The sequence below is a fragment of the Myotis daubentonii genome, chromosome 2 (genome assembly GCF_963259705.1).
Source record: "Myotis daubentonii chromosome 2, mMyoDau2.1, whole genome shotgun sequence".
NCBI classification, from domain to species: domain Eukaryota; kingdom Metazoa; phylum Chordata; class Mammalia; order Chiroptera; family Vespertilionidae; genus Myotis; species Myotis daubentonii.
In genome coordinates this window covers 24,632,430-24,686,901 of record NC_081841.1, presented here as the reverse complement: position 1 = coordinate 24,686,901, position 54,472 = coordinate 24,632,430, and the positions used below count along the sequence as shown (strand labels likewise).

General features: G+C 40.1%; 2 protein-coding genes and 3 pseudogenes across 2 annotated transcripts; 2 read left to right on the top strand and 3 right to left on the bottom strand.

The window, feature by feature from the left end:
- Nucleotides 1-3,604: 3,604 nt before the first annotated feature.
- LOC132225976 (polycomb group RING finger protein 6-like) lies at nt 3,605-4,997 on the bottom strand (annotated as a pseudogene).
- An 8,329-nt stretch (nt 4,998-13,326) lies between these two features.
- On the bottom strand, nt 13,327-14,720 carry LOC132225974 (polycomb group RING finger protein 6-like; annotated as a pseudogene).
- Nucleotides 14,721-39,335: 24,615 nt separating this feature from the next.
- LOC132225973 (tripartite motif-containing protein 5-like) lies at nt 39,336-41,853 on the bottom strand (annotated as a pseudogene).
- Nucleotides 41,854-42,830: 977 nt separating this feature from the next.
- On the top strand, nt 42,831-43,730 carry LOC132225972 (taste receptor type 2 member 10-like). Its single transcript, XM_059680886.1, has one exon. It carries the CDS (start codon nt 42,831-42,833, stop codon nt 43,728-43,730), a length of 900 nt encoding a protein of 299 aa, XP_059536869.1.
- A 9,137-nt stretch (nt 43,731-52,867) lies between these two features.
- LOC132226044 (taste receptor type 2 member 7-like) lies at nt 52,868-53,806 on the top strand. Its single transcript, XM_059680946.1, has one exon. It carries the CDS (start codon nt 52,868-52,870, stop codon nt 53,804-53,806), a length of 939 nt encoding a protein of 312 aa, XP_059536929.1.
- Nucleotides 53,807-54,472: the final 666 nt, after the last annotated feature.

Here is a 54,472-nt window from a genome sequence, read left to right as displayed (position 1 = left end):
AATGATTCTGATTAATAACAATAGCTGTGCATGTAATAAGCAGAGAAGAGAAGTTTGCTTGGTAATGATGCTATTAAAATATGAAATACAGTTTATATGCTATATTTTTATATAAAAGTCATATGTATTCCATATGAAAATTCTATAACAGCAAAGTTCTTTTTGTTTGATTCACAGTGCCTAAATTTTATAATGCAGTAAAAAATAGCAAATATAGTATCAGAAATATTTTGTTTGTAACTTACTCTTGATGAAGTTTTAGGTGATGTTATTCTTTCAAGTTAGACCTGGTACTGAAAGTTATGTGTCATAAGGCCATGAAATATATCAGTAATGTTCTTTCATTAGAGTGAATTCTGTTTCTTAGAAAACTGGATGAAGTCACAATATTTAGAGATCTCCCATTTAACTGTCTTCTTCTTCTTCTTCTTCTTCTTCTTCTTCTTCTTCTTCTTCTTCTTCTTCTTCTTCTTCTTCTTCTTCATCATCCTGTTATCTTATTAAATGACTTATATTTCAAATGTTTACACACATAATTTGGGCAATGTGTAAATTATTTCTTAATGATCATTGTATCTAAATTATGTTAGTAATGAGCAAAGTTAAAATCAAGTGAAAAGCTTTAGAAATGGACTGTTCTTTCATTTTAAATGTATTACTTGAGCAAATAATTCACGGATGATCTTAAAATCATGGAATTAAGCAATTGAGATCCATTTCTAACATTAGAAATGAAGTAAATGAAAAATGACTCGTAAAAAATAACTCATGGAATAGCATTGTGTCTCTTTGATTGATGTATTTATATTTTGAATATTTGAATATATATATTCAAATATATATATTCAAATATATATATATATATATATATATATATATATATATATATATATATATATATATATATATATATATATATATATTAGAGGCCTGGTGCACGAGATTCGTGCACTGGGAGAAGCGGGGGGGGGGCAGGGGGGGAGGGGTCTCTCAGCCTGGCCTGAGCCCCGAGCTGGCATTCGGATGTCCTTAGCTCTCCCACCAACAACACTGTGCTCTCCAGTTGTGAGCCTGGCTTCTGGCTGAGTGGCCCTCCCCCTGTGGGAGCGCACTGACCACCAAAGGCAGCTCCTGCATTAAGAGTCTGCCCCCTGGTGGTCAGTGCATGTCATAGCAACCGGTCATTCCGCTATTGAGTCATTTGCATATTAGCCTTTTATTATATAGGACTAGAGGCCCGGTGCACAAAAATTTGTGCACTTGGGGGAGAGGGGGGGTCCCTCAGCCCGGCCTGTGCCCTCTCACAGTCTGGGAACCCTCGGTTGATATCGACCTGCTGGCTTAGGCCTGCTCCCGGGTGGCAGAGGGCAGGCCTAATCCCTAGGTGCAGCCCCTGGTCAGGCTCAGAGCAGGGCGGATTGGGGAGTTGGGGCGCCGCCCCCTGTCATGCACAGAGCAGGGCGGATTGGGAGGTTGCGATGCCACCCCCTGTCACGCACAGAGCAGGGGCAATCAGGGGGTTGGGGCACTGCCCACTGTCATGCACAGAGCAGAGCCCATCAGGGGGTTGGGGCTCCGTACCCTGTCACACACAGAGCAGGGTCGATCAGGGGGTTGGGGCGCTGCCCTCTATCACCCACAGAGCAGGGTTGATCAGGGGGTTGGTCGCCGCCCTCTATCACCCACAGAGCAGGGCGGATCAGGGGGTTGGGGCGCCACTACTCTCACACTCAGGGCAGGGCCAATGGGAAGGTTATGGCTCTACCCCGTCATACACAGAGCAGGGCCTGTGGGGGGGGGGGCGTGGTTGGGGCGCCGCACCCTGTCACACACAGAACAGGGCCGATCAGGGGGTTGGGGTGCCGCACCCTGTCGCACACAGAGCCGCAGGGCGATCAGGAGGTTGGGGAGCTAACCCCTATCAGGCACAGAGCAGAGCTGATCTGGGGGTTGGGGCGCCTTCCCCTGTCACGAACAGAGCAGGGCGGATAGAAAGGTTGTGGCCCCACCCTCTGTCACACACAGAGCCACAGGGCGATCAGGGGGTTTGAGCGCTGGCCCCTGTCACGCTGATCCCGGTGCCGGGAGGCCTCTCAGCTCCGCTGATCCTGGTGCTGGGAGGCATATTACCTTTTGCTATATAGGATAGAGGCCTGGTGTACGGGTGGAGGCCGGCTGGTTTGCCCTGAAGGGTGTCCTGGATCAGGGTGGGGGTCCCGCTTGGGTGCCTGGCCAGCCTGTATGAGGGGCTGATGGCTGTTTGCAGCTGGTCACACACCCTTCAGGGTGGGGGTCCCCACTGGGGTGCCTGGCCAGTCTGGGTGAGGGGCTGAGGGCTGTTTTCAAGCTGGCAGGTGACGGAAGCTCCCAACTGCTCCTTTTTTCATTTTTCTTTTTTTTATTCTGGACCAGCTTTAGCTCTGGCTCCAGCTCTGAGGCCTCTGCTTCTGAAAGCAGGTATCTGGTTTGTTTGGGTTCTATAATCGAAACACTGTTTCAACTCCAGGTCTGAGATCCCAGCTGGCTGAAAGCAGGTTTCTGGGGTTTTGTTTAGCTTCTATATTTGTAACAATGTTTCAAACTGCAAGCTCAGAGGCCAGCAGCGGCAGGCGGGGAACGTTGGATTCCTCTGTCACTGAAGCAAGCAAGACTCATGTTAGCTTCAAGCTGCCTGGCTGCCGGCCGCCATCTTGGCTGGCAGTTCATTTGCATATTGCCCTGATCAGCCAATGGGAAGGGTAGCGGTCGTATGCTAATTACCATGTTTCTCTTTTATTAGATAGGATATATTTATGTCAGTAAAGTCTTTATTGTACTGAAGGCTTATGGTACTGACCATAAAGCATATAGGAGACAGTCTTGTCATGCAGAATAATGATAATTTATCTCTTTTAGAAGTAAACAACAACAATAACAAAAAAATGATGCAAATTTAAAATATGATGGCAACACACAAAAGTGGTCAATCGTATTTGTCTTTGTCAGAGCAGTATAGTTGCACAGTTTAACAAAGTCTGGCTTTGACTCTTCATTTCAAAAGCATACTTCTCTTCTGCCATACTGATACCATCTCAGAGAGTAGAATCCACACCTCCAAGTTAAATACACTATGGCTCAATGAAGAAAGTAGTTACTGATTCACATCAAAGATTAGGAAGCAAAATCATTATCAAAGTATTTGAAATCACAAGAACTTTAAAAATTCAGTACTTTGAAATTTCCCTCCTGAGATATTGATGCATTTTGTACATAGTTGCTAGTAAAACAAATGCTTTCTATCATTTCAAGTTGTACTTATAAATATGATGCTTGGTGCTGAAAATAGATATTATGTCTTAGCACAAAATGGCAGCAGTTACTTCTGGTAAATGATTTTAGTGAGATGCACTCTTTGGTGAGATGCAAAATAACATTGAAAAACCACCTTATTTTCTTTCTCTCCTCCCTCCTGATACTCTCAGAATCTTCAAGTAATTTTCAGAGGAGAAGCCACAAGACCAGAATGAATGAGCAAAGACCGTCTATGTTTAGCCCATGGACCATCAGATCTGCTCTAGGCCAATTAGCCTGCATTGCTGCATCACCTTTGCATGTGGAAATTCCCTTAGAGTTTGTATCGCTCCAACAAGTGATGGTCAGAAATGATTTTACCTGACAAACTAGGTCAAGACCCATTTTTCTTCTCAGAAAGTTTTCTACGTGCCCAATAGTTTCTTTTTGTGGGGAGGCATGGGACAGGAGTTACTGAAGGCACCTGCCCCTGCCATGACATTTCCAAACAAGTCTGAGCCCTGGGAGTTTACTTAGACACGCCCTTCCTTAAGGGACACTACAGACACATGTGTTTTCTCAGGGGTGCTTACCCTGCTGATTGTATCTAGAGGTTAATTTTAGTTCAAGCTGTTGTTACAATAAAAGCCTAAGGAGGCAGGCAACTGAGGCTGCTTAGTCCCTAAAGCAAAATAGCCCCTTAGCTTTCTCTTTCACAAAAAAGTGTATCAGAGTAATCCATGCATCTATAGCTCAGGGTCTGCTGGTCAGTCCCAGGAGCTTTTCCAGAAACTTGGAGAAACTTATTTTCCAATCACTTAAAGTATCCCCTGCCTTCATTAGCACCAATGAATTTTAGTAATAAAGACATATTAAGGTCAGGTGGAATCTGAAACACCGATTCTAAGGTTTTCTTAGATCCTTTGCTTGAAGGGACTGGTTGTAGAAAAGCAGGTTGAGCTACTTCTATACCTCTTTCTTTAAAAACTCATGCATTTGCTTTTTCCCTCTTTCTTCTAGATTGATTACTAATTTGTACACTATGTCTTGTAACTGTTAGTCCAACCTTATGTTATAAAGAACTTGTGTCTCAATAACTACGATGTTGCATTTTGGACATCTGTTGCTGTAGGAAAAATGTCTTACAATGCAGCTTTTTCAACATGTACTAAGACATTCTTTAATTGTAGTTGCAACTGTTAAGTAACCTTTGCAAATGGAACACAAGATGTATGGCGTCACTTCAGAGGGATTAATCTGCTCTTAAGTGCTCTTTCTTAACCTTTGATGTGGCCCGTACCCCTCCCGCCTCAGCGAGAAGTGGCTCATTTCTACCTCTTCCTCCTCTTCCTTTTCTTTTTCCTCCAGTTCCTCATCTTCTTCCAACTCCTCCTCCTCCTCCTAGAAGGGGACCCTCAAGCGGCCCAGGTTGTACTTTAGTCCACCTCAGGGGGCCAAGAGCATGAGCAGCCAGGAGCTCTTGCCTTTGGCAAAGGTGGTGGATCCTCACCAGGGTGAGGGCAGAAGAGAAAATGAGCTGTGTGTGTGGAGGAGAGGGGTGGAGGATGGGGGAGCATGGCTGTGGTCCCTCCTCCTTGGCAGTACCTGTGTTCTTGAATATATTTTGAGATCAAATTCTGCTCCTTAACTTTCCCTATAATGAAAGCCTGTGGTAATGGCACAGCAATAGACAGGCTGCCATCAAGGAAAATGTCACCATGAGACATCCATGACCAGTTTCGTTCAAATTGCTGGAGGTTGACTAGTTCATGAATATAACTATTTTGTGACCAGAGTTGGGAAGAGAAGGGTGTGGACACATTTCCTTATTGACACTAATAAAAATGAAAATGCTTTCTTGAAGTGTTTGTTGTTATGTGTTGTATTTATTTTCCCCATAGAGGATGATTTATAGAAGAAGAACCAAAGATTGTTTCCAATATGAATCCTAGGACTCCTAAGGGAATGGTGTTCAATTTCCTCTTGGGAGCCAAGATCAGTTACCCCAGACAGCACAGTATCTCCCTTCTTTCCTGTTGATTCAGAGGCCCAAGGAGTACAAAATGGCTGGATGGCAGCCTTATTTCCAGTTTGATAAAATCATTGTTGTATCTCCTGGTAGAACAGTTCCTCACTTTGTACAACGACTGCTAGGCCAGCAGAACATAAGGTCATAGGAGGAGGAAACAAATTTTGCTATTGGGTTCCTAGGGGCCATAGTGAGTGGTGACACATTTTCACCCCTTGATTCCTGCCCTTGTGAATCCTGGTTACTGGAGAGACAGCACCATTTATTGCATACTGATCCCAAGGGCACGTACCTAGGTTGCAGGCTGGTACCTCGGTTGCAGGCTCATTCCCTGGCCTTACTTGGGTCTGGATCTCTCTCTCTCAGATTGATATTTCTTGCTCTCTGTCTCCTTTCCATGTTTCCATACTTTTTAAAAATCAAGGAAAAAATATCTTCAGCAAAGATTAACAACAACAACGACAAAAATACAAAAATAATGTCAATTTATTTAGTTGACCCTAAACCATGTTTGGGTCTCTGAACTGCTAATCATCTTCTCTACCTTGCTACCTGCTAGTAAACATTCCCTTTAAATTTCACAGAAAAGGAGTCAAAATTTTCTGATCTTAAATATATGCTGACAATAAGTGTAGTATATAATTATAGTACATATAAGTCAATGACCTTTATGCACACATGAAAATTGATATCCATGATGTCTATGTAATAATCATTAAAATTGTCTTTAAGATCTGTTTTTATTATAATTTTATGCAAAATGATGAAACTAAAAGAGTGTTGATGGACCTTTGGTAGCAAGTTCTATTATAATAATGAAATGTATAACCTTGTTTAACAACTAAAAGTTTAATATTATGAAATATTCACAATATTACTTATACCTTAATGTATATATTTCATAGATCTGATTTAGTTATTTGTTTTGCATTGCATTGCCTGTCTGCCCCAGTAGAATATAAAAAATATAATTTGGGATGATGTTTTTCCTGTTTCCTGCGAAGTCCCCAGTACATAAAACCCAGCCCATGGGATAGTTGGAGAAAATGACATTCTAAATACTAAATAAATGAATGAATAAACCACATTAGAACTGGAAAACCAATGAAATCAAAGCCTATCACAAAATCTGCAAATGGCATAGACTTCCTGGTTCTGTTTCTTCAACATTCAAATAGCTCTTAACAAATCCGCAAGTAGTTGTTTCCAACTATTGCCTTAGAGTGGGCGAATGAACATCGGTCACCGATAGGCTCCAAAACATAAAGTGCTCCATACATAATCTAAATTTTGTGCTGCTTTTTAGCAGTCTTGATGTGTTTGAAGAGCCTCCTCTATACTGTTATCCAGTGAAGAAGGCTGATGACAAGTATGCCACCTTAAACATGTGGCTTCCAAGATCGCCTTGGAATCATGGCCATTCCAGACAGCAGGGAGAAGGTAGATATATGGGGGAGCATTTTAGGGGTCAGCCTGTAAATGGTGCTCTGGTGACTTAATTGTCACTCACAAATCATTGATCAACATTATTCACTTTGCCACACCATCTGTAAAGAAAAACATAGTCACTCTATTGCTCAGAAAGATGAAGGCATTTCATTTAGGACATGGATATTAGAGGGCACTTAGGAACCTTTCAATTGAAAAGCCAATAGAATGTAAAACAAAAATGTCCTCTGTTTAAAAGGGAGTCATACTTGTTTAAGCTACTGATAATTTCACATGCCATTACATCATTCTTGAATTTGTTTCTGTATTTCTTCAAAAATTCTAAATGATTCAAGTTCCCACTAAATATTTCTGTCTTCACAAAACTATCATTGATTTTGCATTGTAGCATTTGTAGCTGCCTTGTGTGTATTCCTGGTATACTTTGCTGGTAAGTTCTGATTTAGTTTTTATAATATTTCTCCATGATTATTTTTAGTTATTTTTTTTCTAGTACTTGGGTGTGGTTTTTAACTAGAAATTATATAAATTAAATTGCATCAACAAAAATACTTGATATGTACAAGAATCTTATTGATATGCAACAAATAATAACAGAATTATATAAAAGTTTTCACACTAGCAATTGCTATTCAAAATTTAAAATATTTGCATTTAGGTGTATGCTCCAAGGAGATAAAAATACACACTGGTGGAAAATAATCTCTCTCAGTTTTGCATGTTTACTTTACTTCACCATTTAGTCAGTGGCACAAATGAAAATTTGCAGCTGGTATCAAGATAAGTGCACAATATTTGCGTTTATATGATAGCTGACTGTAAGGAAACTACAGTTATTCAGGAAATGTGTGTGTCTTAACAGAAATGTTCGGTTTAGCACTGGAATTACAATACAAATAGAATGCACTATTCTTTAGTGAAGGTCTCTGGAACTATATCTCAAAGCAGAATTTTGGATGTACTTTATGGAATTATGATGAAAATATTTATAGAAAGCATCATAAATGGATGTCCATCTGCAACTGTTTCACTATAAAGCTTTCATTGAGGCTCAACATCAGAAGCAGTCTTTTACAGATGTCCATTGGAATAAAAGTCGCCTTTCTGGTTGTGGCAACAGGAATACTCATCTTAGGAGTGCTAGGAAATGGATTCATCGGACTGGTGAACTGCACTGAGTGGGTCAAGACTGGGAAAGTTTCCTCAGCTGATTTCATCCTCACCAACTTGGCTCTGGCCAGAATCATCCATCTGTTGCTAACACTATTGGATTCATTTATAGTAGGGCTGGCTCCACATCTCTATGCTACTGGTAAACTAGCAAAGGTGGTTACTATTCTTTGGGCACTAACTAACCACCTAACTATCTGGTTTGCCACCTGCCTCAGCATTTTCTACTTCCTTAAGATAGCCAATTTCTCCCACTCCTTTTTCATGTGGCTGAAGTGGAGAGTCAATAGGGTGGTTCTTCTGCTTTTCCTGGGGTCTCTCTTCCTATTCTCCTTTAATATCTTTATGCATAATGCTGCTAGTAAATATTCGTTGAATACCTACAGGGTATATGGAATAAATATGAGTTTACAGTTAGAGGTAAATGAAATTTTCTATCTTAAAAGTCTTCTTCCTCTTAGTTTGACCTATGTTATCCCCTTATTCCTATCCCTGATCTCTTTGCTTCTTTTATTTCTTTCCTTGGTGAGACACACCAAGAATTTTCAGCTCAACCTGGCAGGCTCAGGAGACTCAAACACAGAGGCCCATAGAAGGGCCATGAAAATGGTGACAGCGTTCCTCCTCCTCTTTATAATTTACATTATTTCTATTGTAACAGCAAGTTGGATCTCCATTAAGGTACTGACATTTCAGGTCAAGATGCTTGTCATGATGATTTCAGCTACCTTTCCCTCAGGCCACTCTTTTTTTATAATTTTTGGAAACAGCAAGCTAAGACAGATCGCCTTGAGACTACTCTGGCACTTAAATTCTCTGAGAAAAGCGAAACATTAACATTATTGGCAGAATTTGAAATAACCTTGTGCATTTTATGGGAAAATACTTTAATATTAACCTTTCATCATTTCTTTATATCAGGGTTTGTTAAACAGCGCTAAAAGTTCCCTACAACACGCCTTTAAGTAATTATATTTTCTTAAAGTGATATGACATAATATTTGACTAAAGGACATGTCTCCAGTTTATTAACAATTTCTGGTCACAGTAGAGTATTTTACACCTGAAGAAGTGTGGTTATAAAAGTCTATAGTGAAATATTGAAAAATGTATAAACAATGTACAATGCAATATGAATAACTGTATATAGAAGTACAGTCACTGAAAGGGAAAAAGTAACAGAAGTTTTTCGAACTAAATATAAGTTTGAAAGTAGAATTCAAAAAGAATTGTAAAGGTTAAGTGTAATAATATATTATATAAATATAAAAGTGATAATATTAGTGTGATGCTTCTAATGTTGTAAACGTTCTGAAATAATAGGAATTTTCATACTATATTTCTTGGATTACTGGTATTTGTTGGTAAAACAACTTTGTTCAAGAGTATGGCTATATGCATTTAAGGTGAAGATGGATATCCTAAGACCCATTAATTGCACTCCTTCTTGTTATATTAGAGAATTTTTCGTTCATGTTTAACAGAATATACATGCAAAAATATGACGTTACTACTGTTCTTAGTAGCTGAAATTGAGGATTCATATAAATGCTCAATTTGATGAATCATATAAATGCCCATTAGTTATAAAATGGACAAATAAATCATTGCATATGGACACAATAGAATACAACACAAAAATGAAAATGAACAAATAAGACCTATAAATTTCTTAGTTCCTTGATGGAGAAAAAAGACAGAGACATAGAAAGATCAATTTGTAAAAGCAAAAATACATATTTAGTGTAGTGTTTGGGTATGTTTGTACATATGTAGTGCAACTTCTGTAATATAATGATTCTGATTAATAACAATAGCTGTGCATGTAATAAGCAGAGAAGAGAAGTTTGCTTGGTAATGATGCTATTAAAATATGAAATACAGTTTATATGCTATATTTTTATATAAAAGTCATATGTATTCCATATGAAAATTCTATAACAGCAAAGTTCTTTTTGTTTGATTCACAGTGCCTAAATTTTATAATGCAGTAAAAAATAGCAAATATAGTATCAGAAATATTTTGTTTGTAACTTACTCTTGATGAAGTTTTAGGTGATGTTATTCTTTCAAGTTAGACCTGGTACTGAAAGTTATGTGTCATAAGGCCATGAAATATATCAGTAATGTTCTTTCATTAGAGTGAATTCTGTTTCTTAGAAAACTGGATGAAGTCACAATATTTAGAGATCTCCCATTTAACTGTCTTCTTCTTCTTCTTCTTCTTCTTCTTCTTCTTCTTCTTCTTCTTCTTCTTCTTCTTCTTCTTCTTCTTCTTCTTCATCATCCTGTTATCTTATTAAATGACTTATATTTCAAATGTTTACACACATAATTTGGGCAATGTGTAAATTATTTCTTAATGATCATTGTATCTAAATTATGTTAGTAATGAGCAAAGTTAAAATCAAGTGAAAAGCTTTAGAAATGGACTGTTCTTTCATTTTAAATGTATTACTTGAGCAAATAATTCACGGATGATCTTAAAATCATGGAATTAAGCAATTGAGATCCATTTCTAACATTAGAAATGAAGTAAATGAAAAATGACTCGTAAAAAATAACTCATGGAATAGCATTGTGTCTCTTTGATTGATGTATTTATATTTTGAATATTTGAATATATATATATATTAGAGGCCTGGTGCACGAGATTCGTGCACTGGGAGAAGCGGGGGGGGGGGGCGGGGGGGGAGGGGTCCCTCAGCCTGGCCTGAGCCCCGAGCTGGCATTCGGATGTCCTTAGCTCTCCCACCAACAACACTGTGCTCTCCAGTTGTGAGCCTGGCTTCTGGCTGAGTGGCCCTCCCCCTGTGGGAGCGCACTGACCACCAAAGGCAGCTCCTGCATTAAGAGTCTGCCCCCTGGTGGTCAGTGCATGTCATAGCAACCGGTCATTCCGCTATTGAGTCATTTGCATATTAGCCTTTTATTATATAGGACTAGAGGCCCGGTGCACAAAAATTTGTGCACTTGGGGGAGAGGGGGGGTCCCTCAGCCCGGCCTGTGCCCTCTCACAGTCTGGGAACCCTCGGTTGATATCGACCTGCTGGCTTAGGCCTGCTCCCGGGTGGCAGAGGGCAGGCCTAATCCCTAGGTGCAGCCCCTGGTCAGGCTCAGAGCAGGGCGGATTGGGGAGTTGGGGCGCCGCCCCCTGTCATGCACAGAGCAGGGCGGATTGGGAGGTTGCGATGCCACCCCTAGTCAGGCTCAGGGTAGGGCCGATTGGGGGGTTGGGGCACCGCCCCCATCACACTCAAGGCAGGGTCGATGGGGAGGTTGCAGTGCCACCCCCTGTCACGCACAGAGCAGGGGCAATCAGGGGGTTGGGGCACTGCCCACTGTCATGCACAGAGCAGAGCCCATCAGGGGGTTGGGGCTCCGTACCCTGTCACACACAGAGCAGGGTCGATCAGGGGGTTGGGGCGCTGCCCTCTATCACCCACAGAGCAGGGTTGATCAGGGGGTTGGTCACCGCCCTCTATCACCCACAGAGCAGGGCGGATCAGGGGGTTGGGGCGCCACTACTCTCACACTCAGGGCAGGGCCAATGGGAAGGTTATGGCTCTACCCCATCATACACAGAGCAGGGCCTGTGGGGGGGGGCGTGGTTGGGGCGCCGCACCCTGTCACACACAGAACAGGGCCGATCAGGGGGTTGGGGTGCCGCACCCTGTCACACACAGAGCCGCAGGGCGATCAGGAGGTTGGGGAGCTAACCCCTATCAGGCACAGAGCAGGGCTGATCTGGGGGTTGGGGCGCCTTCCCCTGTCACGAACAGAGCAGGGCGGATAGAAAGGTTGTGGCCCCACCCTCTGTCACACACAGAGCGACAGGGCGATCAGGGGGTTTGAGCGCTGGCCCCTGTCACGCTGATCCCGGTGCCGGGAGGCCTCTCAGCTCCGCTGATCCTGGTGCTGGGAGGCATATTACCTTTTGCTATATAGGATAGAGGCCTGGTGCACGGGTGGAGGCCGGCTGGTTTGCCCTGAAGGGTGTCCTGGATCAGGGTGGGGGTCCCGCTTGGGTGCCTGGCCAGCCTGTATGAGGGGCTGATGGCTGTTTGCAGCCGGTCACACACCCTTCAGGGTGGGGGTCCCCACTGGGGTGCCTGGCCAGTCTGGGTGAGGGGCTGAGGGCTGTTTTCAAGCTGGCAGGTGACGGAAGCTCCCAACTGCTCCTTTTTTCATTTTTCTTTTTTTTATTCTGGACCAGCTTTAGCTCTGGCTCCAGCTCTGAGGCCTCTGCTTCTGAAAGCAGGTATCTGGTTTGTTTGGGTTCTATAATCGAAACACTGTTTCAACTCCAGCTCTGAGATCCCAGCTGGCTGAAAGCAGGTTTCTGGGGTTTTGTTTAGCTTCTATATTTGTAACAATGTTTCAAACTGCAAGCTCAGAGGCCAGCAGCGGCAGGCGGGGAACGTTGGATTCCTCTGTCACTGAAGCAAGCAAGACTCATGTTAGCTTCAAGCTGCCTGGCTGCCGGCCGCCATCTTGGCTGGCAGTTGATTTGCATATTGCCCTGATCAGCCAATGGGAAGGGTAGCGGTCGTATGCTAATTACCATGTTTCTCTTTTATTAGATAGGATATATTTATGTCAGTAAAGTCTTTATTGTACTGAAGGCTTATGGTACTGACCATAAAGCATATAGGAGACAGTCTTGTCATGCAGAATAATGATAATTTATCTCTTTTAGAAGTAAACAACAACAATAACAAAAAAATGATGCAAATTTAAAATATGATGGCAACACACAAAAGTGGTCAATCGTATTTGTCTTTGTCAGAGCAGTATAGTTGCACAGTTTAACAAAGTCTGGCGTTGACTCTTCATTTCAAAAGCATACTTCTCTTCTGCCATACTGATACCATCTCAGAGAGTAGAATCCACACCTCCAAGTTAAATACACTATGGCTCAATGAAGAAAGTAGTTACTGATTCACATCAAAGATTAGGAAGCAAAATCATTATCAAAGTATTTGAAATCACAAGAACTTTAAAAATTCAGTACTTTGAAATTTCCCTCCTGAGATATTGATGCATTTTGTACATAGTTGCTAGTAAAACAAATGCTTTCTATCATTCCAAGTTGTACTTATAAATATGATGCTTGGTGCTGAAAATAGATATTATGTCTTAGCACAAAATGGCAGCAGTTACTTCTGGTAAATGATTTTAGTGAGATGCACTCTTTGGTGAGATGCAAAATAACATTGAAAAACCACCTTATTTTCTTTCTCTCCTCCCTCCTGATACTCTCAGAATCTTCAAGTAATTTTCAGAGGAGAAACCACAAGACCAGAATGAATGAGCAAAGACCGTCTATGTTTAGCCCATGGACCATCAGATCTACTCTAGGCCAATTAGCCTGCATTGCTGCATCACCTTTGCATGTGGAAATTCCCTTAGAGTTTGTATCGCTCCAACAAGTGATGGCCAGTAGTGATTTCTACCTGACAAACTAGGTCAAGATCCATTTTCCTTCTCAGAAAGTTTTCTACGTGCCCAATAGTTTCTTTTTGTGGGGAGGCATGGGACAGGAGTTACTGAAGGCACCTGCTCCTGCCTTGACATTTCCAAACAAGTCTGAGCCCTGGGAGTTTACTTAGACATGCCCTTCCTTAAGGGACACTACAGACACATGTGTTTTCTCAGGGATGCTTACCCTGCTGATTGTATCTAGAGGTTAATTTTAGTTCAAGCTGTTGTTACAATAAAAGCCTAAGGAGGCAGGCAACTGAGGCTGCTCAGTCCCTAAAGCAAAATAGCCCCTTAGCTTTCTCTTTCACAAAAAAGTGTATCAGAGTAATCCATGCATCTATAGCTCAGGGTCTGCTGGTCAGTCCCAGGAGCTTTTCCAGAAACTTGGAGAAACTTATTTTCCAATCACTTAAAGTATCCCCTGCCTTCATTAGCACCAATGAATTTTAGTAATAAAGACATATTAAGGTCAGGTGGAATCTGAAACACCGATTCTAAGGTTTTCTTAGATCCTTTGCTTGAAGGGACTGGTTGTAGAAAAGCAGGTTGAGCTACTTCTATACCTCTTTCTTTAAAAACTCATGCATTTGCTTTTTGCCTCTTTCTTCTAGATTGATTACTAATTTGTACACTATGTCTTGTAACTGTTAGTCCAACCTTATGTTATAAAGAACTTGTGTCTCAATAACTACGATGTTGCATTTTGGACATCTGTTGCTGTAGGAAAAATGTCTTACAATGCAGCTTTTTCAACATGTACTAAGACATTCTTTAATTGTAGTTGCAACTGTTAAGTAACCTTTGCAAATGGAACACAAGATGTATGGCGTCACTTCAGAGGGATTAATCTGCTCTTAAGTGCTCTTTCTTAACCTTTGATGTGGCCCGTACCCCTCCCGCCTCAGCGAGAAGTGGCTCATTTCTACCTCTTCCTCCTCTTCCTTTTCTTTTTCCTCCAGTTCCTCATCTTCTTCCAACTCCTCCTCCTCCTCCTAGAAGGGGACCCTCAAGCAGCCCAGGTTGTACTTTAGTCCACCTCAGGGGGCCAAGAGCATGAGCAGCCAGGAGCTCTTGCCTTTGGCAAAGGTGGTGGATCCTCACCAGGGTGAGGGCAGAAGAGAAAATGAGCTGTGTGTGTGGAGGAGAGGGGTGGAGGATGGGGGAGCATGGCTGTGGTCCCTCCTCCTTGGCAGTACCTGTGTTCTTGAATATATTTTGAGATCAAATTCTGCTCCTTAACTTTCCCTATAATGAAAGCCTGTGGTAATGGCACAGCAATAGACAGGCTGCCATCAAGGAAAATGTCACCATGAGACATCCATGACCAGTTTCGTTCAAATTGCTGGAGGTTGACTAGTTCATGAATATAACTATTTTGTGACCAGAGTTGGGAAGAGAAGGGTGTGGACACATTTCCTTATTGACACTAATAAAAATGAAAATGCTTTCTTGAAGTGTTTGTTGTTATGTGTTGTATTTAATTTCCCCATAGAGGATGATTTATAGAAGACGAACCAAAGATTGTTTCCAATATGAATCCTAGGACTCCTAAGGGAATGGTGTTCAATTTCCTCTTGGGAGCCAAGATCAGTTACCCCAGACAGCACAGTATCTCCCTTCTTTCCTGTTGATTCAGAGGCCCAAGGAGTACAAAATGGCTGGATGGCAGTCTTATTTCCAGTTTGATAAAATCATTGTTGTATCTCCTGGTAGAACAGTTCCTCACTTTGTACAATGACTTCCAGGCCAGCAGAACATAAGGTCATAGGAGGAGGAAACAAATTTTGCTACTGGGTTCCTAGGGGCCATAGTGAGTGGTGACACATTTTCACCCCTTGATTCCTGCACTTGTGAATCCTGGTTACTGGAGAGACAGCACCATTTATTGCATACTGATCCCAAGGGCACGTACCTAGGTTGCAGGCTGGTACCTCAGTTGCAGGCCTTGCTTGGGTCCAGGTGAATGCAGGAGGCAACCAATTGATGTGTCCCTCTCAAATTGATGTTTCTTGCTCTCTGTCTCCTTTCCATGTTTCCACACTTTTTAAAAATCAAGGAAAAAATATCTTAAGCAAAGATTAACAACAACAACGACAGAAATAAAAAAATAATGTCAACTTATTTAGTTTACCCTAAACCATGTTTGGGTCTTTGAACTGCTAATCATCTTCTCCACCTTGCTACCTGCTAGTAAACATTCCCTTTAAATTTCACAGAAAAGGAGTCAAAATTTTCTGATCTTAAATATATGCTGACAATAAGTGTAGTATTTAATTGTACTACGTAAGTCAATGACCTTTATGCACACATGAAAATTGTTATATATGATGTCTATGTAATAATTATTAAAAATGTCTTCAAGATCTCTTTTTATTATAATCTTGTGGAAAATGATGAAACTGAAAGTGTGTTGGTGGAACTTTGGTAGCAATTTCCATAATAATAATGAAATGTATAAACTTGTTTAACAACTAAAAGTTTAGTTATATGAAATCTTCACAATATTATCTTTACCTTAATGTATATCTTTCATAGATCTAATTTATTCATTTGTTTTGTATTGTATTGCCTGTCTGCCCCCGCAGAATATAAAAATTATAATGTGGGATGATGTCTTTCCTGTTTCCTGCAAAGTCCCCAGTACATAAAACCCAGCCCATGGGATAGTTGGAGGAAATGATGTTCGAAATATCGAATAAGTACATAAATAAACCTCATTAGATCTGGAAAACCAATGAAATCGAACCCATCACAAAATCAGCAGATGGCATAAATTTCCTGGTTCTGTTTCTTCACCATTCAAGTGCTTCCTAACTAATATTCATGTGCTCAATTCCAATTACTGCCTTAGACTGGGTGAATGAATAGCTGTCATCAATAGGCTCCAAAACATACAGTGATTCATACATAATCTAAATTTCCTACTGCTTTTTAAACAGTCCTGATATGTCTGAGGAGCCTCCTCCATGCTGTTATCCAGTGAAGAAGGCTGATTACAAGTATGACATGTTAAACATGTGGCTTCCAAGATTGCCTTGGAATCATGGCCATTCCAGACAGCAGGGAGAAGGTGGATATATGGGGGATCATGTGTGTGGGATATTTTGTGGATGGGCCTGTAATTTTCGCTCACAAACATTGATAAACATTATTCACTTTGCCACACCATCTGTCAGGGAGTCTGTAAAACAAGGTCACTCTATTCCCCAGAAAGATGAAGACATTCATTTAGGACAGGGATATTGGAGGGCACTCAGTAACCTTTCAGTTAAAAAGCCAACATGATATTGTTAAACAAAAAAAGTTCCTATGTTTAGGAGGCAGTCATGCTTGTTCAAGTCACTGATAATTTCACATGCCTTTACACAAGTCTTGAATTTGTTTCTGTATTTCTTTTTTATTAAAATATATTTTTTATTGATTAAGATATTACATATGTGTCCTTATCCCCACGTTACCTTCTACCCTCCCCCACTCATGCCCTCACCCCCCCCCCCCCCGTTGTCCGTGTCCATTGGTTAGGCCTATATGCTTGCATATAAGTCCTTTGGTTGATCTTTCCCCCTTACTCCCACCCTCCCCTACCTTCCCTCCAAGGCCCGACAGTCCAATCAATGCCTCTCCGTCTCTGGATCAGTCCTTGTTCATCAGTTTATGTTGTTCACTATATTCCACAAATGAGTGAGATCATGTGGTATTTATCCGCTCTCCAGTTCCATTCATGCTGTGACAAATGGTAAGAGTTCCTTTTTCTTTTTCCTCTTATTAAAGAATACCTTTCAGCATTTCATATAATGCTGGTTTGGTGGTGATGAACTCCTTTAGCTTTTTCTTATCTGTGAAGCTCTTTATCTGGTCTTCAATTCTGAATGATAGCTTTGCTGGATAAAGTAATCTTGGTTGTAGGTTCTTGGCATTCATCACTTTGAATATTTCTTGCCACTCTCTTCTGGCTTGCATGGTTTCTGTTGAGAAATCAGCTGACAGTCGTATGGATACTCCCTTGTAGGTAACTGACTGTTTTTCTCTTGCTGCTTTTAAGATTCTCTCTTTGTCTTTTGCTCTTGGCATTTTAATTATGATGTGTCTTGGTGTGGTCCTCTTTGGGTTCCTTTTGTTTGGGGTTCTCTGCACTTCCTGGACTTGTAAGTCTATTTCTTTGACCAGGTAGGGGAAGTTTTCTGTCATTATTTCTTCAAATAGGTTTTCAATATCTTGCCCTCTCTCTTCTTCTGGTACCCCTATAATTCTGATGTTGGTACGTTTGAAGTTGTCCCAGAGGCTCCTTACACTATCGTCATATTTTTGGAATCTTTTTTCTTTTTTGGTTGGGTCTTTTTTATTTCTTTGTATTTCAAATCTTTGACTTGATTCTTGGGATCCTCTTGTTTGCTGTTGGATCTCTGTATATTATTCTTTATTTCAGTCAGTGTATGCTTAATTTCTAGTTGGTCCTTTTTCATATCCTTGAGAATCTCACTAGATTTATCGAGGGCCTCACTAAATTTATCGGCAGTTTCCATAAAATTCTTGAAAAACCTTATAAACGTAGCCTTGAACTCTATATCCAGTTGTTTGCTTTCCTCCATTTCTGTCATTTGTGACCTGTTTCTTTGTCTACACATTTTTTATGCTTCCCTGTGTTGGTAGAGTGGTTTTGTGTGCTAGGTGTCCTGTAGGGCCCAGTGGCTCAGCCTCCCCAGTTACCTGAGGTGGACACTCTTGGTGTACCCCCTTGTGGGCTTTTTGCACAGTCTTATTGTAGTTATGCCTTGATTGTTGTAGGATCACTGGGAGGAATTGACCTCCAGGCCAATTGGCAGTGAGAATCAGCTGTGTCTGCAGTGGGAGAACTTCTGTGCTGAAGACACCCTTCTGGGGGAAGACTTGCTTCAGTGGGGATTTGGTGCTCACTGAGTCTGCACCTGAGTGTGTCCCTTATGGATCTGAGGAGTTGTAATCTGGATGGTCCCCCTCTGACCACTGGGTACACTGGCTCTTGGATCTAAGGAGGTGCTAATTTAGCCTCTGCCTGAGGTTACACAGCAGGAGCTACGAAGAGAACTGCAGATTCCCCTTCCTTTTTTGGAGTTTGGAGGTACCCTGATGAGGCCCAGCTGTGAAGCAATGCAAGCTGCTGTGGGGCCTTGGGCCTTCTCTTGGAAGTTCTGGGTCTGTGACCCCGCTACAGTTTGTTAGGTAATTTTCAGGTTGCAAAGGGCCGGGGCATTCATATGCAAAAGCCTCTGCCGCGGCCTGGGTCTCTGGGAATCAAAGGGCGGAGCAAGCAGCTATGGCGGATTCCCAGCCCTGCCCTAAGGAGCCACGCGTCTCAGTGTCCCCGTAATTGCTGCAAGCATCTCTGAGGGAAAGCTGATCTCAAGTTCCGAGTTCTGCCCGCTGCCAGACAGTCCAGTTTCTCCCCATATGAGTCCTGGGTCCCCAGAGACTTCCCGGAACCGGAGTTCAGAGCAGTCGGGAGTTTGTGACTCCCTCTCGATTTAAAAAGACAGCCGCATCCTCAGGTACCAGCCCCTTTCCGCGCGTGCAAGCCTCCGTACCTCTGCACTTTACTTCCCCAGCTCCTCTGGCTCTCAGTGTGGTTTTCTTTCCTTCTAGTTGTGGAATTTCCACTCAGCAGCTTTCCTGTAGTTCTGGATGCTGTTCGTTTTGTCTTTATGTTGTTTTTTTTGAAGTTGTTGTGGGAGGCAGCGATTTCCCGGTGTTTATCTATGCCGCCATCTTAGTTTCTCTTTGTTTCTGTATTTCTTCATAAATTCTAAATAATTCAAGTTCCCACTAAATATTCCTGACTTCACAAAAGTATAATTGATTTTGCATTGTAGCGTTTGTAGCTGCCTTGTGTATATTCCTGGTATACTTTGCTGATAAGTTCTGATTTAGCTTCTATAATATTTCTCTGGGATTATTTTTAGTTATTTGTTTTAGGATTGGGTGTGGTCTTTGAACTAGAAATAATTATAATAAATTATTTATGTAAATTGAATTGCATCAACAAATATACTTGATATCTGAGGATCTTATTGATAAGTGACAAATAACAACAGGGTTATGTAAAGGTTTTTCCTCCCAGCAATTACTATTCAAAATTTAAAATATTTGCATTTAGGTGTATGTTCCAAGGAGATAAAAATACACACTGGTGTAAAATAATCCCTCTCAGATTTGCATGTTTAGTTTACTTCACCATTTAGTCAGTGGCACAAATGAAAATTTGCAGCTGGTATCAAGATAAGTGGACAACATTTGTGTTTATATAGTGGCTGACTGTAAGGAATACTATAGGTATTCATGAAATGTGTGTGTCTTAACAGAACTGTTTGGTTTAGCACTGGAATTACAGTACAAATAAAATGCACTATTCTTTTGTGAAGGTCTCTGGAACTACATCTCAAAACAGAATTTTGGTTGTACTTTCTGAAATTATGATGAAAATATTTATGGAAAGCATCATAAATGGATGTCCATCTGCAACTGTTTCACTATAAAGCTTTTATTGAGGCTCAACATTAGAAACATTCTTATAACGATGTCCATTGTAATAAAGATCTCCATTCTAGTTGTGGCAACAGGAATGCTCATCTTAGGAGTGCTAGGAAATGGATTCATCGGACTGGTGAACTGCATCGAATGGGCCAAGACTGGGAAAGTTTCTTCAGTTGATTTCATCCTGACCAGCTTGGCTATGACCAGAATCATTCAACTGTTGCTAACTCTATTGGATTCATTTATAATAGGGCTAGCTCAACATCTGTATGCTACTGGTAAACTAGCAAAGGTGGTTACTATTCTTTGGGCACTAACTAATCAACTGACTATCTGGTTTGCCACCTCCCTCAGCATTTTCTACTTCCTTAAGATAGCCAATTTCTCCCACTCCTTTTTCATGTGGCTGAAGTGGAGAGTCCACAGGGTGGTTCTTCTGCTTTTCCTGGGGTCTTTCTTCCTACTGTCTCTCAATATCTTAATGCATGATGCTAAGAGTGAATTTTGGTTGAGTACCTACAGGCTACATGAAATAAATATGACTTTGCAGTTAGAGGTAGATGAAATGTTCTCTCTCAAAAGTCTTCTTCTTCTTACTTTGACCTACATTATCCCCTTTATCCTGTCCCTGATCTCTTTGCTTCTTTTATTTCTGTCCTTGGTGAGACACACCAAGAATTTTCAGCTCAACCTGACGGGCTCAAGCACAGAGGCCCATAGAAGGGCCATGAAAATGGTGACAGCGTTCCTCCTGCTCTTCATCATTTACATTATTTCTATTCTAACAGCAAGTTGGATCTTCACTAATTTACAGACATATCAGGTCAAGATGTTTGTCATGATGATTTTGATTACCTTTCCCTCAGGCCACTCATTTATTATAATTTTGGGAAACATCAAGCTAAGACAGATCGCCTTGAGACTACTCAGGCAATTAAATTCTCTGAGAAAAGCACAACTTTAACTTTATAAACAGAATTTGAAATAACTTTGTGCATTCTATGGGAAAATAACTTAATAGAAAGCCTTCAGCATTTCTTTCTATCAGGTTTTTTAAACAGCACTAAAATTTCTCTACAACATGCCTTTTAAGTAATTATATTTTCTTAATGTGCTATGACATAATATTTGCCTAAAGGATATGTCTCCAGTGTATTAACAGTTCTGGTAACAGTAGAGTATTTGAGACTTGATGAAGTATGGTTATAAAAGTCTATAATGAAATGGTGATAAATGTATAAACAATATACAATGCAATAAGAATAACCATATATAGAATTACAGTTACCTAAAGGAAAAAAGAAGCACAAAATTTTCAATCTAAAGATAAGTTTGAAATTAGGATATAAAAAGAATTGTAAATGTTAAGTGTAATAATAATTTATATAAATACTAATATAAATATAAATATTAGTGTGATGCTTCTAATGTTGGAAAGGATCTGTAGAAATGGCAATTTTCATGTTGTAGTTCTTGGATTATGATTTGTAAAACAACTTTGTGCAAGAGTATGGCATTATGAATTTAAGGTGAAGATTCATAGGCTAAGACCCATTTATTGTACTGGTTTTTATACTAGAGAATTTTTCATACAAGTGTAACATAATGCATATGCAAAAATGTGCATATTACTACTGTTTGTAATGGCTGAAATTGAGGAGTCATATAAATGCCCATTAGTTATAAAATGGACAAATAAATCATGGCATACAGACATAATAGAATACTTTGGGAAGATGTAAGAACAAGCTGAATAAAACCTAAAAGCCCTCGCTGACTGCAGTGGAATGTGTATTAATGAGTGGGGGTGAGGCATAAATGAGGACAATTCGTGCTCTGCAGATGAGCCTCTCAATATTGCCAATATTTGGCTTTAACTCAGAGACTGTTTTGTTGGATAAGGATAAAGTTCTATCATTTCTCACAAGCCCTGTCTGTAGTTTCCAAAGTTGGCCAAATGTTTACAGTTCAGTGTAAAATATCAAGAGTAGTCATATTTTTAAAATATCTTGATGTATAGTATGATTTTTAACACCAAGAAAAGTTCAATAAATATGAATGAAAGTCTGAATTATTAGAGAGCAAAACAAGAGGTTTTGAATCCATATGATTTTGGATTCTCTGAGCCTCATTTTCTTATTGACAAAGAAGACAGTCATTCCAGGACAATAACCCCATGAGGTATTCTACAAGCAATGTGTGTTTGGGAACGTGCAAATGATGAATTGATAAATATATATAAATTATCAGCATCTAGCACTCAGCAGTTGTGACTTTGCTGGTTTCACCCAGGAAACTTGAATGCTTTGGATATCAAAAGCCTTGGATAAACTACAGAAATGTCCCATCAGTCTTTCTTCATCACACCTCAGTAGTGATGGTCTTAGTGCTCCCCAAACTCCAACTACTAATGTAGGTGTTTGCTGTATGTTAGAGTTCCAGGCATTGAATTTTTTAATGGTATTGATAACAACTGAAATTGGTTAACAAATTGGGTAGAGGTTAAACAAAGGCAAGCTTTCAAAATAATGAAAGAGAATATATCTTTATTTGCATGTTAGCAAATGAGAGCTCAGGGTTTTTTTCCTACCATCAAGTATGAGAAATTTCATTTTATGTTGAGAACATAGAGTACCTGGATTAGAGTGCAGCTAAATCTCTGGGAGAAAATTATTTTTATAAGGAGAGTTATGTGCCTGCCCGTTAGCCTACCTGAGTGCTTTCTGACTTACTATTGAGCCTGCAATTTTTAAAAAGAAATTAATTGCACATCCAAAAAACAAGTATACATACTATTTCAATGTGGTAAATCAAGAAATTATCAACATTCCAATTAGACATCAAAGCTCTCTCTTTGAAGACATGGTGAGTGCCTTGCATTGCTTCTTCACCATTTCAGTAAACACAGAATTTGTCATTGATATTTTGGGGAATGGGTTCATAATACTGTGAACTATATTGACTGATTCAAGAAACAAAAGATCTTTTCAGTTGATTGAATCCTCACTGCTTTGGCGCTCTCCAGACTTTGTCTGATTTGGGTAATAATGATGAGTTAGTTTGCAAAGGATATTTATCCATCTTCACAGATGAATATAATGGAAGTTGTATTTATTATTCTTGCGGTTGTGGCCAATCATTTTAGTGACTGGTTTGCCACAGGCCTCAGCCTCTTTTATTTCTCAAGATAGCCAGTTTCTCAAATCTTGTTTTTCTTTGCCTGAAGCGTAGGTTGAAATGGTAGTTCTGGTAATGTTGCTGGGAGCATTAGTGTTCTTATCTTTAAATCTTCTATCCTATCCTATCTAATAATAGAGAAACATGGTAATTAACCATAACTTCAATACCCTTTCCATTGGCTAATCAGAAGATATGCAATTAACTGCCAACCAAGATGGCGGCCAGCAGCCAAGCAGCTGAAGCGAACAGGAGGCTTGCTTGCTCCAGTGAAGGAAGAAGCCAAGGTTCCCCGCCTGCCGCTGCTGGCCTCTGAGCTTGCATTCTAAGCAACTATGTTGCAATTATAGAAGTTAAACAATCCCCAGAAACCTGCTTTCAGCCATCAGAGCTGGAGTGAGCAGGACCGCAACAGTGTTACAATTATAGAACCCAAACAAACCCAGATACCTGCTTTCAGCAGCCGAGGTCTCAGAGCTGGAGCCGAGCCTCAAAGCTAAAGCGGGCTCTCAGCTCCAGTGACAGCCATAGAAGGTAAATAAATCCCAGAATAAAAAAAAAAGAAAAAAAGGAGAGGTTGGGAGCTTCAGTCACCTGCCAGCCTGAAAACGGCCCTCAGCCCCTCACCCTGACTGGCCAGGCACCCCAGTGGGGACACTCACGCAGAAGGGGGTGTGACCAGCTGCAAACAGCCATAATCCCCTCATCCAGGCTGGCCAGGCACCCAAGCGGGACCCCTACCCTGATCCGGGACACCCTTCAGGGAAAACCAGCCCCCACCCATGCACCAGGCCTCTATCCTATATAGTAAAAGGGTAATATGCAAACTGACTCTAACAGCAGAAAGACTGGGAATGACTGGTCACTATGACACACACTGACCACCAGGGGGCAGACTCTCAATGCAGGAGCTGCCCTCTGGTGGTCAGGTCGCTCTCACATGGGAGGAGCTCTGCTCAGCCACAAGCCAGGCTGATGGCTGCCAGTACAGCGGTGGTGGTGGGAGCCTCTCCAGCTTCCTCAGCAGCACTAAGAATGTCCAACTGCAGTTTAGGCCTGCTCCCCACTGGCAAGTGGACATCCCCCGAGGGCTGCCGGGTTGCCAGAGGGATGTCTGATTGCCATCTTAGGCCCAATCCCCCAGGGAGCGGGCCTAAGCCAGCAGGTGGTCATTCCCTGAGGGGTCCCAGACTGCAAGAGGGCACAGGCTGGGCGGAGGGACCCCCCCCTCGCCCCTGAGTGAACAAATGTTTGTGCACCAGGCCTCTAGTCCTATCTAATAATAGACAAACATGGTAATTAACCATAACTTCGCTACCCTTCCCATTGGCTAATCAGGACGATATGCAAATTAACTGCCAACCAAGATGGCGGCCGGCAGCCAAGCAGCTGAAGCAAACAGGAGGCTTGCTTGCTCCAGTGATGGAGGAAGCCAACGTTCCCCGCCTGCCACTGCCGGCCTCTGATCTGCAGTCTAAGAAACATTGTTGCAATTATAGAAGCTAAATAAGCTCCAGAAACCTGCTTTCAGCCAGCTTCTGCCTCAGAGTTTAGAGCGGCAATGATGGCAACAATGTTTCAATTATAGAAGCCAAACAAATGAAGATACCTGCTTTCAGCAGCCGAGGTCTCAGAGCTGGAGCTGAGCCTCAGAGCTAAAGCTGGCTCTCAGTTCCAGTGACAGCCATAGAAGGTAAATAAATCCCAGAATAAAAAAAAAACAAAACACAAAAAACAGAAAAAAAAGTAGAGGTTGGGAGCTTCAGTCACCCGCCAGCCTGAAAACAGCCCTCAGCCCCTCACCCAGACTGGCCAGGCATCCCAGTGGGGACCCCCACCCTGAAGGGGGTATGACCAGCTGCAAACAGCCATCATCCCCTCATCCAGGCTGGCCAGGCACCCAAGCGGGAACCCCACCCTGATCCGGGACACCCTTCAGGGCAAACCAGCTGGCCTCCACCCATGCACCAGGCCTCTATCCTATATAGTAAAAGGGTAATATGCCTCCCAGCACCGGGATCAGTGGAGCCGCGAGGCCTCCCAGCACCGGGATCAGCAGAGTAGTGATGCCTCCCAGCACTGGGATCGGCAGAGCTGCGAGGCCTCCTGGCCCCTGGAGCGGCGTGACAGGGGGAAGCACCCAACCGCCCCCCCCCCCCCCCCGATCGCCCTGTGGCTCTGTGTGTGACAGGGGGTGGGGCCACAACCTCCCTATCTGCCCTGCTCTGTTCATGACAGGGGAAGGCGCCCCAACCCCCTGATTGGCCCTGCTCTGTGTGTGACAGGGGGCAGCACCCCAACCCCCTGATCAGCCGGCTCTGTATGTGACAGGGGTGGTGCCACAACCCCCTGATCTGCCCTGCTCTGTGCATGACAGGGGGTGGCGCTGCAACCTCCCCATCGACCCTGCCTTGAGTGTGACAGGGGGTGGCACCCCAACCCCCCAATCGTCCCTACCCTGAGTGTGACTGGGGATGGCATCGCAACCTTCCGATCCGCCCTGCTCTGTGTATGACAGGGGGAGGCGCCCCAACTCCCCAATTGGCCCTACTCTGAGCTCGACCAGGGGCTGCACCTAGGGATTGGGCCTGCCCTCTGCCACCCGGAAGCGGGCCTAAGCCAGCAGGTCATTATCTCCCGAGGGGTCCCAGACTGTGAGAGGGCACAAGTGGGGCTGAGGGAGACCCCCCCTAGTATATATATAAAAGCCTAAGTGATCGAATGACCATTTGACCGGTCACTATGATGTACACTGACCACCAGGGGGCAGATGCTCAATGTAGGAGCTGCCCCCTGGTGGTCAGTGTGCTCCCACAGTGGGCGCGCTGCTCAGCTGGCTGATGGGCTCACGGTGAGTGCAGCTGTGGCAGCATGAGCCTCTCCCTCCATGTCGGCAGTGGAGGTAGGCGCAGCGGTCTGGATGAGCGTGATTGGTGCAGCGCCCTGCCCAGGCTCGGGCTCCTCCCCAGCTGCCTACTGCTTAGCACACTATTACACCCCCCAGGGGTCCTGGGTTGCCAGAGGACGCAGGCCAGGGTGAGAGACCCTACTGGTGCACAAATCCGTGCACCAGGTCTCTAGTACTATAATAAGTATGTATATTAATATCCAGATACATCCATGTGAAAGAAATAGGATTTTGAGTTCTAAAAGGAGCAACACTAAAAACATTTCTAAACTGATTGTGCTCACTCTTGGAGCTCTCATACCCTTTTCCATATTTTTTTTTTATCCTGTTCACCTTCTCCCTATGGAAATATCTCAAGAATATGAAGCACAGTGCAATGGGATTCAGAGGTCCTTGCCTCAAGGTCCATATAAGAGCCATGAAAAGTGTGATATCTTTCCTGTTAGTATTTTTGTATTGTATTTCACCCTCCTTTGGGGTTCTTTTGTAATGTGTAATTTCAAATATTTTAAAATGTTTATTTGAAATAGGCTCTTTTTTATGCTTATTTAATGTTAGTTACATGTATATAGATATGTGTATATTTAGCATATTTATAAAAATAAAAATAATGCAGTCAAGGCCTACATGGGGGTGGAGGGAGGCAAAGGGGGAGAAAATAAGGGGCATCTATAATAGAGTCAACAATAAAAAAATTAAGTGGATTATCTAATTATAAGAGGTTTTGCCAGCAACAAATGATATAAATAGTATATCAGTTCTTATTTCTTTGGAAAATTTTAATAAAAATGTGATAAAGTATACACGACAGACATATATTGACTAAAATTATGCATATCAGTTTTCCAATTGTAAGAATAAATTTATAAAAATTTGTTAGCAGTTTCTCAGAATCAAGAAACAACCTGTATATTCCTCACTTATTCCACTTTATTACCTTTACATTTAATGATTCATGATACATAGATATATACATTATCAGGAAACTGCAAATTTCTTTTCAACATTTTGTATAAATTGTCATATTAAACAAATCTTTTTTTGAACAAATCTTTTATGAAACTAGTTATATCCAGCAACTTTGGGGAAGAATCAATGCTCTGTTAAATATGATAATTTTTACTTAGATTTTAAGTACTTTGACATATATTTAATATATTTTAATGTCATTTTTTACATAAGTCATTTTGTATTTCATATCTGTATAAACTGATTTCAGGTTTTTTAGAGTGTAGAAAAAATGTCTTCTCTTTTTAAATACTTTTCTTATTTTCTTTTGTAATTTAAGAATTTTAAAGAATGGACATTATACACTGGGGGATAGGGGAGGCCAGGGGATTGTCAAGGGTGGGGAAAAAAAAAGACACATATGTAATACCCTTTGTAATACTTAAAGCAATAAAAAAAAACATAAAAGACAAAAAAATAAAAATAAAAATTTTAAAAGACTTTGGTCAATTTTATTGTATTGTTAAGTTATTGTTAATTCTGAATTTATCAGTACTTTCTTTTCATCCATTTAATATTACTTTTATTTTTTAAGTTAATTCTTATTTCTTCTCTTAGGCTTATTTTATTTCTCCTTTTTCTCATTGAGTTTATTTCTTAATTTATTTTCAATACTCATTCTTGTATGTATCTAAAATATCTTCCAGTTATTATGCCAACTAAAGCACATTAGTTTTTACATGTCTATTCAGACTATTTTATTTTCAGAATCATGGGTAAATTTAAGTTTTCTGTTTCACCTAAATATAATGTATATTTCAAGAATAGAAGTGGTTTGGTTTGTGTTTTACTTCCACTTTTAAATTATTCTTTAAGGTTATAAAAGTAGATTCTATAATTTTATTTTATTTACTTTGTTTTCGTTAAATTTGTTTAGGCCAAAACTGGTTTGGCTCAGTGGATAGAGCGTTGGCCTGAGGACTGAAAGGTCCCAGGTTCGATTCCGGTCAAGGGCATGTACCTGGGTTGTGGGCACATCCCCAGTAGGAGATATGCAGGAGGCAGCTGGTCGATGTTTCTCTCTCATCGATGTTTCTAACTCTCTATCCCACTCCCTTCTTCTCTGTAAAAAATCAATAAAATATATTAAATAAATAAATAAATAAATAAATAAATTTGTTTAGAAAAGAATACTTTTTTTTTGCGTTGCAACATTTTTTATTTATTGACTAGAGGCCCGATGCATGAAATTCATGCAAGGAACTCAGCCCTCATAGCCCTGGCCGGCCCTTGCAGCCCCTTGCAGCCTCGGCCAGCCCTCACAGCCCTGCCTTCATCTGAAGGTCGTCCAGAAGGTCGTTCAGCTGTTCATTCTAATTAGCATATTAGCTCTTTATTATTAAGACTACAGACTCGATGCACAAAACTCATATAAGAATAGGCCTTCCTTCCCTTGGCTGCCGGCACCAGCTTCCCTGTGGCACCCAGGTCCTGGGCTTCCCTCTGGCCCTGGCTTCATCCAGAAGGATGTCCGAAATGGCATCCGGAATGATGTCTGGTCTAATTAGCATATTACCCTTTTATTATTATAGATAACGCTAAGAAAATAAAGAGTGGCATCTACACAGAAATATGCTACAAAGTTGTAGATATATACGCTCTGTAAAGCAATTACTCTTTTTCCCTCAAGGGGAAAATCAGCATTGAATTATGCAAAACTGTAGGAATTTGAATTTCTTATAAAATGCAACTGACACATGGTGAGGCTTATCTTAATACTGATCTTATAAGCAAATACTGCCATAAGACTCCATTGTCCTCCTTTGCTTGTTTAGTAATATTTTTACTAAATGAAGGTCAAATAAAATGAAGGTCAGGTAATTTGAATAGAAAACAATTATAGGAAAATGGAATCATCACAAGTTAGATGTTATAAGCATTAACCAAAAAAGAAATTAAAGATTAAAATAATAATAATAATAATAATAGTAACCACCACCAAAAAAAATCCATTCTTTGCTCTGATCAGAATCTGAAAAAAACAACAACTCAGTGTATGATCAGTATTGTATTCACCATTCACATGGCTATCCTGTGTAGAGCTCATCTTTTGTATAAACCAGTTAGCTACAGTTGATTAGTAATAGGTATAGTAGTAGTTATGTAATAAAAAATGTTTAATTAAAGGGAAAAAGGGGGACATCTTCATAATGCCAACATTAAAACTTTTTAATAAAATAGTTAAGTTTTTATTTCAATATTTTACTGTTGATGCATAGTAAATTGATTGGCCCATCTAAGAATGGATTAAGAATTCAATTTGAATTTATTTTTGAACAAAGGAAAAATAACATTGATGAAAATCATGCATAAAATCAGAAGATCAAGTTGGTAAGTAGAACCCCAGCATCACATATATATTTTTCATCTACTCAGTTCAAAATGATTTAGTTTCAGCAAAACATGATTTATTATATTGAATTAAAATCATTAACATTTTATTGGTTTTGAAAATTTGTGCATTTTCAACTTGTATTTTCTTTATAGTTAGTAAAAGGGTACTAAGCATGTAGCACTTAAATGTCATTTTATGTTTCTACTAGAGGCCTGGTGCACAAAATTTGTGCATGGGAGGGGGGTCCTCTCAGCCCAGCCGCACCCTCTCCAATCCAGAACCCCTCGGGGGATGTCTGACTGCTGGTTTAGGCCTGATCCCGCAATCCAGGACCACTAGCTCCTAACCAGCCATTAGATTGAACCATCTAAGATGTCTCAGATGAGCCTTCAGATGCCTCTGCTCCCAGCCTTCATCTGATGACAACTAAATGAAAGGTCACATTAAGAGTTGCCTGGCCGCCGAAACCGGTTTGGCTCAGTGGATAGAGCGTCGGCCTGCAGACTGAAGGGTCCCAGGTTCGATTCCAGTCAAGGGCATGTACCTGGGTTGCGGGCACATCCCCAGTAGGAGATGTGCAGGAGGCAGCTGATTGATGTTTCTCTCTCATCGATGTTTCTAACTCTCTATCTCTCTCCCTTCCTCTCTGTAAAAAATCAATAAAATATATTTAAAAAAAAAAAAAAAAAGAGTTGCCTGGCCAAGCCCAGGTGATCTGCAGAACTATGAGAAAATGTAAGCTCCTGTTTTAATCCACTAATTTTGAGGGTCGTTTGTGAGGTAAAAATAGACAGAGTAGATGGAGAAAGGAATAAAAAAATTTCATCAACTTAATTCCAAAGCACAAAGCAGCATGCAGATGATGTTTTATTAAGTTGTACACTTGAAACTTGTATGGTTTTATGAACCAATGTCACCACAATAAATTAAATAAAAAATAATTTAACGAATAAATAAATGCCTGTATGACCAAATAAACAAATAAACTCAAAGCAAGAAAAGAGAACAAAAAGAAAAGAGGAAATGATAACTAATAGAACACTGTTTTTACTGGTATAAACAAGTCCAATGTTATCAGAAATTGCCATAAATTTAAATAAATTGATTTTACTTCCTATCAAAAGAGAGAGTTCCATATTAAATAAGGAAAAAAATTATATTCTGTTTAAAATGCTAATGACAGATGAACTGAAAGGCCCACATCTTTAAAGCCAAAAAAAGAAAAAAAGTTCCCATGGGAATTATGAGACTGAGGTTAGATGCATAGATTGCACGCCAAGTTTCTGAAAATTTCCAGCTCTATACCTTACTCTGTAATGTAGTGACTTACACTACAAAAGCTTCATAGTCAGCAGTACAGGGGTTGCTCATTTCACCTACATGTTGGAGTATTTTATTGTGGTGAAAACTGGTGTTTGAGGTTCCTATTTCACAATTCAGATTTGTAAATCAAATGAAGCAGCTCCTTGGGAGAGGAGAAATAATATTCATTCAAAAGAGTGAAAATTAATCCATGCCTTTATTTACATGTTAGCAAATGAGAATTAGATCTTTCAGTCATCTCTCTCCACATAGAATAGTACAGTTTGTAGCTGACCATCTGGACCAAGACTGAAAATTCTTAGCAGAGCAGGTGGAAATGTTCAGTGAGTGTTATAGAAAGTGATTCCAGGGTCTTAACTGCAGATTTCTGGGTTTCACAGCTGAAAGGAAAAGCCACAGTAAAACACAAGGAGAAGAATACTACTGCATGATTAACTATATTATCTATGTCATTATCTAGCAAGTCATCTGGAAATTGGTCACTCAACAAACAATAAATCAGAATTTCCTCTTTGAAGCCATGTTGGAGAAAGTTTTTGTGATTATAACAAGTGGGGGGTTTTTAATAGGAATTTTGGGGAATGGATTCATTGGACTCACAAATTGCGTTGCCTGGGCTAGAAATCGGAAGTTATGCTTGGTTGACTTCATTCTCACCGGTTTGGCCTTCACCAGAATCAGCCTTTTGTGGCTAACAATTGTCAATTTGTTTTCAGTGCTGTCCTATCAGGAAATCCCTGCTACTATGGAAGGAAACCTTATTTGTTCTAGTTTCTGGATACTGGCCTCTCACCTGAGTACTTGGTTAACTACTTGTCTTGCTGTCTTTTATTTCCTGAAGATCGCCAATTTCTCCTCGCATTTTTTTGTTTGGCTAAAATGGAGAATTAACAAGGTAGTTTTCATGCTTCTGCTGGTATCTTTGCCCTTCCTGTTCCTGAGCCTTCCTTTGCCGTATCATTTTGGTATCATCTGGTATCATTTCCCCCCAAAACATGAGGGAAATATGACTGAGTTAATCAATGTGAGTACGAGTAAAAATTTAGATCAGATTATCATGTTCATGATTGGGTCCCTCCCTCCTTTCTCTGTTTCCTTCATTTCCTTTTTCCTGTTGCTGCTTTCTTTGTGGAGACACACAAAACACGTTGAGCTCAACATTAGGAACTCCAGAGATGCCAGTATGGAAGCCCACACCAGAGCAATGAAAACTGTGTTTTTCTTTCTTGTGCTCTCTGCGCTGCAGCAATTTGCCTATTTCATGACATTTGGGGGATACTTTTTGCAACAGAACAAGCTGGTTGTGATGCTTGGTTATATGATAGGAATTTTATATCCTTCAGGGCACCCATATGTTGTGATTTTTGGAAACAGCCAAATGAGGAAAGCCTTCTTGTGGATTCCTTGGCGCCTGAAGCGAGGCCTGAAAAGAAAGGTACTCTCGGCTACATAGGAAGGCCTGCAAGAGAAGTCAGCAAGACGTCTTCGTGGAATCTGCTTTGCTTCATTGGAGTCTTCAATTTGTGTGTGTAATGTATCACTGAGCATCATCTTTCTAGACCTGGATAGAACTCTGATCTAGTAACTAGGAAAAAAATATGAAGAGGAATCTTTCTGAGCTGTTAAAACTTATATATATATATATGTATATATAAATGTATATAAATGTATATATGTGTGAATATAAATATATACATCTACAGAAGTGAGATGTCAAAAATTAAACAAAAGTCAACAAAATTGAATGGGTAGGTGTAATAAGATCTAACAGAGAGAAAAGTTAAATAGAAAAAAATATTCAAAAACCACCTGTAAATCACTATTATTAACATGGAGTCATTCACAAAAGTCAGTAGGTCAATATGGATGGACATGTAAACTGTCAGTCAGGATTCCCAATTCATATTAATGTGTTAGTACCTAAAACCATTTAGTTCCTTTAGGTAACCACCTCGTCTCTGTCATAATACAAATTTAGCCATTACATTCATGTTTTGGTCATCTTTTACACTAAATTGTATTTTTGAGTATTTTTGTCACCAATGTAACTGCAGAAATGAGATAGTCTACAATTCATTGAAACTGTTAAAATCCTTTTGTAATAGCCAGTATAGCTGGAAATTTGGTTGTAATAAAATCCTACATAATAAAAGCCTATATAATAAACGCCTAAAATGCAACTGCTCACTATGATGTGCACTGACCACCAGGGGAGCGTGGAACATGGCAGATGTTGGCGATGTGGCCCTGGCAGTGGGCGGCAGTGGAGGCGCTGCCAGCCCCAATAAGCTCCGATGAGAGCGGGACTGTGGCGTTATGGTGGAGCAGGTGAGTGGGTGGTGCCAGGCCAAGGCAGGTGCAAGCGGGGACCTGATCTCTCTGCCGATCATTTCGCAGACAGCGACCAGCAGCCGGCAGGCCCTGATCACCTGATTTGGGCCGGCCCAGTCTGGGATGAAGAACTGGGGATGGGTGGTGGCAACCAACTTCCCAAGACGCCCAGGTGGGGGGTTGTGACCTCTCGCAGGCTACCTAGGGGTGGGGGTGACGGGGACGGAGGTGCAGTGAGAATACGGGGTGTCTGCTGAGCTCACTCTCACTCTTCCTGCTACCCTCCCCCTGGACGCCAGGGCTCGAGTGCCGGGGAAGCTTCCATGCTCAGGTGCTGGGCACCCGAGAGGATCCCGCCCTGCACCTGTGTGGCCTCTTCCGGGTGAGCCGGGTCACAGCCACCAGGACTGCAGGGGCCGGTCAGGCACCCTGTGGGTTGGCACAGGAGCCAGTCTGTGAGGCTGGCTGGGAGACAGCGTGCTGCCCGCTCGACTTCTGTTCAGTGCTGCTGGGTGGCCCAGAGTCCCACACTGTGCCCCAGCCCGCAGTGTTCGGACATGCTCACCACGTTTCCACGTGTGGACTCGCGCACCATGACTTAGGTGGAGAGGGTCATGCGGGGGCCCAGGGCCCAGCTGCTGTCCAAAGCCCAGAGGTCAGCTGGGACCTGCCCTTTCACGCCAGATGCTCATGCTTGGAATGCCAGTCAGGCCTAGGGACTGCACCCGTGCACGATTGTGCGCACCAGGCCTCTAATATTGTATTGTCATATCTAGAATGCACATCAAAATACCCATAAAGAAGTGTGATGAGTAAAGATATATTGGCTATACATTAAAAATTGCTCAAAGTGGGTAAGGGGTACATTAGATTTATTGTATTGTTTGTTTTCTTTACATTTATATCTATTGAATATTTTTCATAATAAAAAGTCAAATAAAAGTTATTAAAATGGAAATGTTCTTTGTTTATATCTCAGTTTTTTTCCTATCATAAAATGTAGATATGAAAGAGGAAAAACATTAAGTGCAATAAATAAATTAATTTCTTGGAAATGTTTGTTTTATAAGTTATGCCTGGTAAGCTAAAGCTATAAAAATGTCTTTAGATCATTTTCACTACATTTATATATGCACAATCCCCAATACTCACCTTAAGGAGGATTCCTCCAATGAAAATCAGAACAGTGGTGCAATGCAGACAAGACCACTATATTATACAAAAAAAATCAGAATTTGCCACTTTCTTATGCCATCCTCCCAAGATGGGGACATTATAGGAAAGGGATGAAGTCTCTGATTAGTTTAATATGGTGCTACAAATCACAGAGTAAAGAAGAGACTAGTTGGTCCCTCGCCTGTTTTGCTCAGTGAATAGAGTGCTGGCCTGCTGACCAAAGGGTCCTGGGTTCTTTTCCAGTCAAGGGCACTTACCTTGGTTACAGGCTCCTTCCCAGTCTGGGCCCTAGTCAGGGCGCATGAGGGAGGCAACCAATCAATGTGTTCCTCTCACACTGATGTTTCTCTGTCTTTCCCTCTCTTTCACTCTCCCTAAATATCAATGGGAAAATATCCCCATGTAAGGATTAACCAGAAAAAAAAAAAAGAGAGAACACTTGGTAGGAATTTTCATTTTCTGTTGAAGATTTTATTCTCAAGGAAGCACCTGCAAGTTTCTTGATAACTAAGGGGTTCCCATGAAACGAAACAAAGGGCCGGCTGTTTAAAGCTTGTTTACTATAGATTTTTTGAGAATGAAAAAGTGAGAAAGAGAAGGAATGAAAGGGAAGATAGAGGCAACTGGACCCCAAGAGTGAGCCCTGCTCTGGGTCCCTCAGCCCAGCCTGCACCCTCTCCAATCTGGGACCCCTTGGGGGATGTTTGACTACCGGCAGTCAGACATCCCTCTCGCAGTCTGGGACCACTGGCTCCTAACTGCTCACCTGCCTGCCTGCCTTCCTGATCGCCTCTAATGGCCTCTGCCTGACAACCCCTAACCACCTCTGCCTGCTGGCCTGATCACCCCTAGTTGCTCCCCTGCTGACCTGATCACCCCTAAAGGCTCCCCTGCCTGACTGGTCACCCCTAACCACCTCTGCCTGCTGGCCTGATTGACCCTAACTGCCCTCCCCTGCTGGTCACCCCTAACCGCCTCTGCCTCGGCCCCCACCACCATGGCTTTGTGCGGAAGGACGTCCAGATGGATGTCCAGAAGATGTCCGGTCTAATTAGCATATTACCTTTTATTAGTATATTTTCCATCAAATTCAAGAAAAGAGTACTATGAAAGAAGAGAACAAATATGAGATACTATAACAGCAAAAACATATAAAAAGGGAAATTGAACAAAATAAAACCAGTGCCATGGAAACATGGAGCAGACTGACAGCTTTCAGAGGGGACTGGATAAAAGAAGGTGAAGAGATTAGCCAAAGAACATATATGCATACCCATGGACACTGACAACAGTGTGGTGATGGCCAGAGGGAAGAGGGGCAAAGGCTGGGTGGAAGTGGACAAAAAGGAGAAAATGGGAACATCTGTAACAGGGTCAACAATAAAAATAAAGTTATTTTACAAAAGGGAAATTAGAAAGGGGCAAACAAACAAAAAAAGATGAATAAAATAGGAAACTAAACTAAACACAACAGAATCTTAAAAACAATACATTATGGTATACAATTATTAATGTTATAGATCAAGGATCAGAAAATATAGCCTTATAGGACCTTAACTTAAGATTAATAAAGGAGCATTGTTAGAATATGGTAGCAATTAAACACATGGACTTTTTCTACATTTTTAAAAATATCCAAAGGTAATAAAAAATATTGACCAGTTACCAGCCTACAAAACAAAACCCAACCTTTACCCTTCCCCAAAATACAGAAATGTTAAGAATAAAACATGCACATGTGCACTTGTGTATATCCTTAATTTGAGTATATTTTACATTTCAATGAATACTTGATTAAAATCTTTGTTGACTGAAATTTTGTTGAATGAATATTACAAATCTTCTTGAATTCTATTTATAATTCTTTAAAGACAATGTTTGAAAAGATACTAAATCTATAAATATTTGAGAATATACTTACATTATTTATAATCATTTGTTTCCCAATTTAGAAACATTATTTCTGATGTTATTCAAATCTTCCATTTATCTTTCAGTTAAATCTTCTACATTTAAACAGATCATTTCTAGGCTGATTACTCATTTGCATGTATTTTTCCTGTTTTATTCTCTTTTGTACACTTAGAAAATATTTTTATGTGAATTTGTTAGGATTTTACTAATGTAATCTAACGTAATTATACATTGCTCAGCAACATTGAGAATATGGTTTACATGTGCATCTTCCAAAATTTATCAAGACTTCCTTTGTGATCTATAGCATATCTAATACTAGTGTTCATTCCACTTTACTGGGATCATTCTCTCATTTGGGAAAGCAAGAATATGTGTAGTTTTATAGAGGGGGGTGTAAGTTGCATAAGATATGTATAGTTTTGACTTTTGCAAACATTTTTAGTTCATAGTTTTTTGCCTATTGCCAACATGCTTTAATGCAAAGAAAACAACATAAATATTTTCAAACACACATATACATAATTGTTTATCAACATAGAAGCTGAAATCGTATATCAATGGTTCTCAACCACTGTGATTTTTGACTCCTCCTGGGACATTTGTCAAAGTCAAAAGACGTTTTAGTAGTCACAGTTGGGGAAGTGCTACTAGCATCTTGTGGGTAGAGACCAGGGATGCTGCCCAATTAAAACAAAGAATTATTTAACCAAAAATGCCAATGTCTGAGATTGGGAAACCCTGCAGTGCACAGCTGGAAACATCATAAACTTCAAGAGAAGGGGAATTATTAAGAAGTCAACATAAAAATAATTGACTCTTAAACAATCATGATAGAGAAACATATTAATAAGAGAAAATGACAATTATGTGTTTCTTAGTAGGAAATTATTCCACATGTTTCTCACAAAGTATGTAAAACTTCAAAGTTGTAAAACAAAATGTTGACAATGGCTCTTTTAAAAAAGCTTTTTGGGTGATTTCCAAGTTTCTGCATAGATCATGACTATTAAGTATTTTTAAAGTTATTTTAAAATTTTCCTTTCCAAAGTAGTTTTCAGATGCCTGAGATTAATTTACCATGAAAGCTTTACCTACTTTGCATAACATTTTGGTTGCTGGTAAAATGGAAATTCTCTTTATGTCTTAATGTGTGTGACATTTGCATCTTATTTGTGTAGTAACCCTGGAAGTGAGTTTTCTTTGAAAAGAGAATAGAGAAAATTGAAGGGTTTTGGTAAAGTTAAAATAAAATGTTCCTTTAACTAAGAAAAAAATTGAGATATTCAAATTAATGAATACAAATTATATAAGTAGTTAGTAAAGCTACACAACTCTAAAAACCCTCTTATCTTCCTAAAAGTCCCTTCTCTCATTCTAACCTCTGGTAACTCAATGAGTACTTAAAAGTGTTTTGTTTGTTTTTTAATTTTCAGTAAGTTAGGCTTTTCTTTAGTTATCTTTTTGTTACTTAAATTTTTTCTAGTTTTATTGAAATATTATTGATATGTTATTGATATATAAAAATAAATATAAGGTATATAATGTAATGATTAGATACATGTATATATTGCAAAATGATTACCACAATAAAGATTAGTAAACATCTCTATCCTTTCACATAGTAATTGTGTGTGTGTGTGTGTGTGTGTGTGTGTGGTGATAACATTTTAAGATCTACTCTCTAAGCAACTTACAAGCATATAATACAGTGTTGTTACTTATAGCCATTATGCTGTACATTAGACACCCAGAACTTAATCATCTTATACCTGAGACTTTGTACCCCTTTACTACAATCTCTCTATTCCTGGTGTCCTGGAAACTACCATTCTACTCTCTAATTTTATGATTTGACTGTGTTAGATTCCCCATATAAGTGAGAACATGCAGTATTTGGCTTTCTCTGGCTGGCTTATTTTACTTAGCATAATGCCCTCAAGTCCTATCCATGCTGTTGCTAAAGGCCAGATTTCCTTCTTTCTCATGACTGAATAATATTTATATATATATTATATATCACATCTTCTTTATCCATTCATCTGGTGACAGACAGAATGTTTCTATTGTGAATAATGCTACAGTGAACATGGGAGTGCAGATATCTCTTCCAGATAGTGTTTTCATTTCCTTTGGATAAATACCCAGAAGAGGGATTGTCCTATTTTTAAAATTTTGGGAAACCTCCGTACTGTTTTCCAAATTAGTTGTACCAATTCACATTCCTACTAACAGTGCACAAGAGTTTCCTTTTCTCCACATCCTCAGTAGCGTTCATCATCTCTTGTCTTTTTTATAACAGCCATTTTAACAAGTGTGAGGTGATATCTCATTGTGGTTTAGATTTGCATTTTGCTGATAATTAATGATGTCGGTTATTGAATTTGATGTTATCAATTTGTAGTTAGGGAGCATACTCTGAACGTTTTTTACTCATTTAACACTTATGGGACTTTTTTTTAGCCTCACATGTGGTCAATTCTGGTAAAAAAAAATAGTTTATGTGTACTTGAAAAGTATATAAATTATTCCATTGTTGGATACATCAAGTTTGTTAATTGTATTGTTCAGATTTTCTTTGTCTTTATTGATTTTGAGTCCATGTGCATTATGAGCTCTTAAGTTATATGTTTTAAAGGCTTTCATCTGATTATAGATTTGCCTTTTCTCTTTACAAGAGAAGAGAAAAGGGTGGGGGGTGGGGAGGGGCAGCGAAGCTCAGTGCATGTGTACCCAAGGCCAGAGGCACTACAAAAAAGTGGGTGAAGGTGTAAGAGATTTAAGAGCTTAGAGAACAGAGTCTCATGGGGCCAGCACATTTCATAAGATTGAAATATGGAACAATTTCCTGAAAAAAAGAAGCATGGATAAGATTTATACATGAGAAACCCCTGGTTTGTAACATTAAAAAAATGAGACAGTGCAGGCACTGTAGTCTAGGAACCCCAACACAATGGGGAGGGACAGTAAGAAGAAAGAAAGGAGGAGATTAAGGTCCAGGGATTGGCAAAACCCACAAAATCCTTATATTCAAACTGATTCTATAATCCTATAACCCAGTAGCCAAATTTAGGTTACTATCTAGCGTAACCTTGTTAAAAGCTATTAATGTTACGTTTTGCACAATATACTCCCAAGATCCAGGAGCATTTCTCTGGCACATCTACCTCCCAGTAATGCTTCCCTGATGGAATAAACGGTGAGCCCAGGACATTGCAATCCTTACAATCGTCTTCCCGAGAAGCGAATGGCTCCTATACAATGGTCTTCCAACCTAACACTCTCACTTGTCTCGGATTCGCAGAAATCATCATCTGGATTATTCTAGGGAAGGTTGACGGTAATACAACTCTCACATCAGGAAATCTGGAGAGAGTGTCTGGCTTCTTCAGAGTGAAGCTCTTAATCCTTTTTATGATGCCGTTCACATTCTGCAGCATCGCTACTGTGGACCCCTGCAACGGATGCTCCGGATCTGAGATGAGATCCCGCAACAACTGCCTGTGATGGAACAGCACGCTCTCAGCCCGAGCAGGTCAGAGAGATCACCCCCCTCCTCTTTCTCCAGCTTTTGCAGCTCCGTCTGTTCCTCACGATCGTGGATTCCTCTCAGTTGTTTAAGATCATCCCGGACATATTTTCTCTTCCAGGAAGTTGTCTCTTCTTTGAGGTCAGCTATCAGTATCTCAGTTTCCTTCTGCTCTGCCCTCAATGTATACAGAGCTTCCCGGAGCTCATACTGGCACAACTGGGCAATGTCCTCCTCCAGGCGTATGTGGTGACCATGGTGCTCTCGAGACGGCTCACAAAGCCAGCACATGACCTTCCCATGCTCCTTGCAGCAGAGCTGGAGTTTCTCTCCGTGATGCTCACGGAGACATCTCCTCTTCTGAGCTCAACTTGACTTCCCTAAGAGCCTTCACGATGTTGGACGCAGGTTCTCAGGCTGGTAACTGATCCGGCACACAGGGCAGCTACTTCCTTTTGGGCTGATCATGGACTCTGTTGTTTGCAGTGATGCAGGCTTGGCAGAAGCTGTGCCCACATTCCAGGATCATGGTGGTGCTTTCTGTTTGTTTGTTTGTTTGTTTGTTTGTTTGTTTGTTTGTTTTTAGGAGATCCAAGCAGATGGGGCAGGTCACTTCCTTCTTTATGTTCACCAGGATTCCCAAGCCATCGCAGCTGCTCCCCTGCTCCTTCCTACCTGTTCTGATATGAGACTCCTCTTGCTCACTGATCTCTGCTTATTCTGGAGTTTCAGCATGAGGAGCAGAGGTGGTGAATCCTTGCCTGAGGTCCTCAAAGAGGATCTTCTATAATTATACTTTTATTTCTATAAGTTTTGTCCCTAAATTTCCCATTTCTTTCTGACAGTCTCTTATTGCTATTCTCTGAAATTACATTATTTACTTTTTTAAAGTAGTTCATACAAAGCTCTTATAGCTACAGATATTCTTATCTGTCAGTTTTAGTATTGGCAACCCATGTGAAGTCCATGTTTGCTGCTTGTTTATGTTTGTTTTGCCTTGCTAAATATCGTTCATAGTTTATTTCTATGTTTGATGCTATTTCATTTTAAGGTCATTAATTCATGGTAGTCATGCCAATATAAATTGGAAAAGTTCTTTTCTCTAAAGATCAGTTTATTTATTTTAAAAATGAAGTTAATAATAGTACCTATTTTAAAGGTTTGTTGTGATGTTGAAATGAGATAATAACCATAAAGTGCTTAGCACAGTGCTGGGAACATAATAAAGGCTCAATAAATGTTATATTTGTTTGTTAAATTTCAAATTTTGGACAATATTTGATTTAAGTGGTTGTTTCTGCTTCCTCCATTAGAATGTAAATTACATGAATCATACAAGCTTTGGGTTTCTGTCTACCATTATATTCCCTCAGTGTCTAAAAGAGAGCTTGGTATATTTAGACACTCAGTGAAATACTTGTGAATGAATGAATGAATGCCATCAACATGAAATACAGTAAATGAAGGGATTATTTCTAAGAGTCTTTCATGTCAACATAATCTACATCCATGAATGGAATAACTATTAAAAATACAGCAATAATTTTGTGAGATAAATTTTGTGAAATTTTCTATACCTGGTTGATCTTGAATTTTAATTACAAATTAAAATAAAATATACTGCCCTAAACAGTTTGGCTCAGTGGATAGTCGGCCTGGGGACTGAATGGTCCTGGGTTTGATTCCAGTCAAGGGCATGTGCCTCAGTTGCAGGCTCTGGTCAGGGACCTGGTCGGGGCACTTGCATGGGGCAACCAATTGATGTGTTTATCTCACATCGATATTTCTCTCTGGTTCTCCCTCTCTCTTCCACTTTCTCTAAAAATCAATGGAAAAAATATCCTTGGATGGGGATTAAAAAAAGAAAAAGATAAAATATCTACATATATAAAAAGCCAGTGACCAGAACACCATAATGACCAGAATGACCAGTTTCTATGATGCCCACTGCAGCCAGCCAATTTCCAGGATCGGGGGGTGGGGCCATCCAGCCCTGCCCGTGATTGCCCCCCCATCCCAATGGGGGCGGGGCCAGCTGGCCAACCTCCTGCAGCCCCTCCCCCAGGCAGGCCCTGCCCCTCATCATGCTCCCCTACCCCAACAGGGGGTGGGGCCAGCCGGCAAATCACTCGCAGCTTCTCCCCCCAGGCAGCCTGGCTCTGGTCAGGCCCCGATCGGGGCAGGATGGCCAGCCAACCTCCTGCTGTCTCCTCCTCCTGACAGGCCCTCCCTGATCGGCCCATGGGGGCCGAATCAGCCAGACCCCACCCATGCACAAATTCGTGCACTGGGCCACCAGTATTGAATAATATGGAAAAATGGTTTCTTGTACCTATCTTAACACAAAGTGCCAATAGTTCAGTGTCTAGCTCTAGTCTAGCCAGTTTGGCTCAGTGGGTAGAGCGTTGGCCTGCAGACTGAAAAGTCCCAGATTCAATTCCGGTCAAGGGCACATGCCCGAGTTGTGGTCTTGATCCCCAGTAGGGGACGTGCAAGAGGCAGCTGATTAATGATTCTCTCTCATCATTAATGTTTCTATCTCTCTCTCCCTCTCCCTTTCTATCTGAAATCAATAAAAATATATTTTAAAAAATAGTTCAGTATCTAGGTAAATATTTTTTAATTTAAATTCTTTATTGTTTAAAGTATTACATATGTCTCCTTTTTCCCCCTTGACCTCTCTCCGCCCTCTTCCACTCCCCAACACTGGCCAGTGTCTAGGTAATTGAGTCATAATCTATTGTCCTCTTTATATTATAAATTTAAGTGTGCCCTGCCTGAATTAACACGAGATTAATAATGATGTTAGTGGTGATATTGAAAAATATGAAGAAATCCAATTTTTGTTTCTGTTGTGTTTTGTTTCCTAGAGATATGTGTTTGGTACTCCTGCTCCACAATTCAGGTTAACAAATGCAAAATAGTCTCAGGCAGACAAGTAAAACCCATTAAGCAAACTTTCATTTGCATGTTAACAAATTGTAGCTGCGCATTCAGGCGGGACGCATTCTCTAGATGAGCTAAGTTTTACACATAAAAGTGGAGGGGTCTCTATGAAGATATTTCAGATTCCATCAAAAGCATTACTGGGGCACTTTTAAATCTTTATGTAATGAAAGAAAAGAAAATCATTCTTCCAACAACCAGCCAATATATGCCTCATCCTGCATCAGGTAATCTAAAATATATGTAACAGAAACAATATTAGGGCTTGGCAGCTATGCTAAGTATAGCGGAAGGCCTCCTCATTTTTATAGCAGTTGGTGAATCAATACTGGGGGTTTTAGGGAATGGATTTATTGGGCTTGTAAACTGCATTGACTGTGTCAAGAACAAGAAGTTTTCTGTAATTGACTTGATTCTCATTGGCTTAGCTACTTCAAGAATTTTTCTGATATGGATAATAATTACAGATGGGTTTATAAAGATACTCTCTCCATATGTGTACTCCTCTGGAAACCTGAAGGAATATATTAGTTATTCATGGATAATTATAAATCACTTAAGTATCTGGTTTGTCTCCAGTCTCAGCATCTTCTATTTCCTGAAGATAGCCAATTTTTCCCACCACATTTTTCTCTGGTTGAAGCATAGAATCAACAGAGTACTTCCTCTTCTGATGGGATTGATGCTTACTTCATGGTTATTTATTTTCCCACAAACTGTTAAGATTATGAATAAATATAAAATAAATAATGGAAACACAACCCGGCATCACAACGTACCTAAAAGTGAATACATTGCTTACCAAATTTTGCTCAATCTGGGAGTCATTTTCCTCTTTACACTGTGCCTGATTTCATGCCTCTTGTTAATCATTTCTCTTTGGAGACACAACAGGAACATGCAATTGAGTGCCCGAGGTGTCCGAGACCCCAGCACAGAAGCACATGTGAGAGCAATGAAAGTGTTGATATCTTTTATCATCCTCTTGATCTTGCATTTTATAGGCATTGCCATAGAAATAGCATGCTTTTCTGTGCCAGAAAATAAATCGCTGTTTATTTTTGGTATGGCCACCGCAATCACCTATCCCTGCGGTCACTCATTTCTCCTAATTCTAGGAAACAGCAAGCTAAAGCAGGCTTTTCTGAAGGTACTACGGCCTTTCAATAGCTAAACTAATATTTCAGCTGGGGAAAGGAGAAACCGCTCAGAACTCCATAGTCAGGCCTGGGAAGAAATGGATGCTCAATGAGAATAATCCGGTGAAGAAACGCCTGAAGATATTTCACTTGCACCACATTCTTGCATTGGCTTTAATTGTGTTACAGAACATCACTAAAATCTCCCATAATTATTTCGATGACGTCTCAGGAAATTTCATTCTTCAAGGAGATTGTAACCTCACACGCAAATTCTGTGGTTCAGTCAGCTTCCTCACCCTGCAACTTCTTCCCACACATCTCCCAGAGGAAAAAAACAGCATGGAGACTATTCACTGCAAAGATGATGGTGGTGGAATAAGCGTCTGAAACCAGACTCTTCACTGTGCTTTACCTGACTTCCCTGAAGCACTGGCACCCTGTCACCAAGAGACCCAAACAGAAAGAAATAAAAATAAAGAAAGTGATGATCAACCTTGACATTGAAAACATGGACGTGAGAGACAGAGACACGGGTGTTTCTTTGAGTTTGCAATTTTAAATCTTTAAAAGGTTAATTTTATTTTGACTGTTTAAGTCTTAATCCTAATGTGTTTTGTTTGTTTGTTTGTTTGTTTGTTTTTTACTGGTGTGTGTTTGATGTAGTATCAGTAGTCATATCATCAGGTGTGGTTCTGTTAAAAATAGCTCAGGAAGCTGAGACTACTTGGGGGAAAGGGATCAGAGCACTAATAAAATCAGGTTTTATATCCTTCAAATCTACTGATTTGACATGAAGCAAAATCATGAACCAATTAGAGTCAAGGAAAGAAGCTGCTAGAAGGATACATCCAAAGGACTCCACATAGTCACTGAGTTATGCCAAGAACACAAACTGACTCAGGATAGAATCAGTATGAAGGATGAACTGTTCTGCTTTAGGATTTTTCACACACACACACACACACACACACACACACACACACACACACACACATATTCATATGCATAAACTTGCACTCAAAGACATATTTCAAATGCTGATTATTAAAGTGAATATTTATATCCAAACCAGGATGTGAACCAAGTGGACTTATTTTGGCAACTTGCAAAAGTTCATTGCCTTATACTTACAACCTGATGCCTGGAAGATTTCTAAATATAAAGGCTTAATTCATTTAATAAATATTTTTAAACACTAATTCATGTGCTGAGAATATAATACTAAACAAGATCCCAGTATAATGGGTAATATATTCTAGTAGAAAAACAAATAAGTAGAAAACAATAACTTAATTATATTTGTTTTGGGGAGAGAAAAACAAAAGTATGCTAAGCAAATAACATGATTTGGTCCTGAGAGTAGAAATGATGTCATTGAGGTTGAGATAGTTTAGTTTAGGATCTGACAATTACATAAGAGTATGGTGTACAGAGCAGGAGAAATTTGAGGCGGGGAAGCAGCATTTGTGTAGGTTTTTAGGCTAGAAGGAGTATATAGCATTCCAGGAACGGAGAATCCAATGTGACTACTATAGAGAGGGTGACGTATTTTAAGTTATTTTAAGGGAAATTCCAAATTTCATAAATTCCTCCCAGATTGATAAAATGCTCTGCAGAAATAGTTAAACTAATTATTTCAGTCGTGAAAAATATCCATCCTCTTCCAAACTCGAAATAATTCAAAGTTATTATATTTAACTATAGGCCCAGTGAACAGATTGTGCACTGGTGGGGGTGTGTCCTGTGAGAATCAGCTCACTGTGGGAGCACCGCTCATCCTGGTCAGCCAAGGGGTGCTCCCACTGTGGTCAGTGCGCATCATAGTGACTGGTCAACTGGTCGTTCTGTTAATTCTGCCATTCGGTCCCTGGGCTTTTATTATATAGGATGTCATTATTTTGATTACAAAAACATCTTTTTAAAAAAATATATATATTTTATTGACTTTTTTACAGAGAGGAAGGGAGAGGGATAGGGGGTTAGAAACATCGATGACAGAGAAACATTGACCAGCTGCCTCCTGCATTGCTCCCACAGGGGATGGGCCTGCAACCAAGGTACATGCCATTGACTGGAATTGAACCTGGGACCCTTCAGTACGCAGGCCGATGCTCTGTCCAATGAGCTAAACTGGTTAGGACCAAAAACATCTTTTTAATTTTCATATATTTGATTACTAGTGAGAGTAAGCATTTTACAGAATTATTAGCAAATGGTATAAATTTTTAGAAATTATTTATTTGTTTTCCTTTTATTTTTTCATGCCTATAGTTCTCATCAATTATGTGACACTTTACATATTAACATCATGCTACATACATGTTCTGATCTTTACCTTTATTTGCTGTTTTGTAAATAACTTAGTTCATGGTGTTTGTGAAAATAAAGTGGTAATTTATATGAACTCAAATCTATATGTATCCCTTTATGGTTACTTACACTGCTATTTTTGCAAATTTTGGCTTAGTACATATTCTTTTTATCAATAAAACTCCATTTTTTCTGATAAAATAATATGGTTTATTGCACCTAAAGTTTAAAAAAACACATGAAGGCCTGAAGGAGAAGTTATGTATAGTCGTAACACTCAACTAATTATTAACATGTTTCTACATTGATTTCAAAATAAATTTCATGATAGATATAGGAAGGTATGTTGATTAAAAAGCTGTTTTGGCCCTAACTGGTTTGGCTCAGTGGATAGAGCGTCGGCCTGTGGACTGAAAGGTCCCAGGTTCGATTCCAGTCAAGGGCATGTACCTTGGATGCGGGCACATCCTCAGTAGGAGGTGTGCAGGAGGCAGTTGATCGATGTTTCTCTCTCATCGACGTTTCTAACTCTCTATCCCTCTCCCTTACCCTCTGTAAAAAAAAAAAAAAAAAAAAAATTGCAGTTTTGATTACATTTATACATAAGCTGAATGGATAGGTCTCTTAACTATGGACAGTAGGATTTCAGATTTTTATTTTCTTCTTTTAGTATTCTATGAATTTCTAAAAGTACTATAATTTATGCAATAAATAATGTAGTCAGGGAAATATCCTATCTAATAAAAGAGAAACATGGTAATTAGCCGTACATCCACTACCCTTCCCATTGGCTAATCAGGGCGATATGTAAATTAACTGCCAGCCAAGATGGCGGCTGGCAGCCAGGCAGCTTGAAGCTAACATGAGGCTTGCTTGCTTCAGTGACGGAGGACCCCAAGGTTCCCCGCCTGCCACTGCCGGCCTCTGAGCTTGCAGTTTGAAACATTGTTACAAATATAGAAGCTAAACAAAACCCCAGAAACCTGCTTTCAGCCAGCCGGGATCTCAGAGCTGGAGTTGATACAGTGTTTCAATTATATAACCCAAACAAACCAGATACCTGCTTTCAGCAGCCGAGGCCTCAGAACTGGAGCCAGAGCTAAAGCTGGCCCAGAATTAAAAAAAAAAAAAAAAAAGGAAAAAAGGAGCGGTTGGGAGCTTCAGTCACCCGCCAGCCTGAAAACAGCCCTCAGCCCCTCACCCAGACTGGCCAGGCACCCCAGTGGGGACCCCCACCCTGAAGGGTGTGTGACCAGCTGCAAACAGCCATCAGCCCCTCATACAGGCTGGCCAGGCACCCATGCAGGACCGCCACCCTGATCCAGGACACCCTTCAGGGTAAACCAGCCAGCCCCCACCCATGCACCAGGTCTCTATCCTATATAGTAAAAGGGTAATATGCCTCCCAGCACCGGGATCAGCAGAGCCACGAGGCCTCCCGGCACCAGGATCAGCGTGACAGGGGGCAGCGCCCAAATCCCCTGATCGCCCTGTGGCTCTGTGTGTGACAGGGTGCGGCGCCCCAACGGCCCCCCACCGGGCCCTGCTCTGTGTGTGACGGGGTAGAGCCATAACCTCCCCATCAGCCTTGCTCTGAGTGTGAGAGTGGTGGCGCCCCAACCCCCTGATCAGCCCTGCTCTGTGTGTGATGGGGTAGAGCCATAACCTCCCCATCGGTCTTGCTCTGAGTGTGAGAGTAGCAGTGCCCCAACCCCCTGATGGTCCCTGCTCTGTGGGTGATAGCGGGCAGTGCCCCAACCCCCTGATCGGCCCTGCTCTGTGCATGACAGGGGGGAGCTCCCCAACCCCCTGATCGACCCTGCTCTGTGCATGACAGGGTACGGAGCCCCAACACCCCTGATGGGCCCTGCTCTGTGAGTGACAGGGGACAGCGCCCCAACCCCCTGATTGGCCCTGTTCTGTGCGTGACAGGGGGTGGTGCTGCAACCTCCCCATCGACCCTGCCTTGAATGTGACAGGGGTGGTGCCCCAACCCCCCAATCGGCCCTACCCTGAGCGTGACTGAGGGTGGCATCGCAACCTCCCAATCTGCCCTGCTCTGTGCATGACAGGAGTGGCGCCCCAACTCCCCAATCAGCCCTGCTCTGAGCCTGACCCGGGGCTGCACCTAGGGATTGGGCCTGCCCTCTGCCACCCAGGAGCAGGCCTAAGCCAGCAGGTCATTATCTCCCGAGGGGTCCCAGACTGCGAGAGGGCACAGGCCGGGCTGAGGCCCCCTCCCTCCCCCCCCCCCCAGTGCACAAATTTTTGTGCACCGGGCCTCTAGTAATAAAATAAAAGAGAAGTTACATAAATAAAATTGTGTAATTTTCCTTGAGAAAGGAGGAAAAGAGAATTCCTCAGCATTTTCACAAACTGTATAATTACTAACTCTGATGTCTGCTGGTCTAATGTCTAAATTTATTTAGTTTATTATTTGTGCTGACTCTTGATTATGACTTCTGGGCATCATGTATTTTGTGATTCTATTTTAAATTCAGTTTCATTAAACTTTATCTGTGGAAGTTCTTTGAGGTCAAGTTTATAGTGTACTTTGCTAGAAAGGATTTAACATTACTTTTGATGCTGACTGAGGAATCCCCCAATCTTGGACTTCTTTAAATTAAATTTTCAGTTTGCAATTTTACTATAAAGGTAATAAAGGTTACATAGGTAATGCAAATCTGGTCCCAAATATACATATGTATAAGGTAATTATTAGAAATTATCAGAGCAACACACCTCTTTTCCTTTCTTCCTTTAATTCATGTCATGGTTGAGAGGTAGTCCCCTAAAAATTTAGCCTTTTTACATATTTTTATGTATTTTGCACTGGAGATATTTCTTCAGACATCTGGTTTGCCATTTTCTTAAAAGCAAAAGTTAGTTGTTTTTCTCTAGATTATTTTCAGTCTTTCTTACTTTCTTTTTTTTAGTGTATGTAGTCAAAACTTTATATTTCTGCCTAAATATTGCTTTAAATATATTCTACCATGTTGACACATAGCCCTTATATTGTCATTCAGCTCCAAGCATTTTAAAATATCCTTTGTAATTTTCTTTTAATGCAAGGGTTATTAAACAGAATAATTTTCTAGTTACACGATATATGAAATGGCAATTTTTATATTGAAATTTTATTTTATTGAAGCTGGATCAGACAATATATTTGTATTATAGTTAGCCTAAGATAAGATTTATTTGGCCTAATATATAATATATTTTTGTGAATGGCCTATGTTTTCTTTTTTTTTAATATGTTGGTATTGATTTTAGAGAGAGAGAGGAAAAGAAAGGGAGGGAGAGAGAGAGGAAGAGAGAGAGAAACATCAGTGTAAGAAACATTGATCAGTTGCCTCCCGTACACACCCTTAACTGGGATGGAACCCACAACCTGGGTAGGTGCCCTGACCAAGAATTAAACCAGCAATCTTTCTCATACTGGCCAGGGAGGTCCATATTTTCTTGAAAAAAATTTAATGATGCTAAAGTCAAATTTATATACATTAGATGAACCATATTAATAATATTTTCTCTCCCTATCCATGTTTATTATATGACAATTTGAAATTGATAATTAATAAACATACATTCACAATTGTTTCTGCTCATAATATTTTCATTTGTAGCTGCATTTAACTGGAAGCAATATTGATAATTGTATGTGATTTGGTGATCATTACCTTTATTATCATTTTTTTTACTGATATTAAAAACCCTCTTTGTCACTCATGCAGGTTTTTGCTTTAAATTTTACTTTATTTATTGTAAAAATCACTGATTTTGTTCATTTGCTTCATATTTAATTACTATGTGTTCTCCATCTGTGTATTTTCCACATTTCTACATCTTTCTTTTATTGCCTTCTGTAGAAAATAAATCTCTGATTTTTGATATTTTATGATCATTGAGTAAACATTTTTATACTATTGAAATCTCAATTAATTTTCTGTCTTCACATTTCTCTTTTTCTATTTTTCATGCTTTCTTCTAGTTCTTCCACTCCTTTCCTATCTTCTATTACTATCAGATATATATTTTAATCTATGTGGATTCCTCTGAAATTCCATGTATTTTTATTTTATCCATTTAAAAACATTATTCTGAGGAAATTAGTCTTCACCAAACTGCTAAAGTATCCCACTGTGCAAAAAAAGTTTAAGATTCCAAATTCAAACCAAAAAGGTAAAAGTGAACTATCCAAAAAATGGATTAGAATATAAGGATTTTGCTGATGATTTACTGTGAAATCGGTGACTAAATATGAGTTGTATGAAATCCAAACAACAATTAACCTAAAGAAATTATTCAATGAGGACAAATAACATGAGGCTGTTTGCATTTTGCTATAAACAAAAAAAGATAAACAAGGAGGGCATTTTAGTAAGCATAGGCCCTAAGGTAACTGTTCATATGCCATAGCATATTTTCATTCCCATTTCGATATAGACAGAATACCTTCTCCAAACTGATCCCTAACCCTAACCAGCAAAAACCAAAGAGGAAAAAGATATTGGTGAAATCAGGAGACCTATAGTACATCTAGGTTTCAAAATACACATAAGAGTTGCCAAAGGCAGCTACTTTTGGACAAAAGTTGTGTAGGAAATGAGGGATATAGGGGAAAAGACCAGGAATCTGAAGGCAAAGTAGAATTCTCTGAGTTTACCAAGAAATTCAACAACGCAAGTCAGTTATCAATCAATCATCCACATACATTATTTATTTTTGTCTTCATCTTTTCTGGAACTTACAAATTGAACCCAGAGTACTTCTGTTTCCCAAGGATAACATTCAACTTAATTCATCCACTGATTCAAGTTTTCTCAAATATTTCAATTAAGCTAATCAAATGCAACATCAGCCCTACATAGGCCATATTTAAATATGGTCTGACCCTGTCAGGTAAGATGCAAATCAATTTCTTCAGTGAAGTTCTTCTCAGAGTATTGCCTTTTTCATGGCTTTGGTCATGACAAGCACAGTGTGTGCTTTTGGGCTGTATAATCTGATGCCTCTTCAGAAATAAAGCACAGAGAATCATGGAATGAAGCCCAAATCTCACTTAATAGGTTGACACTAGCCTTTGCTTTCTCACTAAAATCTGCATATTTAATTTTTATCTCTTTGTTGAGTCTAAAAGTGTTTTATCGTATGAACAAGAACAGATCAAGCATTATCTCATTAAATATTTTATGATACTATTGTGTTATCATTTTTAATAAGTAATATTTAACATCAGTTTGTTTTTTAATTCTAGAAGCTGACTGTTGGTATGTGCGTTTGTTTACAGGCATATGTATGTGTCCTGTTATTTCAAATTATATAGCTAAAAAAATTCGAAGCATGTGTTGTCATTACTCACTACAGATGACATGGTCTCACTTGTCAAACAGAATTTGTAGCTTTCTAGATCTTTCCTTGTCCTCCCCAGCTCAGACTGGTTTCTTCTTCCTGTCTCTGTAACAAAAAGAGACAAGGGGGGAAGATAGAGGAGAAGGTTACAAATCTCAGAAATCAATTTTCAAAATATACTTCCTGAGTCTGAGGGATGCATGCTGAAATGCAAAAACTAAATGCCTTATTTACAACACTGGCTGCAGGAACTGGTATAAGGAAAACTACTGATAAAAACTCTCCTAACCTGGTTTGGTTAAGAGTAATAGAGAAGGTGAAATATATAAAACATCACTTAAATCAATTCTATTGGTAGGAGCCAGTCTGTCTCTGAGGAAACAGGAAAAAAAAAGTCAGCTTTTGGATCATGAAAAAAATTATAGGAAAATATGCAAATAGCTACTCCAAGAAAGTGCAACTCATTCAGTTATTAGTAACATTGTCACACCATCTAAATCAAGGTAAACATGAAAAATGGGAGGGAAAACTTGGTATAAAGCTATAACATTAACAAGTGTCAAATACAAGAGAAACAATGACATGGAGCAGGTGGAAATTGTGACCAAAATTCACTATGAAGTTTTTTAAATTAATGAAGCAATAATTTCTATGAAGAAATAATACAGCTATAATTCAAGAACTTACCCAAAATTGATAAAACTCAGGAAAGAGTAGAGAAAAATCAAGATAAAATGAGTGAAAATATTTTTAAAGACCAAATAACACATAGTCAGTGTTAACATTTAAAATTCCTTGGAAATATATAGCCCTCCATGTTCAACCAAACTTCAGATTTTCAGCAGTAATTAATATTATCATTTGACAAAATGAAGATTCCTCTACAAGTTTCTATTTTTTGACCATTTTCTAATGGCCAGAAATGATTGAGGTTTCGGTTTGCCAGATAAAATACAAGACACTCAATTAATTTGAATTTCAGTACCTTCTGGAAGTAGTTATCTCTTGCATTTGAGACATACACTAAAAAAAAAAAATTTCATTGTTTATTTGACATTCAAATTTAGCTGGGTGTGCATTTTTATTTTCTAAATCTGGCATGCCTGATGAGGTTACTAGCATGCATCACAGAATAATAAATCCAAAATTTGCAAAACGTAACATGAGAAAGACAGTGTGGGGCCATGAACAGGAATCGGCTGAATTTGCATCTTGGCAAACTGTAGCTCAGTCTACATTAACTACATGTGGGAAAGTAAAACTTGCTGGGAAGGTAAATGGACATACAGCGACCAGGGTAGGGATCGCCAACCACATTGCTTGTCAAGACTAATTAGGATTTAATGACGATAGCTACGGCCTTCATTTGCCATTCCAGTTTCCATCATAAGACAGACTACAATAAAAGAGGTAAAGAAAATAACAGCAAAATCTACGAAGTAGGTGTAGATATCATACTACATCAGTTCAAATAGAAACAAATTGGATATTTCTCTGTTTTAACATGTCAGATGAAGTAATCAACACCTTAATGATCATAACAGTTGGGGAGTTTTCAGTGGGGATCTTAGGAAATGCATTTATTGTATTGGTAAACTTCATGGACTGCATAAAGAATAAGAAGATTGCTTCCATTGATTTAATCCTCACAAGTCTGGCCATATCCAGAATTTGTCTAATGTGTATAATAACCTTAGATGGTTTTATGTTGGTGTTGGATCCAGATGTCTATGCCACTGGTAAGCAAATGAGAATCATTGACTTCTTCTGGACACTAACCAACCATTTAAGTATCTGGTTTGCCACCTGCCTCAGCATTTTCTATTTCTTCAAGATAGCTAACTTCTTCCACCCTCTTTTCCTCTGGATGAAATGGAGAATTGAAAGGGCGATTCCTGGGATCCTGCTGGTGTGCACGGCCTTCGCTGTGTTCATTAGCCTTCCTGCCGCTGACGATTTGAATGATGACTTCAGGCTTTGTGTCAAGGCGAAGTGGAAAACAAACTTAACTTTGAGATGCAGGGTAAATAAAGCTCAATATGCTTCCAGCAAGGTATATCTCAACCTATTCACGCTGTTCCCCTTTTCTGTGTCCCTCATCTCATTCCTCCTCTTGATCCTCTCCCTATGGAGACACATCAGGCGGATGCAGCTCAATGCCACAGGGTGCAGAGACCCCAGCACAGATGCCCACATGGGAGCCATGAAAGCTGTCATCTCCTTCCTCCTACTTTTCATTGCCTACAATTTGTCCTTTCTCATCGCCACCTCCAGTTACTTCATGCCAGAGACTGAATTAGCTGTGCTGATTGGTGAACTGATAGCTCTAATCTATCCTTCCAGCCATTCATTTATATTAATTCTGGGGAACAAGAAATTAAGACAAGCATCTCTAAGGGTGCTATATAAAGTAACACATACACTAAAAAGAAGAAATTTCTAATAAACAGATCGGAAGACAAACTATCATTTTCTAGGACAAAGGAAGACAAAACGTTTATTAATTATTCTCTGTTCTTACATTAATGTTGATTTTATATGTTTGATTATCTTACAATGAATGTAGTATATTTATAACTTAGGAAATCTATGTATAGCTTATTTTGCCTCTTTATCTTTGCCTCTATGCCTCTTTGTCTCTTTTCTCTCTCTCCTTCCCAGCAGAGTTTTTTGAAACATGTTTTAAAACAAACTGTGAGAGGAGAGAGTATTTTCATAGTTCTTAATCATTTGTGCAGATGCAAATTGTATGGCTAATTCAGAACAGCTGTAATAGCATCTTGCTATTTTGCATCCCTCTGAAAAGCAGCTGGCTCATCCTCCTGGTACTGACTAGATTCTTCTTCTCAGATCATCCAAATAAGCTTCACCTTTGCAAAAGACTCAATAAGGTTACAGTTCTTAATAAAATGCTATGCAATTCTACGAATGTAGCAGGCAGAAATTAATCCTGATTATAATCACAGATAAAACATAAATTGTGATTAAAGTAAATATTGTCACAGTGAGTACAAAAATTAGGATCATAGATCAATGAAAAAAGATACTAAATGTGAGAGAAGGACTGTTTGTATAAAAAGTTTCTATAAAATAAGAATGACTAAACAAG

Coding starts and splice junctions, on each gene's coding strand:
- LOC132225972 (XM_059680886.1), top strand. CDS start 42,831: ATGCTAAGTATAGCGGAAGGCCTCCTCATTTTTATAGCAGTTGGTGAA.
- LOC132226044 (XM_059680946.1), top strand. CDS start 52,868: ATGTCAGATGAAGTAATCAACACCTTAATGATCATAACAGTTGGGGAG.